Consider the following 72,089-nt stretch of genomic DNA (forward strand, 5'->3'; position numbering starts at 1 on the left):
CCCGCCCTGTTATTTTGTGAAGCCCCATCAAAAAATCCCCAAGGGATGCCTTCCTGAATGTTGATTTGTTTTTGCTTTTGCTTAGGATCTTTTTGCTCAGGGGGCGGTAATGCAGAGTAAATGGCCGCTATGTTAGTGGCAATGACGAAAGAGGGAATGTCCTTGTCTTGAAAAATGCTTTTATTCCTGGCAAGCCATATTCCCCAGCAGAATATGAGAGGCAGGTTTCTCAGGTTTCCATCAGGAAAGTCTTGCCACCATTTTCTCCAAGCTGACTCCAAAGAATCAAGACCCCACCTAGCATTTATCTTGAGCAGTGTAGTGACCTCCTCCCAGATCTGTCTTGTGAAAGCACAAGATATGAAAAGGTGGTTTATGGATTCATCATCTGACTTGCACAGTGGACATCTACCAGGCCCAACTAAGAATCTTGCCTGTAGAATTTCCCAAGTTGGGACCTTCCTTTTTAAGATACACCATAGAAAAAGTCTGGCCTTTGCTGGGCTTTTGAGTTTCCACAAATTTTTGGCCCACCAATCCGGAATGCCCCAGCCTTTCTTTCCCATCAAGAAAAGGTATCCATCTTTAGGCGAGTAATCCCCTGTTTTACTCTGGGCCCAAAGCAAGCAGTCAGGTTCATCTTTTATCCTGACATTTGAACGTTGAAGTTCTTTTATGAAAACCTCCCACTCAGCCTTCCACCTGACATTTATTCCCAAATCGACATCATCCTTCCAAGCCTGTCCCCAAATAGTAGACTGTCCAACCTTCTCCACCTGATTTAGTGATGTAATACCTTTACTGTCCAGATGTCTGAGAAGTCCAGGTGACAGTGCATAATCTTCATTTCATCCTACCCAAGGGTCTCTGCCAATCCTGATGAGTCTACCATCACCAACTTTCCAAGCTAAGCCTTGTCCGATCACGGAGAAAGCTTCCACCGTGGCCTTCCATATGGCAGAAGCATTTTTTATCTTCTTGTTTTGACTCTGAATCCAGTCTTCCAAGGGGATGGGGTCAATGTATTTCCTTTTTACCACTCTTGTCCATAAGTTTTCCATAGTTATTAGCCTCCATCCGGATTTAGCAGCTAAAGAGAGACTGAATTCTGGAAGTCTTTTAATGCCCCATCCTCCCCATTCTTTTGGTCTGGCCACTTTGTCCCAAGCCACCCAAGGCAGCACTGAGGATTCCTTTGTGCTAGCCCATAGAAATCTACTGCATATTTTCCTGATTTTCTCCAGCACTCCTTTGGGGATCCACGTCAGGGCAGCCCAGTATACCGGAATAGCTAGAAGAACTGATTTAATAAGAGTCAACCTCCCAGCTCTGGATAACCACCTGAAGCTCCAATGTGATATTCTAGCTTCAATTTTGGCTATGAGCCAGTTCCAATCCTCTTTTTTGTAGCCAACAGGCTTTAACCAGAATCCCAAATATTTGAAAGGAGTATCCAGGGGCTGAATAGGGAATGGAAATAAATTAGCCAGACTGTTCCTTTCCCTTCTTTCAAAATCTGCCACACAAGCTTGGGACTTTCTTGAGTTAATCTGCATTCCAGTAGCTTTAAGGAAGAGATCAAAAATGCATTTTAATTCCTTTAGTTCATTAGGGGAGCCATTAGTGAAAATCAAAATATCATCAACAAAAAGGAGGTGTGTGATGAAGAGATTGATTGCTACCTCTATACCCTTTACCTTTTCCGTCCTTCTGGCTTTATGAATTAGTCTGCTTAGTCCTTCTGCCACAAGAAGGAACAGAAGGGGTGATAAAGGGCACCCTTGCCTTAATCCCCTCTGACTGTTGAAGAAAGAGGACGCCGCACCGTTAACCAGAACTGCAAAACTGACATTTGTGATGCACCCCATGATCCAGCTAACAAAAGAATAGTTGAAACCGAGATGTGTAAGCAACATCCGCAAATAGAGCCAACTGATCCGGTCATATGCTTTGGATAAATCAATTTTGAGCACAGCTCCCTTCTTTTTCTTCATCCTGATACTATGAATAACCTCCTGGGCAACCCCAATGGCTTCATGAATTTGTCTTCCATCCAGGAATCCAAATTGTTCCATCGATATGTTTCGAGATAGAATTGGAGCTAATCTGAGAGCAATAACCTTTGCAATAATCTTGTAGATGCAGTTACACAAGGATATTGGCCTGAAGTCTTCGAAGCTTTCCGGATCATCCTTCTTCGGAATAAGAGCTATAAAAGTTGAGTTGAAGGGTCTATAGACTGCTCCTTTCTGTCTCGACTCTTCAACTACTTCAGTTATTTCTGTTCCCAATTGATCAAAAAAATGGAGGAACAGCTCTATTGTCCAGCCATCTGGGCCTGGGCTCTTGTCCTTGCCCATGAGCTTCATAGCTGCGTCAACCTCCTCCTTTGAGACCGGAGAGGACAGAGCTTTTGTTTCATCTTCCTCAATGAACCTAGGAAAGCTTTGTGCCGTTTGGAGGACTTCTGCAATAGTTGCCTCCCCAGAATCTGAGAAAATATTTTGAAAATGTCTTTTCCCTAACCCAGAGAGCTCTGAGAAGGAATTGACCATCCTCCCTTCTTCGTTTTTAAGGCGCCATATAGTATTTGCAGCTTTCCTACCTTTAGCAAAGTTATGAAAAAACTTAGTATTCTCATCCCCCGATTTTATCCAGACTGCCCTACTTTTTATCCTCCATTCTTCTTCCTTATCCAGTAGGATTTTATTTTGTTGTTTCTCCAAATGGAGGATTCTGTCTTTGGATGACTGGGAGGAGTAACCATCAACCTCCATACTTTCCAACTGCTTCAGTTCCTCCCTAATATTTCCCAACTCCTCATTTTGCTTCAGCTTTCTTTCCTTTGCCCAGGAGATTGTGGCTTTCTTCAGATTTTTAAGATTCTCCATGAACAAAAAACTCCTATCCTCATCAGAGTTAGGAACAGGGTGGCTCCATGTATTATTAAACAGATTGCAGAAAGAGGGATCTTGAAGCCAAGCAGGATTGAACTTGAAAGGGGCGGGAGGCTTGGGAGGAGGGAGGAAAAGGTCTAGAAAAACAGGGAAATGGTCCGAGTTTCCTCTTTCCTCAACCCACTGTTTGATCATGGGAATTTTTGTTAACAGAGGCTCAACTATCAGGAAACGGTCAAGTCTTTTAGCAATTCGATCCTCACCCATTCTTCGATTTCTCCAAGAAGGCTTTAATTTGATCGGAGAAGGATCAGTGAAATTGTTATCCGATATGAGGTTAAGGAAGAAATCTGAAAGAGGGTCTTCTTTCTGAAAGAGAAATCTGAAAGTGAGTTATTTTGTTAATTCCCTTATTAATTTAATTCATCTATATTTTTAAAGGTATAACGGGATAATTAGTTTCTATAAAATTAATTCCATTCAATATAATAAAAACTTATATTATTATTATTATATGAAATAATAAGAAAAATTAATAAAAGTTTATTAAACAAATAACCTAGTAAGTTAGATAAATATTTGACTATTTTTTTTTTTAAGGAATCCAATTATATTGGATATGTATTTGGAAAATAAATTGAAGTTATTGAAGAATTAAGAGAAAATAAAATTGTTTCAAATTAGTTTGTTAATTCCATCATTAATATATTAATTAACTAATTGTACAGCTAAGCCAAATTAACAGGGAGGAAGAGATAAAATGGCGCCTAAAATCTAGGCAACTTTGGCTTCAAGCAGGAGACAAAAATACAACATACTTCCACAAACAAGCTACTGTTAGAAAGCTCAGGAATACTAGAAGCATAATCATGGATAGTGAAGGAAATCGGTACAACACTCAGGAAACTATAAAGAAAGCTGCCACTAAACATTACATGGACCTACTAACTGAAAATAAAGAGGAAGAAGATTATTCCGATTTGCTCCAGCATCTACCCAAAGGGTTTACTCAAGAGATGAACAAAAAGCTCAGCAAAGAAATAGAGGAAGAGGAGGTCAAGGCAGCAATTTGGAGCTTGCATCCTGACAAGGCTCCAGGACCGGATGGATTTCCCATATGCTTCTTTAGGGAGTATTGGACAATGATAAAAAAGGACCTGATAAAAATGATCCGGTGGGTACTGAAAAACGAAAGTTAGGAGGATTCACTAACTCCACTTATCTTGACCTCATACCCAAGGAAAACCACCCCTCCTCCTTTTCAAGATTCCGACCCATTTCTTTATGTAACTCGTCCTATAAAATTATATCCAAAATCTTAGCAACCAAGCTCAAACCTCTTCTTCCCTCCTTGATTTCTGAAAATCAAGGAGGTTTCCTTCCCAATAGGCATATCACCGACTCCATCCTTCTTGTCCAAGAAGCCATTCACTCAAGCTTATCTAGGAAAGAAAAAGGATTTGTCTTAAAACTGGATCTAGCAAATGCCTTTGACAGAGTAAGGCATTCCTTCCTTTTTGTTGTCTTAATCAGAATGGGCTTCGAGCCATCCTTCATCAACATGAATGCAGCCTGCATATCTGGGCCCTAGATATCCCCTCTGATCAACGGGAGGCCCTGTGAAGCTTTCCAATCCTCTCGGGGGCTAAGACAGGGCTGCCCCCTATCCCCTTATCTGTTCATCCTCATGGTTGAATCCTTCAGTCAAGCTTTAGATTACAATCGTAGAGTGGGGCTCATAACTAGTGTCAAATTCGGGAATGGAGCAAAAAACATTAACCATTCTCAGTTTGTTGATGACACCTTGCTAATTGGGGGGGCATCTACCACAATAGCAAGGCGATTCAAGAAACTCCTGGACCAATTCATGGAATATTCCGGAGGCAAGGTCAATCAGCTCAAAAGCTGCATCTATGGATGGAACACTGCAAATCATGTTATACATAGAATTGCAAGCATATTCGGAGTCACATGCAACCTAGAATGGACCCACTTCTCCTATTTAGGTATGCCTGTGAGCCTGGGGCCTTTGAAGGTCGAAACCTGGAATGGAATCCTTGACAAGATTAAGAGGAAAGTGCAGCAATGGGGTACAATGTGGCTTAATCCTGCAGGCAGGCTTATTCTCCTTAAATCAGGTATCGCTTCTCTTCCCATCTATCGCTTTTCTTTATATCAAGCTCCGGCTATTTTTTAGCATAAAATGGAAGTTGCTCTCAGGAATTTCCTGTGGCAAGGGGGAAAACTGATAAGAACAAGTTCAAATTAGTTAGTTGGAAGCATGTAATCCAATCCCAAGACAGAGGCGGGCTTGGTATCAGATCACCAAAGCTCCTAAACCTGGCCTTTGGCGCAAAAATTATATGGAGACTGATCACAGGGCCTACAATGTGGTGGAAAAAGGTACTGGAGGTAAAATACTTGAGTTTTCCAAAACAACAACTCTTAGACACCAACATTCCTAACAGAGAATCAACAAAAATCTGGAAACTTTGCAAGAAGGCACTTCCATTTATGCATCAAAACATCTCGAGAGTCCCTGGCGGGGGAACCAGCATTAAGTTTGGAACAAACAAAATTTTGGGGCAGCAACCTCTGGTCATGAATGTAGAGGCCATTCCTGTTATAAATTGGCTCAACAATAAAGGATTATACCATTTGTCTCAAATCTCAAGATGGGACTCCCTCTCCCATGTTTGGGTTGGCTGGAATTTTCCTGAGCTTCCCAATGCCTTAGAACCTAGCTTCAACTCTCTGAAGATGCTCCTTCACAGTAAGGCTCCCATCCAAGAAGGTGAAATGGATGGTTTTCGATGGGATTCAACTGGAACAAATTATATAGTTAAAGCCGGTCATCAATACCTCTGCAATAACATCTATCAAATAAGCCTGTGGAATCACTGGAAAATAGTATGGCGAACAGAGGCTCCTCCAAAAATAAAATTCTTCATCTGGCTCTTACTGAAAGGTAAAATACTAACAGCTGAAAATCTAAGAAGAAGAGGCATTATTGGTCCATCCAGATGTCCGAACTGTTGCAAATCAGAGGAAACGATGCACCATTTATTCATAGAATGTCCAGTTGCCATTGGCTGTTGGGAGAAAATGGCCTCAATAGGAAATACAAATTGGGAACCCCAACGCACTATAGCAGAGACAATATTTAAATGGAGAAAAGATTGCCCCTGGAAAGAAAAAAGAAGTAGTTTGGTGAAGAGAGTATGGAACACCCTCCCACACACTCTACTCTGGCGCATCTGGCTTGCTCGAAACCATAAAGTCTTCCAGGATAAAGGCTCAAGCATTCGTAAAATCTGCCACAAAGCTAAAACACTCGCTCTGGAAACAATCTCAAGTAACACCACCGGCAAGATTGATGCAGCAAACTATAGCATAGAGGAGCGAAACTTAATCAGTTACATCTTGGAGAACAATCCCAACGCTCAAGAAGCCCGCAGGAGGGAGGTTCAGACAAAAGGAGAAGTCAGTACATGGAAACTGAGATTAAAAGAAGAAGAATTTGCTAACTGGATATGCAACTGTAACATCTTCCACTTATTTTTCGACGGGGCATCCAAGTCAAACCCGGGTCTAGCCGGAGCAGGAGGGCTGATTTGTAATGCCAATGGAGAATGTATTCTCCATTATGAATGGGGTCTCGGGAAGAACTCTAACAACAGAGCTGAAGCATTAGCTCTGTTCCAGGGCCTAATCCAGTTAAGCAAGCTAGGAATAAAAAAGGCGAAGGTATTTGGGGACTCCTCAGTCGTCATTCGCCTTATGGTGCATCAGCAGAACACACCAAATACTCTCCTTCAGCAAATAAACAGACGCAACCAGATCCTTCATCAGGCAATGGAAGATATTAAATATTATCATATTCTCCGTAAATTGAATAAGAAAGCTGATGAGCGTGCCAACAAAGCATGTGAAAGACCCATCGGTATCCTGAGCTGTAACTCCAGCGAGTCCTTCCAACCCTTGCCATGACTCAGTCACATCCCCTTAGCATCAAGCACTGCATCACTGACAGAATCACTGAGATGAATCATGAGATTTGGACCGTCAGCAGAACAGCTTATGGTATAAAGATTTGGAACAGATATGAAGTTCGTAAAACACTCAAGGGCATTGAAAGTCTCAACATCCCAGCCGGTAAATGTCTTCTCGGACCCGATCCTCGAGTCTTGCAGGATTTTCTCCAGTCCTTTCTGCAGATACACCATCTCCTCAGTGCGATAAGCATGCTCCCTTCCCACCTTCGCTCTATGCATTCTCCTCCTATTTATTGTCCCTCATATCGCTATTTTCATTACTCTGTTCCTTGCTGCCTCCGCGAGCGACTGTTCTCTGAGGTCCGCTCTGCCTTGTCTTCCTTAACGATCTGTTGCTCTTCCCTTAGAAACTATTCCTACTCCATCTGCGTTAATCAGAACCTCTGGACAGCTCCTCCTTGCTCCCGTTTGACCATCTGCGCCTTCAAGCAAGCTCGTGTTCTTCTGTGTTCTGTTTCTTTTTTTGTTGCAGGGATTTTGGATAGCAACAAACCTGAAGCAAGCATGGCTCGCTCCGAGGATTGCCTACATTGTGCGGACCTGCAAGCTGAACTAGAGGAAGTAAGGGCGCAACAACGCATCTTAGAGAATCAGGTCAGGAACCTGGAGACCAGAATGGAGGATCAATATCGCACCATCAATGACAAATACAGAGCAGAGATAGATCTCTTTCTGCATAGGGTAGCCTCTCTTCACGAGCAATTTAGAAATTTGTCGAATCGGTGTAGCCATGCTGAGGAATCCATAGCAATACTGCAGTATATGATGGACAAAAAGAACAAGGCAGCAACTAGTTCCTCCAGTGCCAAGCAGATAGAACCGGACCCAAATCCGGAGGAGTCTACAGCAAGGCAGATAAGCCACATAGAAATAGATTAAAGATGTTATGCAAATGTAAATTTTGGTTATTTCACTATGTAAGAGTCTATAGCAGCTCAGGAAGCTTTAGAGGTAAAACTAGCAGAACAAGGATCAAGGAGAGATCCCATTTTGTAACTCCTTTGGTCCAAATCACCAGAAGTATATTGTACTCCAGGAGAACTGACTCCTCTTTTTTCAGCCATTAATATAGCAACCGAATTTGTAACAATATATATATATATATATATATATATATATATATATATATTAACTAATTATTTTTCCCTGTCCCTATCTTTTGCTCCAGTCCAGTTATTCGGCCCAATATAGCGGTTTCCTAGTCAAATATAATCATTGAATGATCTGCTCTCTCTATTTAACCTATAGCCATGATCTGGTTCTTCAACTTGTCCTGACGAACCACACTTGTTGGTACAAATAAATTACGATGTGATTTTCATATAAAACTCTTCTCTATAAACTTAATATAGATCACAAAAGCCTAAATTCAAATTTAAATCCTTTCCAAAAAATATCCCCCAAAATCAAAATTAATAAAACTCTACCATTAAATATATTATTTGCGAAACAATAAAGTCAATCCAATTCTATATTTATTAATATTTTTTAATATAATATCTTATTTTTTAAATAAATCCTTTTATAATATAATTAAAATTTAACAAATAAATTAATATAAAAGAATGAAAAAGAAATCAATAAAACCATACTACCCGAGGCTACACTTAATAAAACTATACTACCCGAATATATATTTTAACTACTTCCAAGAAAGAGATAATTGTACAATAAACTTTTGCTTTAATGCAATTGCCATATTCATTAATTAATAAATTTTTATATAATATTTGACAAAGAAAATTAGGAATAGAATTTGGAAATTAAATTAATATAGAGAAATGCAATCACTATATTAATTAATTATTTTTTCAATAAAATATTTAACGAATAAAAATGAAATTAAATTTGACAAATAAATTAATATATAGAAAGCAATTACCATATTAAATAGTTACTTTTAAATATAATATTTTAGAAAAAAAAAAAAATTTAATATCACAAATAAAAATAGGAATGGAATTTGACAAGGAGAATTTTGCACAGCATTTTATGACGGTAATTTATTTGTGAAGAAGATGGGAGCATTTAGTGTGAAGCTTCACAAAAAAAACCGAATACATCAAGCAGATGAAAAAACAATCTGTTCCATAAACTATCTTTAGCCTCGTAAACGTTAAAATAATTTCTTTTTTTCTTTCTTTCAAATGAAGTAATTGAAACCGTCAAATTTTTAGCCTCGTAAACGTTAAAATAATTTCTTTTTTTCTTTCTTCCAAATGAAGTGATTGAAACCGTCAAATTTTGCCGGCCGTTCGTTTTCCGCGTGATTGGATGCCTTTGACCCGGCAACGCGTCTTTCCATACATCTCTCGATTCCTCTCTCTCGCGTTGTAATTGGTTGGATTTGGAAGGGTAGTCGGTTGGACGCCTATAAATACCCATCTGCCCTCTCTGTATCCACATAGTGATTTCAATTCAGTGTCGAGGAATTTTTTGCAACGTCTGCGTGAAGCGTTTTCTCAACAAATTTGTTTCAGGTATTTTATCGTTAGCTGCGATCAATCCTATCGGCTTGCCTGTCGTTTTTTTTATGATTTCGGTTTTTTGCAGTTGCCTTCGAAATTCTTCCTTTTTAAGTGTTTCAGAACCGAGCATTTTTTACATGTGATATTTTGATAAACTTCGTAAAACTTTAATCCCTTTGCGGATCGACTGTTGGTTGGCGGATGAGAGATTTGTGCAGTTTTGAGTCCGTTCCTTTGCTCCATTTTTTATTTCAGGAACGTGTGCTGTTTCTCTGTTTGATGCCATGTTTATCTGTAACTTAGGGTTTCATTTGTATTTTATTGCGAGGATTTGGGGTTAAGCCGAGTTTGTAATTGTTAGCTCTTATTGTGCAGGTGTCCTTGTTCATTAATTTTAGATTTCAAGATGCAGATATTTTTGAAGACATTGACCGGAAAGACCATAACTCTTGAGGTGGAGAGCTCAGATACTATTGACAATGTTAAGGCAAAGATTCAGGACAAGGAGGGAATTCCTCCCGATCAGCAGAGGCTCATTTTTGCTGGCAAACAACTTGAGGATGGCCGAACCCTCGCAGATTACAACATTCAGAAGGAATCTACTCTTCACCTTGTTCTCCGTCTCAGAGGGGGAATGCAGATCTTTGTCAAAACCCTCACTGGCAAGACCATCACTCTGGAAGTCGAAAGCTCTGACACAATTGACAATGTCAAAGCTAAAATTCAAGACAAGGAAGGAATTCCTCCCGACCAGCAGAGGCTGATATTTGCCGGAAAACAACTGGAGGACGGACGCACTCTTGCCGATTACAACATCCAGAAGGAATCGACTCTTCACCTTGTTCTCCGTCTCAGAGGAGGGATGCAAATATTTGTCAAAACCCTGACCGGAAAGACCATAACTCTTGAGGTGGAGAGCTCAGATACTATTGACAATGTTAAGGCAAAGATCCAGGACAAGGAGGGAATTCCTCCCGATCAGCAGAGGCTCATTTTTGCTGGCAAACAGCTTGAGGATGGCCGAACCCTTGCAGATTATAACATTCAGAAGGAATCTACCCTTCACCTCGTTCTCCGTCTCAGAGGGGGAATGCAGATCTTCGTCAAAACCCTCACTGGTAAGACCATCACTCTAGAAGTTGAAAGCTCTGACACAATTGACAATGTTAAAGCTAAAATTCAAGACAAGGAAGGAATTCCACCCGACCAGCAGAGGCTGATATTCGCTGGAAAACAACTCGAGGACGGGCGCACTCTTGCCGATTACAACATCCAGAAAGAATCGACTCTTCACCTTGTTCTCCGTCTTAGAGGAGGGATGCAAATCTTTGTCAAAACCCTGACCGGAAAGACAATCACTCTTGAAGTTGAGAGCTCAGACACTATTGATAACGTGAAGGCCAAGATCCAGGACAAAGAGGGGATTCCTCCTGATCAGCAGAGATTGATCTTTGCTGGGAAGCAACTTGAAGATGGGAGGACTCTAGCCGACTACAACATTCAAAAGGAATCTACACTGCATCTTGTCCTTCGCCTCCGTGGTGGTATGCAGATATTTGTGAAGACGTTGACAGGCAAGACCATCACACTTGAGGTTGAGAGCTCTGATACGATTGATAACGTGAAGTCTAAAATTCAAGACAAGGAAGGTATTCCTCCTGATCAGCAGAGGCTCATTTTTGCCGGAAAGCAGCTCGAGGATGGCCGAACCCTCGCCGATTATAACATTCAGAAGGAATCCACCCTGCACCTTGTCCTGCGTCTGCGTGGTGGCCTTTGAGATTGTTGGAATGTATTTCAATTAACGTTAAAGCCTTTGCCCGTAAATAGGTCGTCTTTTATCGGTTTTAGATGCTTGGCTTCGTACTCTGACTCTTTTATTGGATTTAGATGTTTGGCTTGGTACTCTGTTTTGTTAGATATTCCATTACAGAGACAGGGCTCTGTTAATGGCACGTGTTTTATGCGTTCCTAAAGAGTATCTGAATGAAATAAAAGCCGTGTGTTCAAACTATTTTAGGTGTTTCTGCTTCAAAATGTTCTTTGGTGTTGCTGTGCGCTTCTCTTTACTGGTGCCTTTTCAATTGTTACAATGACGCTGTAGATTTTTAAACCATGATTCAGATTTTTAATCATATTTAATTTTTTATGGAAAAGTTTACACATGGATAAAAATTTATTGACCAAATGAAAATTGCAAATGTAAGAATGGTCCATAGAGTTTTTAGTGAATTAAACTGTGTCAAAATTTAAAATGTCCAATGGTTTGACTTAGACGCTCCATCTATTATTAGGACAAGAAAAGCAATATGGTATGAAGTTGAATGGAAGAATGAGAATACAATGAGTGGATCATTGAATGGGTTTTCTTGCTTCAATGGTCCACTTCTAGTATTAACTTGCTTTGTTTTTTGGTTATTTATTTTATTGTTTATTGTTTTTTGGTTCTTTATGATGGATGGAATCCCCACTCTAAAAATGACAGGGTTTATTTGAACAAAAACACTCAACCGTATGACTAGCTGATGCTGATGATTTTTGAAAAACCAAGTGTGAACCAAATTGCAAGCACAATGTTTTACGGCAATTTTACCCCATAGTCATTGCCTTTAAATTCTTGTAATGTTGCAATTTTTAATTGTATGGTTGAACAGTCTGCCCATAGTGTCAGATGCTGAAAAGCAACATTGTATGCCTTTAAATTCTTGTAATGTTGCAATTTTTAATTGTATGGTTGAACAGTCTGCCCATAGTGTCAGATGCTGAAAAGCAACATGCAACATTGTATGTCAAGTGCATCAGAGACTGTTTTTAGGGAAATAAACTGCGTCAAAATTTAAAATGTCCAATGGTTTGAGTAGACGCTCCATCTATTATTAGGACAAGAAAAGCAATATGGTACGAAGTAAGTTGAATGAAAAAATGAAAATATAAAGGAAAGGAAATAGCAAAGAGTGGATCATTGAATGGGTTATTTTGCATTAACTTGCTTTATATTTTATTGTTTTTTTTTTTTTTTTTTTGATGATGGGTGAAATGTCCACTATATTGTTTGTTTCAAAAAAGACTCAACAAAATTGTAAACACTGTTTTTTTTTACGGCAGTGTGAAGGAAAAGAGAAAAGGATATTTAAATTTTACCCCCATAGTCTTGTAAAATTGCACTTCTTACAAATTTGACTTGCAGCAAATTTGACAGGGAGCATATAACAGAGGTACAATTGTTGACTAAATATGTGAAAAAAGATTTGGTTAAGCAGAGATTGAATTTGTTGGGCAAGGTTGTCTTTGACACTTGTTCATCAGGTTTGGTGATTGGACAGTATAGCATTCCCTTGAAAAAAGTGACAGAGACCTGAACTATATCAGTGTGTGGAGACCTGAAGTGACTCTGGACCATTCGTCTTTCCAGTGATATTAATCGCTGACTCTTTTTGCATGTCCTCTGTTTGGAATAGGTGTTTGGAAGTAGATCAGTTAATCAATATACATGTTTACCTTGATTGCAGATTTCGAGTGAAAGATAAATATATCCTCATCCTTATCACAATTACTAGTTCGGTGTAAGTAATTAATACTCTTATCTCAATTATAGATTTCAAATCTACGCAGTATATCCAGCATTCTGTTTATGATATATTATGCCCTGAAAACAAATAATAATGATAAAGTAGATGGATGTCCTTTGAAGGGAAGTTAAATATCATCTTGAAACGGAAGCCAGACATAGGCTAGAAGGTAACAGGAAGACTAAAGAAATATGACATAAGAAAGGAAGGACAATGTGAATTATAGGTAAAAAGGAAGGTGCAACCTCAGTGAGTAGAGGCCAACCTCAACCAAAATTCAAACCATCTGAGAAAGGGTATGGACATCAACTTATGGGATGACAAAATAGCCTGGATGATAAGAAACCATTGCAATGTTGGATGTGTGGAGGAAATCACCATAAGGTAGATCACCCGCAACGGAAGGATTCCAGACCACAAATATACAACATACAAGAAGCTTGCGCTATAGGAGACGTAGCCCAAAGCATACCCAGGATATATGCTGTCGTGGATAACAGATAGACTGACCATCAGGACTCCATCATCGAAATGGAAGCTAAAATTTGTAATCAAATTGTCTCTATTCTAATTGACCCTGGATCCAATTACAATTATATTAGCCCTGAACTTGTAGATCACTGCCAACTAGCGAAAGAAACCCATGCAAAAGTATGGCTAGTCTAGGTAGCCTCACGGGAAAAAAGAAGAGTAAGCCAATGGGTAAAAGCATGTGCATTTGAACTCAATGGCAGGGAAACCATATCAAATCTTAATCTCCTTCCCTTGGGTGCATATGATATGCTACCAGGTATGGATTGCTTGTATACCTTTAGAAAAAAGTAGATTGTTATGAGAAGACTATTGAATACCTAAACGAGATTGGGGAAAGGAGAATGCTACAAGGTAAAAAGAAACCTACCTCAGTAAGCACAATCACAGCTATGCAAGCTAATCGTAGCCACAAAAAAGGGTGTACCCTATTTGCGGTACACATCTATAGCGATACATAAACTTGCAATAATGCGGGAAAATAAGATAGCGAGGTTCTGGATAAATATCCCGTTCTACAACATTACCGGGATGTATTTCTCCAGAAATCCTTGACTTGCCCCTCACAAGGAGGTAGACTTTTCTATGGAACTGATGCTAGGAGCAACATTGATATCCGAGACACCTTATAATGCTAGGAGCAACATTGATATCCGAGACACCTTATAGGATGAGTACTCTCAAGGTGGTAGAATAGAAATTGCAATTAAAGGAGATGCTTGATAAGGGCTATATAATTCCAAGTGTGTCTCCATGGGGAGCACTGATATTATTTTTAAAGAAAAAATATGCTACACTCAGATTATGCATTGATTATAGGGAATTAAATAAGGTAACCATAAAAAAAGGATACCCCTTGCCACAGATTGATGATTTATTTGATCAATTGAGAGGAGCAATGGTTTTCTCCAAAATCCATGGGGAGTACCGATATTATTTTTAAAGAAAAAAGACGCCACACTCAAATTATGCATTGATTACATGGAATTAAATAAGGTAACCATAAAAAAAGATACCCCTTGCCAAAAATTGATGATTTATTCGATCAATTGAGAGGAGCAATGGTCTTCTCCAAAATTGATATGAGATCAAGATACCATTAAGTGCACAGTAAAGAGGAGGATGTTCACAAGACAACCTTCTGAACAAGATACAGAAACTACGAGTTCGTGGTGGTACCATTTGGACTCACAAATGCCCTTGCCACTTTTATGTGCTTAATGAACAATGTATTGCACCCTTATCTGGACAAATTTGTGGTTTTCTTCATCGACGACATATTGGTGTATTCAAGAACCAAGGAGGAACATGAAGAACATTTAGCAGCAATAGTGCAGTTATTAAGGGAACATAAGCTCTATGAAAAATCGAACAAATGTGATTTATTTCAATACCATATCCATTATTTGGGACACATAGTCTCCAAGGAAGGGATAGCAGTGGATCGAGGAAAGATCAAAAGCCATAATGGACTAGTCAACACCCAAGAATGTAACTGAGGTAAGATCATTCATGGGATTGGTTGGGTACTATAGGTGGTTTATTAAAAATTTCTCCAAGATAGGTTACCTAATCACCGTGTTATAGAAAAAGGGGAAAATGATCGAGTGGATGACTTAATGTGCAACGAGCTTACCCAAGAATGTAACTGAGTAAGATCATTCATGGGATTGGTTGGGTACTATAGGTGGTTTATTAAAAATTTCTCCAAGATAGGTTACCCAATCACCGTGTTATAGAAAAAGGGGAAAATGATCGAGTGGATGACTTAATGTGCAACGAGCTTTGATCATTTAAAGCAATTACTCACCAATGCACCAGTCTTAAGGATTGTTGATCCAGGCAAGGAATTTTTTAAGTTTGCACTGATGCCTACAAATGATCTAGGTGGATGTTGGTGGCCACCTACTTATCCCACTTGGACCCTTACCATTGTTTCTTTCAATTTCCTCAATTATAGCACAATTTACTATTTTTCACACTTTTTTGAGTCCTAAACTTCCAAAATATTTACTATTTTTATAGCACAATTTACTATTTTTACAGTTTTTGGCAGTAGGGACAAGTGGCTTGTTATGAGTCACGAAAGTTGAATGAGCATGAGCTAAATTATGGGACCCATGACCTGGAGTTAGCGGCCATCATCTAGGCATTAAAAATGTGGAGGCACTACCTCCTCGGTAGGAGATTTACTTTAATGGCGGATCATGGGGGCTTAACATGCTTGTTCAACCAACCTAAATTAAATGCGAGACAAGCCAGGTGGCTCATAACCCTTAGCGAATTTGATTTTGAAATCAAATACATAAAGGGTAGAGAAAATCAGGTTGTGAATGCACTTAGCAGAAAGGTGCAAATAAGTCACCTAACAGCCATCAGTTCTTATGGAACTAACCTTGAAGAATGAATTATAGATGGTAGGCGGTATGACGAGCAATATCAACAAATCAAGGAAGAACTACGACAAGTAGATAAGGGAGAAAATAGTGAGTATTATCACCTCACAAAAGAGGGTTTGATCAAATTCAAAAGTAGAATCTATGTGCTAAACGATAATGAATTAAGGAGTTCCATGCCAAACCATACTCTGGCCATCCTAGATACTAGAAGACCCTCATAGCCATCAAAAAGTTTTAATACTAGCCAAATCTGAAGAAAGAGGTGGTAGATTTTGTCACAAGATGTTTGGAATGCCAACAAGTAAAGGTTGAATACAAACACCCAATAAGATTATTACAACCTATTCCCATTCTGGAATGGAAATGGGAAGTGATCTCTTAAACCATATAAACCTCAACATAATCATGGATCAAGTCAGAGAAAATACCTAGTACAATTCTTTGGAATGTAGCATAGGCATTGCATATTCCAAAAGGTAGTACTTTGTAAGTGTATGTTCCCCATGAACATGTAAATGTGGTCTTATCCTAATATTTTAGTTCTATTTGAATTTGATTGTAACCACTAAAACCATTAAGAAAAAATAACTTCTTTCCTACTAGTGTATCTAGAACTTTATCAATAAAAGGAAGTAGAAAATGATATTTAAAAGTAGCTTTATTTAACTCTTTGTTGTTCGTGTAGACTCGCCAATCACCATTTTTCTTTGGTACAATAACAAATGGTGAAACCCATTGGCTGTTAGAAATCGGATAAATGAAGTTCACATTTAACATTTTTTGTAATTCTTCTTTTACAGTTTCCTTCAAATTGGGATTCATACTTCTTTGAAGTTGTTTAATATGACTACATTTTCTTGTATATATATGTGATGCATTTAAGTATTGGGATTAATTCCTTTCATATATGTATATTCCCATGCAAAATTATTTTTGTAGCATCTTTATTAATTGATTCTTTTGAGATTCGTCTTTATTAAATGAGTTTTTTGAGATCCTAGATTAATGTTAATGTTTAGAGTTTTACTTGGACTAATTTCTATAGGAATAATACCAAAATTTGTACATATAATTTAATGATATCATGGAATGATATGATGAAAATCCCCTATTTTACAATTTTCTAACATATTCACATGATAATTTTTCTCTTCAAGATAGTGAGAAAAATCATAATTATTTATAGGATGTATTATTTGATTTTATTCATCATCTTGTTTAAAAGACATTGCTTGTGAGATTGTTACAATATACTGCATGTCTTCATGTTCATTCTCATCATCAATCCATTCATTATCTTCAAATTCAATAATTTCTTTAGTCAGAGGACACAATGTAAACTTCTTTGTTGTATTGCGATTAGAGATTGTCATATCACTAGATCTACAAGTAATAAATGCATCGACCATGGCTAACTAAGGCCTTCCTAATATTAATTGATGACCACCTAGATTGGTTTTTTGTGTGAGTACCATAAATTCAACTGGATATTCCCAAGAATCTAAGAATACAAGAATATCTTCTAGTACACCTTTCGGTTTTATGGTAGATCTATCTGCTAATTGTAACACAGTTGGTGTATATCAAAGATTGCTTAATTGTAATTCATCCATAAAACTTTTAGTCATTACATTTATTGTTGCTCCTAGATCGATCAATGTATTTGGAATTGCAATGTTATTGAAATGATTTTTCATAATGGAACTCCCTGAATCTAGATATTTTTCTATACAGGTCTTCCCATCATGATATCTACTCGTTTTCCAATAAGTTGAAATTTTTGAGCCTTTTTTCTTTTTCTTCCTAGTTTTTTAATACATGATTCCTTTATTGTTTTTTCATATACGAGAATGTATCTTGTATCTTATTGTTTGCAACAAAAGAATTTTAATACAATTTTTTTGTAACTCATCTAGCATATTATAATCTTATAAAATCAATTGTTTTTCTACATTCTTATCTATTTTTTATTTCTCTAGAAAAGGATAATTTTGAGAAGATGTAGAAGTATGTTCTACTAGAGGAGTAGGGAGAGGTTTACTTATTACTGTTTCATCTATGTTATTAGGAATTTATTTCTATTTATGTTCTTTAACGACTACAGAGGAATCTTTTGGCAATACTTTTCTTGATCTAAGACGAATTTCATTTAAATTAAGAGGAGCAATAATATATGTTTGGAATTTAATATCTCAACACTGTAAGTGGGATAAGTTACTTTATTGTTTGGATTTGGAAGTGGTTGTGTAGGAAATTAGTAGGCTTTTGAGGTGGTTGTGTAGATAGTAATTGGAGAAGTTGACTAGAAGTCAATTGTAGTTGTGGTTGTTGTGGTGGAGGTTGATATTATTGTTGGGGTTGATATTGAGGATATGATTGATAAAATTGAGGATGATTTCTCCCATATGATCCTCGCCAACCTTGTTGCCAATATTGATTTTTAGCTTGAGGTGGCCAATGTTTCCAAGGTAATTGTGCATTCCAATTACTTTGGGAGTATTTGGATGAGATTAAAATTTCTAAGTAGGGTTTTGCATAGTACCTTGTTGTTGGGGTTGCCTAGTTCTTCTTGGTGCTACAAAGCAAAGTTGTTTTGATGCTTCATTCACTCCATTATCATTTTAATGCACTACTTTCAATCCTTCCAGTAATGGACAATCCTCTATAGCATGTATTTCTCCACAAATAATACATATTTCAATGTTATCTAAGGGACATTCTCTCAAATGATGTTTCTTTTTACACCTAGAACAAAATATAAACTATGAAACTTTTTCAACCTTTTGCTTATTTTGCATTTGTAGCATATCTATTTGTTCACTTAAATTTTCAAGAATATATGTTTTAAAATTTTCTAGCAAATGGCCATGTTCATTTCTACTTATCGTACTAGACGTTGATTTACTTCCACTAGCCATAGTTGGGTCTCGAGGACCTTTACCATATTTTTCTCTTCCTCGTGATATATGCTTACATAATTCACAATTTTCCTCAAATGAATGTTAAGATACATCTCCTTTACCCATCAGATTTAAGAGATCAATCCATTCATCCTTAATTGTTTGAAGTAAAAGGGTTTTTAAAGTGTCAAATCCTAGTTTATATTGGCTTTCCCTTTTAACATTATAAGTAAATCTTTCCACAAAATCTTCAAGATTTTCATCCTCTCTTTGGCTCATTTTCAAAATTTCTTCCTTAAGATCATGTTGCATGCAATAAGCTTTATATTTTTCTTAAAATAGTTGTCTCATTGCATCCCATGATCCTACATAATTTATTCCCCATTAACCATTTTAGAGCCCCATATTTTAATGTAGCTAGAAACAAAGTTAATTTTTGAGAATCTTGTAAATATTCATAACTCCTACAAAGTACTTCAAACTTAAAAGAAATTTTTTTGGGTCCTTAGTTCTCATACCATGAAAATTTGGAAGTACTAATAGAGAAATATTTTTCACATCAACATTAAGATCTATATCTTTAATAGGAAATCCATAGAGCTCTTCCTCATTATCATCATCCCCATCCCTTCTTCATCCTCCTCTTCCTCTAAGAAGTGGTCTTATGTAACACCCCTATGTTTATGTGACCTTTGTAAACATTTTTGGCATGACTGAGCTACACAATGCAATAGTTAATTAATGATGGAACTACATATTTATTTTGGTCTTGGGATAAGGGAATACATGCTTGAGTAACATGAACCATTTTTTTCACAATTAATAATAATTTAAATTTAATAATGGTTCACTAAATATACTATAACTATATAAAAAGTAGCCATTATAATGGTATAACCATTATAATTGTTAATTGTATAATAACCATTATAATAAATAACTATTAAAATTATATAACACTGTTTGTAAACATAACTAAAACATAAATTATAAGGAAGAGTCATATAATAGGGAGTTGAACTCATGCAAACTTACTATATTGTTGTTAACAATATGGATAATGATGTACAACCAACCTAATTGATGTGCATAGTCACTCCAATAATAAATGCGAATGGAGTGCAGGGCTTCCTGGGCAGACCCTATAGCTTCATGAATCTGCCTATCCTCGAGGAAAGCAAATTGCTGGGGGGCAATGTGAGCTGAAAGGATAGGTTTGAGCCGGTTAGCTATAATCTTTGATATAATCTTGTAGAGTACATTACAGAGAGAGATAGGGCGAAAGTCATCAAATGAAGATGGGGAGTCGGTCTTGGGGATGAGGGCAATGAAAGTGGAATTTATGGCGTGATATAAACACCCGGATGTTCTGCTTTCCTCAATCACACTAATCAGGTCCTGTCCCAGCAGGTCGAAGAAGGCAAGGTAAAGTTCAATGGACCATCCATCAGGTCCAGGGCTCTTGTCCCTCTTGAACCACTTGAGTGTGCTTTCCAACTCCTCCATTGTTACCGGGGTCATGAGTCCAGCCGAGTCCTCCTCGTTTACAAATCTTGGAAAATGAGAGGCCACATCAATGATCTCTGCCAAGTTTGTACCAGGGGGGCATCTGTACAAGCTTCGAAAGTGTGTGGTGCCCAGCTGGGAGAGTTTATTTAAAGTGTCGGCGAGGCCCCCTTCTGGTAAGGGGAGATTCCAAATAGTGTTTGCCACTTTCCTTCCTTTAGCGCAGTTATGGAAAAATCTCGAGTTTTCATCCCCAGCTTTCAACCAGATAGCTCTGCTACGAAGTCTGAGAGATTCCTATATATGTCTGAGTAAGGTAGACCTCTGGTTTTCCAGCTCTATCAGACAAGTCTTATCCATGGCCGAGGTGAATCCAAGGTTTCGATCATCTAGCAGGGAGATCAATTCTTCTTCCACAGATATGAGCTGGGCAGATTCCTTTTTGTTCTTCTCCTTTGCCCAATTAATGACGATATGCTTTAGCTCAGAGAGGTTCTTACAGAAGCCCTTTGAAAATGAAGTCTCTCTGTTAATGGGGTGTGCCTTTCAGTAATCAGAGACCAATTTTGTGAAGTCTTGGTCTTGTAGCCATGTATGGTTGAATTTGTAAGGGGCTTTAGGCATGTGATGTGGCCCTAGAATCTCCAGAAAGATGGGGGAGTGATCTGATAATCTCCCAGATCCAACCCATTGTTTGAAGTGATGAAGATGCTGAGTCAGGGGTCCTTTGAGAAGGAATCTGTCAAGTCTGCGTGCCAAAGCATCATCTCCCACCCTCCTGTTCCTCCATGTAGGCATGGGCTTATGCATGGGAATATCCACGAAGTCAGTCTGTTCTAGGGTATTCCGCATGAAATCAGTGATGGAATCCACTTGTGCTCTAGAGCCCCAAGATTCTCAGAAGCCCAGCGAGAAATTTAGGTCGCCCCCCAGTATGGTGCGGTCCGCAGCCAGGAGGGTGAGGTTTAGTAGATGTCTCCAGAATGGCTCCCTGAGGTGGCAAGGTCCGTATACATTCACAATACGGAATGCTTGTCCAAGATCAGCAGCAAAAATGTCCACCCCCATGAAACCTTGTCCACCCCAGGATGAATCAATTCTGATAGACCTGGGGTTGTATCCGAGTGCCAGACCCCCCGATCTACCTGAGGCATCCGAGGCCAAGAATCGCCAACGAGGGGCCAGTGAGTTTAGGCATTGTGAGATGTCATCAGCCGGACCCAGAGTCTCTTGAAGGAGGATGATGTCAGGTTGCTCGATCTCAAATAGTCTCCGGATGGCTAGTTTTTTGGGGGCACTAGCCAAGCCCCTGCAGTTAAATGATAAGCACTTCATGGAGAACCACCTCGGGGGGTAGTGGCTGCTCTAAGGACCCCATCAATAGTGGACTGCCGGCTAGATGCAACCTCTGCACCTGCCCTCCATATGGCTTTGGTGAGGTCAGATTTCCTACCTCTGGAGGTCAGAGGTCTCATGCCCAGAGGGACAATGCCAAGGCCTCCCTGAGAGCCCGGAAACTGTGGACGTGGACGGAGGGAGTAAGGGTGGGAGGATGACCGCGAGGATGCTGATGGAGATGATGAGGAGGGGATGGTGGGTACAGTTGGAGGAGCAGTGGAGGCACATAGAGGGGAGGACGGTAGCGGGCAATGTGCCATAGAGCAAGTTGCAGCTAATGAAACAAATGCAGATGCAGATGTGCTACCAAGAGATAAGGAGGAAGGGATGAGAACAGTACCCGAGGCCTGTGCGGCTGCTGCAGCGGCCCGAGCCCTTGTCAAGGGAGGTGATGACGGTCCTGGTGCCTTTGTCCCAATCCTCTCCGGTTGTTCCTGTGCAGTAGTCTCCCCCTGAGATGGGCGGAAGATAATCAGGGATGCCTCACGAGCTGGAATGGGAGATACCTTGGGGGACGCCTCAGGGCTCTTATTCAGTGGACAGTCCTTGAATAGGTGTCCCACTTGGTGACAGCGGTTGCAGCAAAATGGAACTCCCTCGTAGTTGAGAATTTGCGTCTTGTTGTATTTTCCCCATTATAATGTGATCTTTTCCTCTAATCCCTCTCGCGTGTCCACGCGAACCAACACACGAGCTAGGGTTCGCTTCTTGGAATCAACATACGTGCGATCATGATCCAGATACGTGCCCAACGCATTCCCTATCTTGATGAGCGCTTCCTCGCTCCAATACTGCAATGGTAATCCGGGCAATCGTACCCACAGGGGGCCTGCACCGATCTGTTCGCGCTCGGGGTCGAAGAGGGGGCTCCATCGCTTTAACAGGACGGGTGCAATTTCAATGTGCCAATATTTTGCCAGTACTAAGTCGGTATAGCCTTCTTTTGTGAAGTGGAGGGAGAACCACCCACGAGGGAGAACATGTACCTCCAGTAGCTCCATGAGCAAGCCTCCCCAGGTCTCCTTCACCCATTGAGTCAGCCGGCTTGCAGTGTAGACGCGCCCCCTTACATGTCCAACCAAAATAGTTCGGGCCATGGGAACCGCTTCCCCGATATCCGCTGGATCGCCAAAGGGGACCATGATCTCTTTGTTTGTCGCCTTAATGCACCTGGATTTCCTCTTCTTAGTGCGAGGTGCAGAGGGATGGTCGACGAAGGGGTTTGTTGAGCCTTCAGGGGGGATGGGATTTGAGGGCCTCACATTAACCACCGGGGTGCTAAAACATCCTGAAGGCCAGACCCCAGAGGGGGGGAGGGTTTGAGGATTCGGGACCGGAGAGTCCACGGCAGGAGGCGGTTGTCCCGGGGGAAGATACTCGTCTTGATCGAATGACAGGATCTGAGGTGAAAGCGATGCAAGAAGATGTTCAGTACCGGGGGATAGAGGGGGGACTTCAAAGCCGGGAGGAGAAATCGGGAAGGCTGCAGGGGCAGAACGGTAAGTGGGCGAGTTAGGGTTTGCAACCGAAGGCGAGGTAACTGGAGGGCAGAGAGCAGAGGCGGTTTGAGAGGCTGAAACCGAGGCGGCGAAGTGGGGGTTTTCGAAAATGATGCGGTCTTCTAAGGGATCCGCGGAATAGTCCACCAGATCCAGTTCCATGTGGCCTTCCATGATGGTAACAGGTGAGCAGAGAAACGACTGAGGAAAACGGCGAGAGACAGCACCGTTGGGCCGGTAGGGAATCGGGTGACCGGGGACCGCGACCGCCTGTGGCTATCGGCGAAACCTAGAATGTTAACCTAGACCCGCGCAATCCTGAGGCTCCTGTAGCTCCATCGCGCTCCGAAAAAAACCCTTCTATATATTTAACTTATTAGGGTGTAATGTTGATGACAGATTGAAGGAATTCATGTTGGTTATTGATGGGAAAATAGAGAAGTTTGTTGCAAAATATTTTTTATATTAATTAAAAATTTTACTATTATAATTAACATGAAAAATGTCTAATAATTTTGTAAGCTAATTTTGTAATCTCCATAATAAATAACTTCTTTATATTTTTAAATTTATATGTTTATTGTCACTAAGTATATTTACCATTTTATATTTACTTAATATAGTTATAACATTTAATATTTCAAAGAACATCCAAAACAAACTATATATTATAAGTAGTTATTTATAAATAACACATTGTATTATTTCTTAATTTTTTAAGTTAAGATGTATATTAAATGATAATTTTCAACATCTTGAAATAGATTAAAACCAATCCTACCCCAGAGATACATTTTACAACTACATTTACAAAGCTTAGTTACTAATTCTTTTAATATATCACAATAATAAGATAGTTTCACTATTTTTTTACAAAGAGACAGATATAAGCTACTATGTAGCGCTTGTTTTAAATGGAGCCATCACAATATTATTGATGTTCTCACATAAATGTTTATATTTATCAACACTCAACAAAATTTATTTGCATTAATGATGGAATAAATCTAGAAGGAACAATTTTAAACGAGGAGAAGAGAGGTCAGGTCTGAGAACTGACTTAACCACCACCACAATTAATTACGCCGATAGGCATCCCTCTTATTAGAATTGACTACTTTAAACTTGTCCTGACGATGAACCACACTGGTTGGTTCGAAACGTGTCGACAAATAGTGTTTCATGTGATCTTCGCCGAAAAATCTTTTGTATACTTTAATAATTTTCTTAATTAATTTTTTGATCTGATGGTCTGAATTGAAAGATGCCAGTATATTCTTGTCGTTGCCACTTTATCAATGAATGAAATTGAAAGTTATATCTTCTTTGCATATCTAAATCAAGTGTTTAAACCTTGTTTAATTTAATTTTTTACCAAATCATCATTAAAAAATTATTGTACCTCTTATTTATCTCCACGTAGGAGGATTAGGATTTATAATTTTAAAAAATTAGTGTGGAATGTGCATGTGAAAAGATACGTGTCTGTGTTGATTTAAATTCTGAAACGTATGCATGATTAAACGTGGAAGAATAAACCGCAACAATGTGGAGGTATAATGAAAAGGTTTCCGACCCTACGTTCTGGTAAATGTGGCCTGGTTATGTAACGAATCTTGTTCAATTTCTCATGTAACGACTCCTCTTCAATTTCTCCTTCACGCCATGCTCTTTTTCACCGTACCGAATCCTGTTCAATTTCTCATGTAACAACTCCTCTTCAATTTCTCCTTCAGGCCATGCTCTTTTTCACCGTACAAGAAGATGGTTTCTATTCCTCATATTTCTTCGAATCAATTTCTCTTTATGTGTCATGCTTATTTCATTGACTCAGAGATATTTTTTTATCATGTAATGGATCCCCAAAACTCTTTGTAGATTTAGTGAGTAAATTTTAATGGTGATGAGATCTGACTAGCTCCCCTTCTCATGGAAGCATATCCACAGAGTCTATTAGTTCATTCTCTTTCCAAATAGCAGATTTTTCAGAGGCTTGCAGAATTATCACTGAAAGGTGTGCAAGTAATAGCCTTGTTGCAATGATATTATTAGTGCTAAACTGGTAATGTTCAAACTAGAACCGTAAGCCTTGCTTTAGCTTTTGCAGAAGTAAATGTGGTGGTCATTGTCAATTTGACTTTATTTTTTTGAGGTTTATTTGAGAATGTTTTTTACAAATGAATTGAATATAAACTTTTTAGGAATTCATATTTTTTTCAATAGATTACACACTATTTACCAGATTTAGGTTAACCTTAGGGCTAGATTTCTCAAAATGTAACTAGAGTGCCACAAAAATTCTATAGTTATTTACTAATAAATTGCAATGTGTTGAATGGTTGGTTGAGTAAGTTTAGAAGATTTATGCAAGATCATCTCTTCAATTTGGAAGCGGAGGCCTCTCTTCAATTTGGATCTAAGCATGCAACTCTTCAATTTGCATCAAATCACTAGATAAATTAGGGAACATCAATGATGAAGATATGCAAAACAACAACCATAGAATAAAGGTTTCGTCTTCTATGGGTTTTTTAATAGAGGAGCATTCAACTATGAGACTTTGAGTATATCAAAACCTTGATGAATGCTCCACTATTTGAGACATATATAAAAATGTTCAAAGCTTCCTACATTAAAGTGGATTTTTGACCAATTAAATTCATACAAGTTTTCCCAACACCAAATGACCATGTTTTTTACTTATTTGATATCTGGGTTCTACAGACTCACGGGAGTCATGTAAAGTTTGTACAAATTCTCTAAAAATTGAATAGTTGATACATGTAATCTTCGTCTCCCGATTATTTAGACATACCCTAGGCGGTTGGGTGATTTAATTTTCTGTCTTTACTCAATGGTAGATGCTCACATTTATTATTCTAAACTTGGCTGTTATTTCTTAAGAGAATAAAAATGATGATTTAATATTTTAAAAAATAAAAATCTATGTACAGACGAACAAACGATTGATATTGATTTTTCTATTTATAAAATATGATAGATTTTGTTTCAAATGTAAACTATACTTTTATAATGTTTGAATTACAAGATTGATGTAGCAAATGCTCATAAAATGATTTGATATTATTCTTTTAGTAGTTTAATTGGTTTATATTTTTACTTTTAATTTTTCGATGATATAAAAAAAATTCTTATTAGTCCCTGCTGGGGACTATCGATCGCTGACTTTGGGTTGACCGACCTGATTTTTGCAAATATTTGTGATTTTTCCTAAGTCAAACTAAGGTTTACGGGGCGGAAGGTATTGGGGTCTTATTACGCGCTTCGCATGGATCGAGGCGAATGGCACGTGGCGCGCGTGAGGAGCACGTGGTTGCATGTGCTCTGGTGGTCTGATCGGCGGCCAGGTGTCCCTCCTCGAGATGCTGGAATGTTCGGCTTGGGTTTTACTGTCTTCGTGGCATTTGGGTTGGTATTGTTACTTGCTTGTTTAGCTCTGCAGTCTGTGCGATGTTTCGTCTGCGGTAGAGTTCCTGCCTGCCCGGGTATTGTTACTTGCTTGTTTAGCTCTGCAGTCTGTGCGATTTTTCGTCTGCGGTGGAGTTCCTGCCTGCTCGGTGTGGCTTTGGTAAGTTCGGCTACTGTGTGGCATGCATGCAAGAGTCAATGGTTAATTGAGCATTATAAGTTAATGGCATTCTGGTTGAATACTGAGGGTTTGTCTTCTGGTTAAATACTGAGGGTTTCTCTTACCTGCATGCAAGAGTCCATGGTTATTTGAGCATTATAAGTTAATGGCATTCTGGTTGAATACTGAGGGTTTGTCTGAGGAGAGGTCGCTGTCACCGTGCCAAGAAAAACAGCAGCGCGGGAGAGAAGAGGACAAAAGGAAAGGATCTGCAGGGTTGGGAGTCGAAATCTCCTTGAAATCCAAATTCATACAAGAAATTCTGAAACGAATTTCTGAAGGTTCTGCTTGCATCGATGGGCTGGGTTCTCTATACTGACAGGTAAATTCCTTAGGTTCTTTTAGGATTCTCATGACTGAATTCCTTGGGTTCTTTTACGATTCTGGTGACTGGCTTGGTTTGCATTCATTCACATTTTACCTGTCCATTGTCATCCTTAATAAGGCTTGGATTATAGATTTAAATTTCTGCAATTTTAATTCATATATTTTTAGTGTTTCACAGAAGCGGACGACCCGTAATGACTTATACCATCTTCTGGCAAACTGTTGTGATTGCACTTTGGGGTTAAGTGGGGAGTGAAGCCCTCTACAACTTCTGCAGATTCTGTTGCTTGATCATCTCACTAATCATGGGATACCCATTACATTAAATGCAAGTGCAGGGCACCTCTCTGTTTTAGAAGAATTTCGACTTTGCTAGCTTCAGATATACTTCCTCCACATTTACCTCTTTCTAGTTCTCAGTTTGCAATGGCCACAACATTCAGGTAATGATTTCTACCATCTTCTGGCGTACTGTTGTGCTTGCAGAAGTTCACTGATTATGGGATACCTATTACCATGAGATACCCATTACGTTAAATGCAATTGCAGGACACCTCTTTGTCTTAGAAGAAATTTGACTTTCAATTTCTGCCAATGTGATTCGTTTTTTTTCAATGACTTACAGAAACAAATGACTCGCAATGACTTGTATATTTTCACATTTGTGCTTGCATCTTGTGAGGAGTGGGAGAGCAGAGGTCGCTTCCACTGTGCCAAGAAAAACAGCAGAGCGGGAGAGAAGAGGATGAAAGGAAAGGCTCTGCAGGGCTGGGATTCGAAATCTCCCTGAAATCCAAGTTCCTTACAAGAAATTTTGAAACGAAATTCTGAAGGTTCTGCTTGCACCGATGGGCTCTCGATACTCGCAGGTAAATTCCTTGCTCAATGAATTCCTTGCGCTCTTTTACGATTCTGGTGACTGGCTTGGTTTGTATTCTTTCACATTTTACCTGTCCATTGTCATCCTTAATAAGGCTTGAATTATAAATTTGAATTTCTGCAATTTGAATTAATAAGGCTTGAATTATAAATTTGAATTTCTGCAATTTGAATTCATTTATTTTTAGTGTTTCATATATACTTTTACAGAAACTGATGGCTTCTGCCATCTTCTGGCAGATTGTTGTGCTTGCACTTTGTGGTTAAGTGGGGAGTGAAGTCCTCTACAACTTCTGCAGATTCTGTTGTTGCTTGAGCATCTCACTAATCATGGTGTACCCATTACATTAAATGCAATTGCAGGACGCCACTCTGTTTTAGATATACTTCCTCCACATTTACCTCCTCCTAGTTCTCAATTTGTGATGGCCACAACATTCAGGTAATGACTTCTGCCATCTTCTGGCATACTATTGTGCTTGCACTTTATGGTTAAGTGGGGAGTGAAACTCTCTACAACTTCTGCAGACTCTGTTGCTTGATCATCTCACTAATTGTGGGATACCCATTACGTTAAATGCAAATGCAATTGCAGGACACCCTCTGTTTTAGAAGAAATTCGACTTTGCAAGCCTCAGATTTACTTCCTCCTTACATTTACCCCGTTCTAGTTCTCAATTTGTGATGGCCACAACATTCAGGTAATGACTTCTACCATCTTCTGGCATCCTGTTGTGATTGCACTTTGTGGTTAAGTGGGGAGTGAAGCCCTCTACAACTTCTGCAGACTATTGCTTGATCATCTCACTAATCGTGGGATACCCATTACGTAAAATGCAATTGCAGGACACCTCTCTGTTTTAGAAGAAATTTGACTTTGCAAGCCTCAATATACTTCCTTCTCGATACATACCTCGTTCTAGTTCTCGATTTGTGATGGCCATAGCATTCAACACAATGCGGTTCCTGCCTGCTCGGTTAACTGTATAGCAAACGTTTGGTTGCGGTTCTGTTGTTCCAGGTCCGGCTTGTATGCCTCGACTGTCTGGTATCGTTTTGGTAAGTTCGGCTATACCTGTACAATGCTGAGCATTTGCTACCAAAAACATTCAATTTTTTTTTTTTTTTTTGGAAAGAAAGTACCCCAATATTTGGTCGGAGCGGGATCCAAACCCCTGGTACAGGTCAAGTGTTCATATAGCATACCGGCATGCCCCGAGATTTATATCAGAGGAGCAGTTTTTTTTGGAAAGTTGCTAATTTTATTGATACTAAATGCTAGTAGCTATAATTTGATACAAAACCAGAAAGAATCTGCAACATGAACATGATTAGACTTAAGGCCGGAAGATAAGAGTACATGAAAAAGAGTTTGAACAGTGAAGGATGCTTAATGAATTAGTTCATACGAGCGAGTTTTGGAATGCACACCATTGTTGTAAAACTCTGAGATTTATCCTGAGTTTTCCAACTTTTTCCGATTCAAGTATGAATTTATGCTTGCTGAGTTTTTGCCAAGTTTTCCTATTCTCTATGTTGATGACCCCAACTGAGTTTTCTTGAGTCCGACTTTTGCAACACTGACGTAGACATCTAGAACTGGGTGTTTTCTGATATCTTTTAAATCAGACCAGGTCAATCAGGTTTACTGGTCACTTGGAGCAGTTTGTGATGGCATATAATTTGTGTGTAGTCACTACATGTACATGCTTGGTGCCTATTTCCACCTAGTTACAAATAGTCCTAATAATGGTCCCAAATTTTCAGGTAACATAATATGCTGATCTCGACAGATGTTGTATCAAATAATGTTATTGCGGTGCCAGCTGTTTTAAATGTTATAAGGTGTCCGTCTTGGCAAGAGTTTTTCAACTATATTGAAATGTTCTGGTGAGATGCAACTGCTTGACAAGTGCCGTTAGTTCTGCATGATTTACCATTGTTTTTCAATGTTCATGCATGAATAGAGTAGTTTTCAATATTCTCCCGAGGTAGATTTCACTGTTAGTGTGCTAGATTATTGGTATGATTCAGAACTATCACAATATGCTTGACAATCCTGGGGAACCTTTTCCCTGGGAAAACATTGAATACTGTAAAAAAGACTGGAAGCTCATTTGTAAGATAATGCTGGTTATAATGAACAGGCAACTGAATACAACACATACTCAGACATTGAAGCAGTGTACCAATGTTTGACAACAGAATATGGAGTGAAGCAGGAGGAATTGATTTTATATGGCCAGTCTGTTGGCACTGGCCCTACATTACACTTGGCAGCTCGCTTACCAAGGTTGAGGGCAGTTGTTCTTCACAGTGCTATACTTTCAGGCCTCCGTGTACTTTATCCTCTCAAAATCACTTTCTGGTTTGATATCTATAAAGTAAGTGATGGAAACAATAAGCCGATTTGTGTTAAGCATCCGATATATTTCTATTCACGTTCCTATTTGAAGATTTTTTCACACCAAACATGGCCAGCATGTTAAGTAGAGGTATTTGGCTCTGCAGAATATTGACAAGATCCGACATGTGAAATGTCCTGCACTGGTGATACATGTAAGTACTTGTCTCCTTTTGTCGTAAAATTTATTTATTGTCATCATAGAATCTATGTTTATGCATAATTGATATCCTCCTAATGAATGAATTATAGTCATTATTCTTTATGTCAGGGATAAATACCCTCAGCAGATTATGGCAAGTCTTTTCTTTCATTCAACTAGAAATAGTCTGCGATATACATAAACGTCACTTGTGTACAAGCTTTGGTTGGTCAAGAAAATAGAAATCTGAAGTTTGCAAAATCTAGTACTTTACATAGTAAATGGTGTGCTAGTACATGCCTGCGGTATACTGCCTATAGACGAAAGTCGACTCAAAAAGCAAAAGGCAGAGTTGGTTGCAATTGAATGTTCAGCCGCAATTAAAAGAAAGTTCAATTGCACTTAGAAACCCAGGGTATAATGTCTACATATCTGGTTGCAAGCTACAGGTAGTCAATTTGCAACTAGGAGACTCTGTTGATGTGGGCATCATTGAATGTTATGCAAGTCAGGGAGGTGATTATGCGTTATAATGTGCCATTTTGTCTTCCAATATATCATTAAGTCACCTCTGAAGATTGTTTAAGATACTTGGGCAGCTGGTCTAGTATTCCAGCTGGTTAGTAATCACTCAGAGGCTTGTCATGTATTTAATTGGAATCATTATGGACGCGATGTGATGCAAAGGGTACTCAAAGGAGAATAAGATGTACCCTCTGTTGTTTACGTCTGAATGCAGTTTTTTGTTTTTATTATTATCTTTTATGTCGTACATTTCAGTGCTCTATCTCTGGTAATGAGTTAATTTTCGTAAGAGGTTTTTTGTTTACATTGTATGGGGCATATTGTACCTGTCATCATGAGCTACTAAAAGGCCCCATTTAAGATATTTTACTCACATACAGATCATTAGGGAATGGGGTGATGACTTTATGAACTGTGAGGCTAGACATAAAGTGACTAGGGAAGCTTTTGACACTATTCAAGTCCTCCTGTTTCATTGGAAGCAATTATAGTTTTATGTAGAATGCATGTAATATGCATTAGTGGTGGTTAAAAATTCTGAATTGAAGGATTGACTAAACATTGATGTTTCAAACCACTTTTGCTTGAAACAGCTATGCCACGAGAAAGACACGAAAATTGTTTGGAGTCACCATGCCTTCAAGTCTGTCTGGAATTCATCCTCTTCTCTTTATTAGGACGCTGCAGATGAGCCAGTGGTGCTATCCCAGCAATGTGCCACTTCCTTACAAAGGTTACAAGTGAGTGATTATTGAACAGACAGATTTCTTTCCTGCTTGCTTGAGCAATTGGTTATGTTGTTACTACTATTAACCCTAAATTTCTTAACAGTGACGAGGATTGGCAAGACAATGATGGAGCATTAAACACAATCTCGATGCTTTATCCCCGCTTTCCTGAGCCCCATCCCCACTGCTTGCTAAGTCCAGAATTAACGGATGGTCACTCGTTGCAACCAGGTGTTTGGTAAGAACCAGAAAATAACTTGTCTCAAGCTTTGAGAAAGACCTAATTAAGATTTCTAATTTGTGAGATTGACAGGTACTATACAATTGTGGAAGCTGATCACATTCTCTTTGTTATCAACCGAGAAAGAGCAGGGGTACAATTCGATATATTGTACGATAGCATTTTTCAAAGATGCCGAAAGCAGACCAGAGTCATTAGTGCTGTTCCTTCTGTTCACTAGGCAATGGATCATATATGCTGTAATGTGGAGAATTGTATGTGCCACTTATCTAGATTTGATCAAAGAAAGTAGTGAAATCTGCTCATGTTGTAGTTCAAAGGAGATTAAAGTTCATAAAAAGTGACGGAGAGTATTGGTTGACATATTCTTGTGGCATTTCTTGCGACATGGGTGGCCCTGCAATTTTTTTAGTGTTTAAACCAGAAAAATTTACTACATGGTTAGTTTATTTTTAATATAGGTATGTAAATAAAACTTGACAATTCGAAGAAGTAACTTGTTAGGGTTTATAAAGTGTAGATATTCTCTCTTGCTAGATCTTTCTGGGTTTTGGGTATTCTTAACTATTTTTTATATATATAAGAAATATGAGTTTTCAAGTCCAATTGGAAGAATTATTTATAATGGAGAACCATGAAGTTGGTAGTATATATATCTTAATGTTTACTCTTTTTAAGCAATGAGAAAATTGCACTTTGATTTTTTGTTTGTTTGTTTGTTTCGCTTAATAGAAAGGAAGCTAAGATGAATTTAAAAAGGGTCTGTGCCATGCAAAATATCTTCCTTATATGTCTATTGATAAGTGGCTATGATAAACACCATTTCAAATTGTTGCTTATAAAAATTATGGAAAGTTAAGTTGAAAGAATGATTATAGTTCTTTCAACTTTGCACTTTATGAGAATGATTATAGTTCTTTCAACTTGGCACTTTATGAGAGGCTTTACGAGAACTAAAACACATTTTTCCTTTCCCCTCCATTTTATAGAATTTGGCTATGAGAAATATGTTCTCACTTTAGATATTCCTTAACTTGAATATCATCTTCATGATAAAGTTGGGAAAAAAACTATTTTGAATATGTCCCATTGCTAGGATTAGATCTCTACCTTTTGTTGTCCTTTCTATCACACCTCCATTACCTAGAAAGCAACTCTACTCTTAGGTCATGGTCTCATTTGGGTTGTGGAATTTTGAGTAGCATCATGATTAATTAAAGTGCAAATGACCTTTTTAATTTGTAAGAAAACAATTGTTATATTTAATCATGCTTTGACAATTGGAAGCTTCTCATGGTACGAAAACTCATTTATTTATGTGAACTTATACTTGAAAATGTTGTTCAAGTTTAAAATATCTATGTGCACATGGAACACCCAAGACCATTGCTAAATTTTGCATAAGGAAAGTGTTCATTGCACCATGAGCAAGGAGTCACGTGGTGCCTATCCTAAACAATTAATCTTATCTTGATAATCTCAATTCCATTGGGGGAGGCCTCACCAATGGCTTCACAATGTTGTTAATGAATACAGAGATGACACACATAGCCTCATCCTCTATCTAGTGGAATTATATGTCTCCAATTCTCACTCTTTGATGTAGATGCTAGTTGCAAATGAACACAACTCTATAAAAAACAATGGGCACTAGGAGTATATGCTCCATAAACCCTTGACGAGAAAATTATATTAATTCATCATCATTCCTATGCATTTCTTTCTATTGTACAAATGGTTCCTTTATATAGTGTAATATCCCCAACCAATTGACATTATCCACTAAGGGTAATTGCCCATGGTTTCTCAGGAGCAATCAAGCTTTAAAAGGAGGAGGAGAAATGAGAACATGACATGGATTTGGATATTTTCTCTTTGCATCTCAATTGAAGGCTCAAGCGAGTTTTCAACCCATTTGTCACTCCTCATGGGGCTCGACAACCATTCTAGTCTCGGGTCTCACCCCCGTTGGGGAAGTGGCTTCCTCCTCCACTATTCTCCGCATCCTTCTAGGTGGTTATCTCTACAGGAGGGAGGCCAATCTTGCTGCATTTCTTGTCCCTATAACTCACCTCCCCGTTTTGCTAGCAGGTTTGTTGCTTTGTTACCTTTTTTATCAACATGCTTCGTGATCACATAATCAAAAAATGAGAGGTGGGATTGGATGTGTTCCCCTATCAATTCCAAGCGCCAACTTTTAATTACCTTGTTTGGCGGCGAGTTGTTGATAAGGTGCTGAAGCATAGAGATTGCTATTTGAGAATTGCATTGCATTGAGATTGCATTGAGATTAACCTGAATGGTATCATTTATGTCCAAACATGTTACTAGATATGTAATCTTTCAATCATGGGTTCAAGACTCCATAACTATAATTTTTAAATGCTTAAGTTCTTCTTTGACCTTCGAGAATGATCTATGTAAATATTGAACACTCTCCACCACGACTTTAATTAACAAATTTATATTCATAATAATGTTTATTTGGTCATTATCATTTTATGAATATTTCCATAATATTCAAATGTAAAAAAATAAGAAAATTCTATGTTTTGTGCACCATGGTTATTAAAATACATAACTTACTTTAACACCTTCCTATTATTTTAATATGTTTTGTGCACCATGGTTATTACAATACATAACTCACTTTAACACTTTCCAATTCTTCGTACATTATAATTCATTATTATGCATTTCAACATATTTTATACCCCGTGCTTATTAAAATACATAACTTACTTCAACACTCTCTAATTCTTCATACATTATAATGCATTATTATTACCTTTTATAGTTTTTTTCCCTCAAGTTTTCTATGATTCACTGTTAAATTTTATTATATTTTAATTATTAATCTAAGCGTTTTTTAAATCATGAGACATTGGAAAATTATATCTAAAACTAATCTTATTTTAAGAAATACAAACTCAACATTACAAGCATTTATCAGTTCAATGAAATTTATGACAATTCTTACTTAACAAAGGCAAAGTTCATTATATTTCACTCTTCGCATAAAGTCAAAAAGTTCATACAACAATTGGCCATCCAATTCATTAAATCTTAATACAAGTAAGCATGCCTACAACACACTACTAATGGAAACCAGCTCTCATGATAACGCAAATTAAATCTCATAATAATAACTGACCAAACTGTTCTGTTAACTGGTAGGGACTAGCGCCACAACAATGGCTCCTTGTTTAAAATGTACAAATAAATTCAATATTTTGATTTTCTTCTTTCATATTCAACATATTGAATTTTTTGTTAGATGTTTTGAACTATGAAGTTTAATTGATTTCCAATATAAAATGACAACATTAGAATTTGTTTTAATTAATTGTAAAAAAGAGCATTCAAAGAGAGGTTCCACTCATTATTGTTTTGTGTTTTCAACTATAAAGTTTGATTCATCTTCAATATGAAAAACAAAATTAGAATTTGTTTTAGTTAATTGTAAATGAGAGTATTCAAAGAGAGTTTCCCCTCATTATTTCAAAATTATGTGATTTGAAATGACTTAGAGCTTCTTCTAGGATTCATGATATTGAAATTAAAGAGTTCAAAAAGATGAACCTTATAAAGTGTTTATTTTCAGTATAAGGTTAGTGTTTCAAAATTGAGGCTTTGTGATTTAGAATAATTTGAAATTCTTCTTCCCAATTCAAATTAAAGAGTTCAAAAAGATGAGCCTTATAAAATGTTTATTTTAAGTATAAGGTTAGTGTTTCAAAATTGAAGCTTTGTGATTTCAAATAATTTGAACTTCTTCTTCCCCATTCAATGTTTCCAAAATCTTTTCAATAAAAATATTTTTAATACATTCAAATTATATTAACTCCATAATTCAAATTAGCAATTTTCATACATGCATATTGAGAATAACAACCAGAAATTAATTATATGGAGAAGATTGTTCATAAAAGTAGAGGTAACAATTTTGAATAAACTTCAATTTGATTAGTCAGATTGCTAAATTAAATGCATCTTCAATTTATGATGCTAAGTGAATGGATGATTCAATATTTGACTTTGTCCATAGAAACTTTAGCGGACATTACTCATCATTTGTCTTTGTTTATAAATGTAAAAGTATTAGGGAAAAATATACTCTTAAATATCATAAAATTGCTTATTCTAAAAGTACTTCCATAATTGAATTTTTGCATTGTGGTGATTCAGATATCATTTCTCAACTTCATTTTCTAAACATATATTTTTAATGGTTTCACTGTTGGTATAATGAAAGAAATTGAAAGAAATTCAATGCCCTTTTTTTTCAATCAATATGACTAACAACTATTAGTCATATTAGTGATAATCATTGAAAATAAAATCAAGGTATCAAATTTTTTTCATTATACCAATATCTTAAAATTATTTAAAATATCCCTACTGAAAATGAAGTGGATGATAACTTATATGCAAAACTTTGAGCAACTAAGTATTTTGGGAATAAGCAATTTATGATATGTAAGTATATTTTTTAGTTAGTTATTATTTTACATTTATTGGAAAAAAAAAAAAAAAAAACTAAATGATAAGTAATCTTTTGATTAGCACTTTTTTTTACATTTAAAAGCAAAAAAATGTAAACACTTTATTTTTTATTTTTATTTAAATTTTATGATATTATTTTTTAAATTATTTGAATTATATTTTTAATATAAAAATTGATTCAATATAAAAACAAAATTCAACATTTTGAACCAATTATATAACATTAAAATTTCTTTAAAATTATATATATATATATAAACAATTAAGAGAACTAAAGCATTAACTAAATTTATTATTTCAATTTTAAGATATATTTTTCATAAATTTTATTAAAAATATAAAGTGAAAATATTGATGACCACTATATATATATATATATATATTTCTTTTTTAAATAAAAAAAGATTTCGAACACTTATAAATCTCTATATCATCAACATCTGTCAAATCTTATATCACTGGTCTTTTGTGCCACATATTTATTTCCCAATTTTTTGTCATTTTGAGATTTGATAAATGCAATCCTTCTCAAGTTCACACAAAAATGACATAAGGGAAAGCTAGGCTTTGAAGTAGCCAAGAATGTCTCTTTGTCTTACCTTCTTGCCTTTCAGTTTTCTTTTACATTCATATGCAAAAACAAACCATCAATTATTATGGGATGTAAACATTGTTAGGATATTCCGACACATAGGATATAGTTAAGTTCAACTTGGTCTAGTATAGAGTTAGGTAAAGTGTGTTTCTTTACCGTTGTACATTTTGTAACTTACAATCCGACGGTCACGATATGTAGTGATCCGACGGTTCACTCTCACCTCGGTATTACCGACACTTGATCCGTGGCTTGACACCCGATTGGTCCATGAGTTCTATTTAAAGCGCATGGAGGGTCATTGTTCGGGTAATCCGTGCATGAGAGAAGCTTATGTAAATTTTCATTCTTTGATTAATAAATTGCCTGTAGTACCCACGTTGGGACAGGCCGTGGACTGTTTCCCTCCTTGCACTCTGAGGGTTTTAACCACGTCAAAAATACTGGTGTATTGATTTGAGATCTGGTTGTGAGCGGTGTCCTTTTGGTATTCTTTCTGTGGAACTTACCCTGTAAATTCCTACATGGTATCAGAGCTATTTGAGGGCCGCGTCCGTTGGTGATCCAAATCTGAAGCCGGTAGAACTGCATGCGGCTGTCGTTTCCTAGATCTGTTGTTTCTGACTGCTTTCGGGCCGAGAGGACTGCTCTGTTGCGTTCGGAGCATCTGTTCCAGTGAGGAACCCCTTTCGTTTCACGCGAAAAGGTTTCCGGTAGCCCTAGCTGCGTCATTTTTCAGATCGGGAGGTATACAGTGTTTTTTTTTGCAGTTTACTGTTATTTTCTCTCTGCTTATTTCGGTCTCAGTTTATTTAGCCTTTTTTTTTAACCGGATCTATACCTTTCATTTCTGCGTATGCTCTTTGCCCTGCGACTCTGTGCGATCTGGGCAAATCAGAAACAGAAAGGAAGGATTTTTCTCATGCGTATGCTCTTTTCCCTGCACCTTAGTGTGATCTCGGAAAATCAGAAACATTGAGAAAAATATTTAGTTTTTCGGCTAAAGCTAACTTTGAGATTTTTTTTAAAATTTCTAGTTTTTTGGCTAAAGCTAACTTCGAGCCGTAAGGTTCGTTTTTCTTTGCATATTCGTGTTGGGTTTTGTGTTTTGTGTTTTGTAGGGAAAAAGAGCTTTCTCAAGGCAAGCACGCAAATCGAGGCCCCCCCCCCCCTCTCTCTCTCTCTCTCTCTCTCTCTCTCTCTCTCTCAAATATTTTGTATAGATCAATTGGTTCAAAGCTATTTTAGAGAGTAGAGGTCTTGGGTTCAAGTCTCCATTTTGTGGGGGCGGATTTTTTCATTCCCGCACATTCGCGCACTTTGCCGGCAACGTCAACAATTTTTTTTCAAAAAGCCATAACTTCTTCATCCGGAAGCCTTTTTCAGAGCCGTTTTTTTTAAAACCGCCTATTTTTTCGAGATCTATCCATTGGAACACTTACTTTCAGCATCTTCAGCTTCAGTTTTTTTTAAAAAATGGAAAGTCCATGCCAAGTCATTCTTGACAGCACTAACTACTTCCAATGGGTAGCCTACATGGAAGATTTACTTAGAAGTAAAGGTCTCTTCAGAATAGCCACAGACCAAGAGAAGAAACCCAAAGATGAAGACAAGGCGGCAAAATGGGAAAATAGACAAGATCAAGCACGTGGTTTGATAGGGATGTCTATTTCTCCTGATCTTAGATTCCACATTGCAGAACTTGAGACTCCTCATGAAGCATTAGAAAAACTTGCTAAAGTTTTTGGGATTAAAAATGAAATTAGAGCCCATCAACTTGAAAATGAGCTGCTTACTTTGGATCCTAATAATTTTTCTTGCATTGAAGATTTCTTGTCCAAATTCAAGACCCTTAGATATCTCTTGGAAGGTGTTAAAGTTAAGAAAGAAGATGGTAACCTTATTTATTCCATCCTTACTAAGTTGGGACCAGCCTACTCTGTATTTGTTTCCACTTTCCATTCTACAAGGGAAGCTTTCATTTGTCAAGGACAAGACTACAAGGCCCCTTCCTTTGACTCCTTTTGTGATTCCTTAATAAGAGAACAAGAAAAACTCTTACACCTTGGTCTTCTTAATCTTGGAAACTCTTCCACGAAAGCGTTAGCCGCCCAGCAGCAACCAAATTCAAAGAATCCTAAGAAGTCATATCCTCAAAAGAATGGTCCTAAACCATTTCAGCCTCAAAATGAAAGATCATTTCAGCAAAATGATAAGACCAATAAAAACAAATGGAAGAAGACTGATAGACATTGTAACTTTTGTAATCGAGATGGCCACTTAGAATCTAAATGCTTTAAGAAGATGGAAGCCTTGGAAGCCGCAATGAAGAAACATAACATCCATCTGGAGCCTACTTCAACTTCAACTTCCGGAACGGCACTTTCTGCATGTCATCGTCAATCATCTCAGTCTGGTTATGCATTAAATGTATCTTCTTCTTCTTCTCATTCTCATGAGTGGCTCATTGATTCTGGAGCCTCTTGTCACATGGCCAAAAACCAAGCCATGTTTTCTTCTTTAAATGATTGTAACACCAAAAATATATATGTTGGTGATGATAGATCTCTTAATGTTGTAGGGACTGGAACTGTTCATCTAGACAATGGTCAGTTCAATGATGTATTATGTGTTCCAAACTTATCCTGCAACCTTCTATCTGTCTATCAGATAACTCATTCAGGTGAAGGTAAAATTGTTGAATTTTCACCTCATGATGTTGTAATCAAGGATCTAAAAGATCCTAAACAGATTCTAGCTACTGGTCTTGCTGATGATTCCAAAAGGTTGTATAAGTTTCACAACTTTGGGTCATCCCATCTTCCCTCAGTATTTGTTGCTCATAATGATGAAGTGAGCAAACTTTGGCATGAGCGATTTGGTCACTTAAACTATCGCTCCCTTCAGCATCTATGTAAAGAAAATATGGTGACAGGTCTTCCTATGGTATCTTGCAAAGATGGTGTTTGTTCCGGATGTGTACTCGGAAAACATCATCGGGACAGTTTTGACAAACGTGCCTCTTGGCACGCCTCAGCCCCTTTACAGCTTGTGCACAGTGATTTATGTGGTCCTCTTCCTGTTGCTTCATTCTCTGGCTGCAAGTACTTCTTAACTTTCATTGATGATTTCTCCAGACGCACTTGGGTATACTTCTTAAAACTCAAGAGCGAAGTATTTAACACTTTTTTGGCCTTCAAAGCATTTGTTGAAAAACAATCTGGACATCAAATTCTTAAGCTAAGAACTGATAATGGTGGAGAATATGTTAAAAACACATTCATCAACTTTTGCACCGAAAATGGAATTCAAATGCAACATACTGTTCCATACACTCCACAACAAAATGGTGTAGCTGAAAGGAAAAATCGCACCTTAAAGGAAATGGCTAATTGTATGCTGCAATCTAAAGGACTCAGTCTTAGTTTTTGGGCCGAAGCAATTAATTGTGCAAATTATATAATCAATCGCACTCCTACTAAGGTTCTAGAGAATATCACTCCAGAAGAAGCTTGGAGTTCCATTAAACCAGATGTAAGTCACTTTCGTGTGTTTGGAAGTGAAGCATGGGCCCATATTCCAGATGAAAAGCATAAAGCTTTAGAACCTAAGAGTGAGAAATGTACTTTTGTTGGATATTCTGAAGATGTAAAAGGTTATAGACTTATTCCATTTAAGTCCAAAAATGTTATCATTAGAAGAGATGTAAAATTTGATGAAAATAAATCGGCCTGCGAGCCTAGTCCGGCGGATGTGCCACCTCTTCCTATCTCTTCTATCTTTGAAAACATTTCTTCTTCTGATGATGAAAGCGAGGATGATAATCCTCCCCCACCTTCTCAGGATCCTCAACTTCCAAGATGGGTCCGTGCTACTCGGGATGCAGCAGGTGATCTTGCCGGTGATCCTACAGATCAGCGACGTACACGTTCTCAGTTTGAAAGAGCCTCTTCTTTACTGGCTCAAGCTCCAGTAAATCATGATCCTGACACTTTTGCAGAAGCTTCAGGCCATCCACATTGGGAAGCAGCTATGAATGAAGAATATCATTCATTGATGACAAATGATACATGGGATCTTGTTCCTCTACCAAAGGGACGCAAACTTGTTAGATGCAAATGGGTTTACAGAACCAAGTATGGACCAGATGGGAAAGTTGATAAACATAAAGCTCGTCTAGTTGCTAAGGGCTTTTCACAGGTTGAAGGCATTGACTACACTGAAACCTTCTCTCCAGTTGCCAAAATGAACTCTATCCGCCTTGTTCTTTCCCTTGCTGCCTCTTTAAAATGGGAAGTCCATCAAATGGATGTTAAATCTGCCTTCTTGCATGGGGACTTGCAGGAAGAAATCTATATGGAACAACCCATTGGCTTCATACAAACAGACTCCAGCCTCGTTTGTCGACTTAAGAAATCCCTTTATGGCCTCAAGCAAGCTCCTCGAGCTTGGTATGCCAAAATGGATAGCTTTCTTTTAGAATCTGGCTTTTCTAGGTGTCATTCTGACAATACTGTCTACACCAAGAAAGTGGGCAACTCTCTTATCATCCTTGTTCTTTATGTTGATGATCTTATTCTTACTGGTAGTGATCCCAACCTTATAAACCATGTGAAGTCCAGCCTTAAAAAGAAATTTGAAATGACAGACTTAGGACACTTACACTATTTTCTCGGTCTTCAAGTCTTGCAATCCCAAGAGGGTATTTTCCTTTCCCAGTCCAAGTATGCTTGTGATATTCTTCGTCATTTTCACATGGAAGACTGTAAGCCAGCCCCTTCTCCCTTTCAGTCTGGAGTCAAACTTTCAGTCTCTTGTACTTCTCCTGAAGTTGATGCTACCTTATACCGTCAACTTGTCGGAAAACTCTTGTATTTAACCCATACTCGTCCTGATCTTTCCTTTGCTGTTGGCCTTGTTGCTCGTTTTATGCAAAACCCCCGTGAAAGTCATTGGAAAGCAGCTAAAAGAATACTTCGTTATGTTCGAGGTACAGTACAGTTTGGGATTCATTACAGTGCCAAAGCAGCTCCTCTGTTAGTTGGTTTCACTGATTCTGATTGGGCTGGTGACCTTGATGATCGGAAGTCTACTGCCGGTTATGTCTTCACTCTTGGTTCAGGACCTATTACATGGGCTTGTAAGAAACAGGCTGCCATTTCTCTTTCGTCAGCAGAAGCAGAGTATCGTGGTGCCGTGGAAGCTAGTAAGGAAGCCTTGTGGCTTCGTCAGATCCTATCAGAGTTTGGCTTTGAGCAGCAGCATCCAACCACACTTTGGTGTGATAATCAAAGTGCCATTCAGCTATGCAAAGATCCAGTCCAGCATCAGCGCAGCAAACACATTGAACTACACATGCACTTCATCAGAAAGCTCATTCATGACCATGTTCTTGAAGTGCAATATTGTCCAACAGATGATCAGGTTGCAGACATCTTCACAAAGGCTCTCACAGAGGCGAAGTTCACTAAACTTCGATATATGCTTGGAGTTCAGGAAGTTGTCACTAAGGGGGGATAGGCTCTAGTGCCTCCTTCCTTCTCCTATTGTGTCATATTTGTAAATCCTTCAATCCTATCCCAAGTTGTTCTTAAGGGGGGATGTTAGGATATTCCGACACATAGGATATAGTTAAGTTCAACTTGGTCTAGTATAGAGTTAGGTAAAGTGTGTTTCTTTACCGTTGTACATTTTGTAACTTACAATCCGACGGTCACGATATGTAGTGATCCGACGGTTCACTCTCACCTCGGTATTACCGACACTTGATCCGTGGCTTGACACCCGATTGGTCCATGAGTTCTATTTAAAGCGCATGGAGGGTCATTGTTCGGGTAATCCGTGCATGAGAGAAGCTTATGTAAATTTTCATTCTTTGATTAATAAATTGCCTGTAGCACCCACGTTGGGACAGGCCGTGGACTGTTTCCCTCCTTGCACTCTGAGGGTTTTAACCACGTCAAAAATACTGGTGTATTGATTTGAGATCTGGTTGTGAGCGGTGTCCTTTTGGTATTCTTTCTGTGGAACTTACCCTGTAAATTCTTACAAACATTTGGTTTTTTTATTTATTTAAATTTTATGATACTATTTTTGTTGAAGCTATTTGAATGATATTTTTAAAATAAAATATATTTTGATACTTTGAAAAAACTTTATAAATTTTATAATTTAAAATTATATTTTTTAATAAAATTAATTAAAACTAATCAAACATAAACTAAATTTAGTATTCCAATTTTAGGTTATATTCTTTACTGGATTTAAAAAAAAATATTAAGTGAAAATATTGATGGCCAAGATATACATATTGAAAATATGTAAAACATTCTCAAATTCAGAGAAACCTAGAACGGATAAAGCATAATAGAATTTTTCTTTGTCTTAGCTTTTATGTCTTTTCAAGTAGTAACATAGTACAAAGAGGAATTAAAAATAAATGGAATGAATATTTTAATTCCAATGAAAAATAGTATTAATATATATAAATAAGAATAATAATATTTGCTTTAATTGACAATTAAATTATTAATAAAAATTTAAATTTGAAAATTCTATTCATTTTAACAATATTAAATATATTAACATTAATATTGTTAATATAAAGTGTATTCATATTAATATTAATAAATCTCCCGATCGGGATGAGGGATGGTGTTAGAGGCGACAGGCTTCGATGTGATATGGATTGTACACGGACCATAACTACCGTTGTCCCCCACATGCTCAAGGTAGGGGGTGCGGTGTCCTTAGCCATGAATGCATGGACAATGGGCTGGCAAGGTGGCAGAGGGAGGAATAAGGCAAGGTGGCAGAGATGGTTAAGGCATTCGACGTGTCGGGCAAGTGAGAATTGTAGTGGAGACAGAAGGCGACTCAGAGCTGAAGAGGGGTGAAGGCACCTTGGCTGCAGACAAGCAACGGTTCTCTGGTATGTAATTCAGTCTCGTTCCTGCATCAATTCCATGATCTGGTTGGGTTCCTACATCAATTACATGATCTGGTGGGGGTTTCGCTGGGGGGAAGGGAGGGGCAAGAGGTTGTCCCAATGGGGAGTAGCGTTGTATGGGAGAAACAGGGGGAGGAAAGGGAGGGCCATGGCCTAGCTCTGTGTTTTGTTTTTATCGCATTTGAGTCAGAATCTCGACAACGGCATTGGTAATGTTGGGTCGAGAAGAGACGTAGGCCCTTACCTAGTTGCTCAGACCAAGGGAATAGGGGATAACAGGCTTGCCATTTCTGGGGGGCTGAGTGTTGAAGGGAGAGGTAGGAAAGAGTTGCGAGTAGGGGGTTGGGATATCAGTCATGACAGTAGAACGTTGAGAAAACCCTGGGAAAATGGGCATTTGCATGGTAGCAAGGGCGCAGCTAGGGACCCTGGGCGATATATGGGACAGAGGGGCAAGCATAACCATGGCAAGAAGTTTTTGGATGAGGGAGTTGAAAGCGGGTATAAAAGAAAGCACCGAGCTAGGCTCCAGACGAGCTTGAGGGCTTGGCTCCAGCTGCAGTGGGATGACAAGAAATTGCACCATGGCAAGGGGGAGGGGCACTCTAAGGAGCCCTGGGAGCTGTGTTCGAAACCCAATTCCCTTGGCCACTTATGGGCTTTAGGCTACCTTAACCCGCAGATGGAAAAGCATGGAAGAGAGGCATTGTATGAATAGCTGCCCTGGGATGATGCACAAGGGTTGAAAGACCTAACTTTGTTTGACTATCCATAGGGCATCACTGCACAGAGTATGGCTCCAACAACGAGAGGGTGTGGTCGTGGTAGAAGAGGCTCGACCCACCAGGCAAACAAGAGGTCGAGCACGTCAAAAGGCCGTAGGGGCCGTAAGCTTGTCAAGCACCTCATAGCAGAGGCAACAACGACATACCGAGATGAAACAGACGAAGGAATTCAGAAGCTAATTGATGACTGGGAAGTGGAGATAAAACAAGAAAGTGAACCAGAGGAGGAGATAGATAATTGGAGGACGATGGTTCCTGATCTAGGGAATACCCGAGGTAGAATTACACAGTTCAAACACACCCTTTACTTGTATTTCTTGATGAAAAGTCTGCTTGGCAAAGCGATGGAACAAATCTCTGTGGGGATGGCAGTCACAATGCAGGGCCTGCCTAGTTATAAAAAAGACATGGAGAAAATCCTCTTTCAGTTGCACAAACAGGACATCAGGATGGATCAAATTGACCGTCACACCCCTTGCATCTTGGAGCTGTATGGAATGCCAGGGGAAACTGCTGAAGACCCTGCTCCTATAGCCTCTGTCTCCGATGAGCAGAAAGACTAGATTCCTCATGCTTAGTTTTTGTTTATGCGGGTAGCTTTTAAATTTCCTGTTGCATATGTTAGTTATTACAGTTATGTAGTATTTGGACATGAGACTGAGACTTATCTAGCTTGGCTAGAAAGACTGAAGCAATTTTGTTTTTGGATGGCGTACAATGTTGACCAGCGACCAACAGAATTGGTTTCCCCTCGGGGAAAGTTGAGGCCACCCGGTCAATCTGTGTGGTGTAAATTTGCCTAATATATAATAGAAAATGGATGGACTTGCCAAGCTTTCAACAAAAATATTAATATTAATAAATAACATTAATAATATTTACATTTTAATTATTTTAATCAAATGTGGTCAAATATTGCCAATACTATCAATCATTGTTACTCATAGCCAACCATGGTTGAATGTCGCATTGTGACAAGGATTGTCTCACCATGAAAATAAACCATGTTTATTTTAGTGTTTGTAATATTTATATTTGGGTTTACCAATGTTCAGTTTATAATATTAGTCCCTTGGGTTCATAGTCCCTTAGGGTTTTAGTATTAATCCCTTGAGTTTATGTTTCCTTGGGTTCATAATATCAATCCCTTGGGTTTATTATTAACTTGGGTTTATAATATCAATCATGGTCAACCATAACCAACCATGGTCAACTGTGGTCAATGATGGTCCGATCTCACATTATGACAAAAATTGTCTCCACTTAGGGTTTATATACTTGGGTTTATAATATTAGTCCCTTGGGTTTAATATTATTCCCTTAGGTTCATAGTCCCTTGGGTTTTTAGTATTAATCAATTGGGTTTATTGTTCCTTTGGGTTTATAATATCAATCGCTTGGGTTTATTATTCCCCGGTCAACCATGGTTTATTATGATGTCAACCATGGTCCAACATGGAATTGTGATAAGGATTGTCTCAATATTACAATCAATGATGGTCAATCATGTTTATTTTAGTGTTTATAATATTTATCTTAGGGTTTATATATGTTGGGTTTATAATATTAGCCCCTTGGGTTCATAATCCCTTGGGGTTTTAGTATTAATCCATTGATTTTATTATTATTTTGGGTTTATAATATCAATCCCTTGGGTTTATTATTTCCTTAGGTTTATAACATCAATCATGGTCAACCATTGTCAATCATAGCCAACCATGGTTGAATATCACATTGTGACAGGGATTGTCTCACTATGAAAATAAACCATGTTTATTTTAGTGTTTGTAATATAAATATTTGGGTTTACCAATGTTCGGTTTATAATATTATTCCCTTTGGTTTAATATTATACTCTTAGATTCATAGTCCCTTGGGGTTTTGATATTAATCCATTAATATTTTCTTCCTGCCTGTCTCCATGATTGGTTCCCAACTGTCCATGTTTCAGTAAATCTAAAAGGATTTGAAGAATAATTGCATTAACCTCAGCGTTATTTTCTTGAGCTTTTGAAAGCCTTTCCTAGGCTTCAATCAACCACTCATTATTAGCTTTATAACTTATGATCTCTACCCTCAAACTTCTTAATGTATCTGCCAAATCAGGAGAGTTTCCCTCTCCCTGCTGATCAACTGATTTCTCCTCTAGCCTATGCAGGGAATCATATGAATTGTACTCAACCACCTTTCTCTTCATCTCTTAGCCTTCTATTTTCCTACAACATACCACTGTTAGATAAACCAAATAAAAGGCATAATCAAAAGCATTACCTCAATTTACTTTTGGTGAGGTTATTACATATGCATAGGTCAATCCAGATTAGCATGATACATAATAATATCAAGAGCATATCAGTTCATACATGAATCAAGATAATATCACAAAACTGTAACAACATAATCAACACTAACAAATAAAATAACTAACATGCATGCATGATAAACACATAGACATGTGCAAATCTATATGCATAACAATTTGCTTTTACTTCGAGGTCTAGTGTTGTGAACTAGCTTTGATACCACTTTGTAACATCCCACCCCACATTTACCCATTTTAACATACTTTCCAGGGTAAACATGAGTTGAGAGTTACTATACATGACCCAAATTTTGAGATGTAGTTACAGAAATGGGGTCTAACTTGCCAAAACTTGATTTTCATTTCTCATACATTTTGTAAAGCACTTTGCAAGTAAACCTTTCTTCAAATATTTTTGTATATAAATAATTAAGTAACATTTCTCTTGTATACCTTTTGTCAAACATTTTGTATGAGATTAAATTAGAAACATTGCACTTATTTTGCTTGTAACATACTAACTAAAAACATGCCACATAATCATGCCACTTTTCCATTTCCTTGCATGCAACTTTTCAAATTCCTTGCATGCAAATAGGCATAGATTAGCTAAAACAATATTAACAATACTATCCATCTACAAAACCACATACTCTTTGAGGCATTTCATTAAACACTTTATATGCAATGAACCATTGAACCATTTAAGCATTTCATCAAACACATTGTATGCAATGAACCATTGAACCATTTAAGCATTTCATCAAACACATTGTATGCAATGAACCATTGAACCATTTAAGCATTTCATCAAATACTTTGCATGCAAACTAATATAGCGAATGATTTAGTGCCTATCTCCTAAATTGTAGTAGTACAGGTTATGGGAATTGAACCAGATGATCAATGGGAGTTTCCCTCACTATGGTTCAAGTTTCAACTTTTGGAACCTCATATATGAAAAGTTATAACAAAAATACCAACACAATCCTATTTGGTGCACAATTATAGGAGCATTTAGGAAGATTAACTTCCACTAGTCATATCTCATAAAATATAGTGACCCAAAATCTGAAATTTTTACCACAATATTAGTGGTATTTCCCCTCACCGTGGACATATTTTCAGCTCTTGATACCACCTAGAAGAGAAGTTATAATAGAAATTCCAACATGTCCTATTTAAGGCCTGCTTTTAGGAGCATTATGAAGGCTCGACTTCCTCTTCTCATATCTCCTAAAATATAGTGACAAAATATCTGAATTTTTTACCACATTATCAACGTCATTTCCTCTCAATGTGGAAAATTTTTCAACTTCTGGAACCTAAAAGAAAATAGGTTATGGTAAAAATGCCAACATGGCCTATTTAAAGATGCATTCTAGGAAGGCCATCTTCCTCAGATCATAATTCCTAAAATATTGTGAACATGGTACCTGTAAGTCATGGATGCATAGCTTGTTCACTGTTTTCATTACTTTTATCAGAAATTCATTAAGAAATATTGCTTCCCTCTCATACTGACTGCAATAAAATACAGGTAAGCTCATGTATCTATATAAAATACCCATGAACCTATCAAAATCATAACAAGATCAATAGTAAGAGAACTTCATGTAACATGCACTCAAACAATAATGGAACCATGACAAACCAATCACATAATCCACACATTAAACCAAAACTTATGCTCATTGATCTCATTAAATAATAACACATAATAACATATGCATAGTGCCAACCAAGTTAGGTACTTCCACGTACCACCCAACAATAGATTGGACTGAACCAAATCTTTCTTCCAGCCCAATCACCCCCGTGCCATATTCCAGGTCTGAATTTTGGATCACATGGGATAAACCAAAACAAAACTAAACAAGGAATCTAGAGGAAACCACCTCCACCCCGAATTCACAGTTATTTCACCTAATACTAGGTCAAAAAATCACCAAAATCAATACAAGCTAGGATGCCTCTGAATTTCTGCACCGTACCCAGAAGAATTTTCCTATCTCCACCCACCTATCAAGAGTTATAGGAGGAACCCATCTCCACCCTCAACCCTTAGGAATTTTGCTGAGGTCGCCTCAAATAGGATCCAAAATCTACCAACATCCAAAGTTGAACCAAAATATGGAACCCACTACCTCATTGCTATCTGGGAAATAACATAAATTAAGGCTGTGCATGATTGTCATTCCAAGCAAATCCCTTGCCATTGACAATAAAAATTACCCACAAACAAATGCATGAACCATGCATTCAATACTCAATAAGATAAATCAAACACTCATGTTGTTACCTACAAAAATCCTTTTGGTGGTTGCTCTTTTCTTTGTTTTTTTCTGCCCTTTGCTAGTTGTCGTTCAATCTTTCTTCTTAGATGCCACCTGAATTCCTCTTGTGCTCCTTGCTTGTCTCTTGCTTGTGTGTTTCTTGTCCTCGATTTTTCCTTGCTTCCCCACAAATGAGAATGCTAGAATGTTTTCTCTCTCATTTCTTTTCTTTTTCTTTTTCCTTTTTTCTTCATTTTCCCTTGCATGCATATTCTTTTACTATTTTTCTCCTTTTCTTGTCTCTTTCTCTTCTCCACTTGATGAAGTGGAATTTATTTCATTTTCCTTTATTTCTTTTGCACTTTGCCACATGTCCTTGCTATCTTGTAATAATTATTTTTTCATTTATTATGTTTTGTCTCTTGCTAATGCCAATTTCCATATCCAATAAATAATTAACCACAAGTGGATCCCAATGGAACGTTTTTCCCCTCATTCGGATTGGAATAAGTGTCCATTGACCTTGCTTTATTTTTTCTTTTATAATGCCCATACATTATGTTATCACCCTAAAATCTTTGTCTCTAAGCTTTTGAAAGTTGCCTTGTTTCTAGTCACAGTCTTATAAGTTTTGAGTCATCTCATCACAATTATTGTCATTCTCATTTACAAAACCTTCTTCTAGTCATGGTGTTAAAGGGTCTCTAGGTCATTTCATGCTTTAAGGGTTAGGTCATAAGGTTAGAAGTCTTTTAAAGTCATATCTCAATTCCAAATAAAGTTTGACAGCCTCATTCCATGTCCTAGAAGCCTTACCAGGTGTTTAGAATTCATATCTCACATCATGTTGGAAATATTTTGAAACTAGCTACGAAATCACTGAACTAGGAGTTTTCGTAGCGTGCTACGAAATCCCTGAAAAAGCATGTTTCAGCATAAAAAACTCTGCTTTCTGCGTTTACTAGTCAACTTCCAGAAGGGGTCTTGAGCAGCTGAGAACTCAATTTTGAAAAATAAAAGAGGCTTTTCTTCCTAACATACCAAAATACAAAAACCTCTTTCAGTTTCTTCAAATCCATTCTGAGGTGGGAGGAATTTATGGTTAAACTTGCGCTACGAAACTGCTGAAAGTCAAGCTTGGTCTTCTAGTTTTAGCAGTCTTTTTCAAGATCAGTTTCTGGTCACATGAAAAGGTATTTTGGAATTCTGAAGGAGGTTTCTCTTCATCAACTCTCCAGCTACAATAACCTATCTCACTTTCTTCATAAGTGTTTTCAGTTGGGAGATAATAAGCTTTCTTTGAAACCCAAAATTCAGAGAATGGATTTTTCCTGTTTGACACGTGTTTTTCAAGGATAGATTTTGGATAGCTGGAGAAGTATTTTAAAAAACAAAGAGAGTTTTTTGTTCTAGACATCATGAAATACAAAAACATCCTTCAATTTCGAAAAATATGTCATGGATGAGGAGATAAAGGCTCTGTCCCACGTGCCATTTTCAGGGATCCTAAACCTAAAAACAGGGAAACATGTTCCCTAATTTCTAGGTTTTGTCTTCAGCAGTCAAATGACCACGTGGGAGGCTTCATCAAATTTGACTTCTTGAGGTTGAAAGTTGTCAAAGAATGATTTAAATGCTTAGATAAGGTTGTTGTAATCATGATAAGGAGTTACACTCCTAATTGGTTTAGGTCGCTAGGACTGCTAGTTAGCTGTCATTTGCATTAAATAGTTAGTTTTAAGTGTCAATAGGTGTCAGGTCAGGTAGAATTCGAATTTTCCTCATCCTAGAGGAGGAATCTAAGTTATGTAAAGAGCTCTATATATAGCAGAAGAGCTGATGTACAAAGGGTTGGAAATTTCAAGAGAAACAGTGCATATTATGTTATTGTAGAACACTGTATGTTTTATGTTAATGTAGAAGTTTGGCTTTACTACTCAGGATTCAGAGAGGGTTTTATGTGTTTTATTTCATCATGGATTTATTCATTTGCTCACTTGCAGTGGTATGAACACATGTTACCTAGAATTCATTGATAATGCTCTAACTTCCTTCATGTGTTCATAAACTGTGTTTCCTATATCACGTCTATGTTTTGCTAGTAGATTAAAACTCTTTATGCCCTGACTTCTATGTAAGGTTGATGTCATTGTTATTCTGAAACGAATTTGACTCCATAAGCCCAATGGATACTTTCTAGTTGTGTTTCCACCACTCATATTTTTACATTTGTTTCATAAGAGTTAGCCATCTTTATCATAATCAAAGATCATTAATCCTTTGAGAGAGCCCTCTCAGGTTGGGGAGGCTAAGCCTCAGCCTAAAGTAGGTTTGAAATAGTTACTTGAAGTCTACCTGATCAGCAGCCTGTCAGGGTCTGATTTTGAGATAACACATTATTTATTTACATGGAAATTTAACCCAGGGCTGTTGCACAATAACTAACAATTGATGACCCAACAAAATTCGTGCTATCCTTAACTCTCTGCAGAATCTCCCTCCTCAAATTATCTGGCCAACTAGAATGAACCCCATGTGTCAGGCCTCCAACATTTCCTTGTAACCAAGGCTGTATGTATATCTACATGATAGTTTTTGTAGGGAGCATACCACCTCCTTAACATCCAATCCCACCCCCCTCCCACTTTGAAACTGATTGAAAGCAATTGTCAACCATGAAATTTGCTTAACCAGAATCAGGGTGGTAGAGAAGGTCAATCAAAGCCATCATCTGAAGCTAATAATCCATAGGCACACATTATGTCTAGCAAAAATATGAGGGGCCTCCGTCTTCCTTGGGATATCGCCTCTCCAAACACTACTCTTCCTTGGTGAATGAAAAAAGATAGGGAGTTGACAACATATGCCTCAAACCATACATAATAACACCAACATTCTAAACAAACCGGGGGCCAGACAACCCAAACTCTACACACCACTAGCTTGGGTTTCCACCCACATCCACAGGTAAAACTATAAGTGGGCTTAACCCAAACAATTTCCAAAATACCAGACTCTTCCAAATACAAATCAAAACATAACTGTAAGATGAAAGGAGGGTGTAAGCTTGCCTCATGAGTGCAGAGTCTAATGTGGCCAAGCCTCTAATATAGTGTCTAGCTTTCCTCTCTTCCTCATTTTAAATCTCGTGCTTAGATTTTCCTTTCTTATTAAAATAATTGCTCGTCGCCCATAAAACGTCATCCCAGGTTTGTCCACTCGCCAAAACCACTCGTCCAGGCTCAGTTCCTCTCTAACTAGTCACACAATCCTCACTTTTTAGCAAGACCACCACATTGGTAATTAGGGAAGCACAAGCTTGTAAAATAATGGCTAACACCATGACAATCATGCTTCAACCGCCCTAGTTATGCCTCATGCCTTTTCACTAGGTCACTCAACTTTTCCCCTAGATTTTTCCTCCATCATAACCAAGTAAACTGCTTAATTCCAACAACTTGCTTGCCTCCATTCTCTTGCCATTGAATTTGCATGACAACTTCCTTAACTTCATCTGTTAGTGCCACACGAATGCACTGTCCCAATACACTGACCCCTCGTTTCAAACTGCACATCGCGCTTGTTGCCATAATTTCACACATAAACATTTTTGGGAATGAATCCTCTGCCTTTACTCTTCACTTGGGGGCGGGTGCCACATCCCCCAACATGTTTTCCAGGTGTGGTGACAATGCATCCCCAACTCCCCCTCCTCCCCTCTACCATAGTCGTCACCCCATCTTGGGATGTGTGGTCCTTCTAGACTAATTACCGACAAACACTTTTCAAGGGGGGTTTCTAGGAGAGTGTCCCATCCAAATGCTACTGGTTCAAAGGTCTCTAGACACCCATGATTGGCTAAAAGGTCAACTACCTTATTTCTAGTTTTTCTAACATGTTCGAACACCAAGGTCACCATTTGAGGACCTTGGTGAGCTATTGAAAACCTTAACATTTTATGATATTTGTTGTCCTTCATAAATAACAACTAATTTAAAAAATTTACCTTTAAAAATAATATATATTTTAAATTACCTTTTTAAAATAAGTTTAAATCCTTTTGCAAAAATATCCATCCCTCCTTAATTAAGAGAACTCTACCATAACTTAAAAAAAAAACCCTAAAATCAACGCAATCCCCATATTTATTAATAATTTTTTAAAATAACATTTTAATTTTTTAAATAAATCTATTTATATAATTAGAATTTAACAAATAAATTAATATAAAAAAATAAAGAAGAAATCAATAAAACTATACTACCCAATACCACACTTAATATAACTATAGTAACAAATATATATTTCAACTACTTCCTAGAAAAAGGTAAATGTACAATAAACTTTTGTTTTAATGCAATTACCATATTTATTAATTAATAAAATTTTATATAATATTTGACAAAGAAAATTAGGAATATAATTTGGAAAATAAATTAATATAGAGAAATGTAATCAGTAATTTTTTTTAATATCGTTGTATCTTAAAAATATAATAAAATATATAAAAGAATCGTTAATAATAATATATTAGATTTTATTAAAAATTTTAAAATTAAAATTAAAAATAAAATAAATTAAAAGTCAAAATTATCTAATTTGATTTTGGGAATTTATTTATGAGATTTGAATATTTTGGTCAGTTGATCTTGTTCCTCATCTTAGTCTTGATGATGAACCTAGATCTAGGTATCTTTTGTTCTCTAGGTAATTTCTTTAGAAAATCTAAACATTATATCATGAATCACGGAAACATAAAATCTAAGATTAATTAATCATTTTTTTAATAAAAATTTGACAAATAAATTAATGTGTAAAAACAATTACCATATTAAATAGTAACTTTTAAATATAATATTATAGAAATAAAAATAATTTTTAATATGACACATAAAAATAGGAATGGATTTAGACAAATAAATTAATATGGAGAATTGTGCACCCGTAGTTTAAGTAGGTTGAGGAATTGCTCGGAAAAATATAGGAATTCTGGTTATATTTAGAGAAAATCCGGCAAGGATTTTTGTAAACCCAAGTTATAGTTGTTAAACTTCAAAATTTTAAGTGTCTTAACGTTTTTGATAGTGCTGAATACATTTCCACCATCAAAAACACCATTCAACAATTTTTTTGAAAATTTTTAACACGGATTCATTTCACTTTTGACCGTACCCGCAATTCCTCCACCTTAATAAACGACTCCATTTTTTTAAGAACTTTTGACCGTCCCCACAATTCCTCGGCCTCGATAAAGGACTCCATTTTTTTGTTTTTAAGAACTCTCATCCATCTTTATTAAAAAGATAAAATAAAGTGATTGAAACCGTCCAATTTTGCCGGCTGTTCGTTTTCCGCGCGAGTGGATGCCTTTGATCCGTTAACTCATCTTCTATACATCTCTCGATTCCTCCCTCTCTCGTTGCCATCGGCTGGATTTAGAAGGGTAGTCGATTGGATGCTTATAAATACCCATCTGCCCTCTCCTTATTCACATATACTGTTCCAATCCAGTGTTGTGAAATTTTCAACGTCTGTGTGAAGCGTTTTCTCAAGAAATTTATTTCAGGTATCTTCTCGTTCGCTGCCATCAATGCTATCGGCTTGCCTGTGTTTTTTTGTATGATTTCGGTTTGTTGCAGTCGCCTTCGAAATTCTTTCTTTTTAAGTGTTTCAGGACCGAGCATTTTTACATGTGATATTTTGATAAACTTCTTGAAACTTGTAATCCCTTTGCGGTCGACTCTTGGTTGGCGGTTGAGAGATTTGTGCAGTTTAGAAGCATTTCCTTTGCTCCATTTTTCATTTCAGGTCTGTTTGCTGTTTCTCTGTTTGATGCTATGTTTATTATAATTTAGGGTTTCATTTGTATTTTATTGCGAGGATTTGGGGTTATGCCGAGTTTGTAATTGTTAGCTCTTATTGTGCAGGTGTCTTTGTTCATTAATTTTAGATTTCAAGATGCAGATATTCGTGAAGACATTGACCGGAAAGACCATAACTCTTGAGGTGGAGAGCTCAGATACTATTGACAATGTTAAGGCAAAGATTCAGGACAAGGAGGGAATTCCTCCCGATCAGCAGAGGCTCATTTTTGCTGGCAAACAACTTGAGGATGGCCGAACCCTCGCAGATTATAACATTCAGAAGGAATCTACTCTTCACCTTGTTCTCCGTCTCAGAGGGGGAATGCAGATCTTTGTCAAAACCCTCACTGGCAAGACCATCACTCTGGAAGTCGAAAGCTCTGACACAATTGACAATGTCAAAGCTAAAATTCAAGACAAGGAAGGGATTCCACCCGACCAGCAGAGGCTGATATTTGCCGGAAAACAACTGGAGGACGGCCGCACTCTTGGCGATTACAACATCCAGAAGGAATCGACTCTTCACCTTCTTCTCCGTCTCAGAGGAGGGATGCAAATCTTTGTCAAAACCCTGACCGGAAAGACAATCACTCTTGAAGTTGAGAGCTCAGACACTATTGATAACGTGAAGGCCAAGATCCAGGACAAAGAGGGGATTCCTCCTGATCAGCAGAGATTGATCTTTGCTGGGAAGCAACTTGAAGATGGGAGGACTCTAGCCGACTACAACATTCAAAAGGAATCTACACTGCATCTTGTCCTTCGCCTCCGTGGTGGTATGCAGATATTTGTGAAGACGTTGACAGGCAAGACCATCACACTTGAGGTTGAGAGCTCTGATACGATTGATAACGTGAAGGCTAAGATTCAAGACAAGGAAGGTATTCCTCCTGATCAGCAGAGGCTTATTTTTGCCGGAAAGCAGCTTGAGGATGGCCGAACCCTGGCCGATTATAACATTCAGAAGGAATCCACCCTGCACCTTGTCCTGCGTCTGCGTGGTGGCCTTTGAGATTGTTGGAATGTATTTCAATTAAAGTGAAAGCCTTGGCCCGTAAATAGGTCGTCTTTTATCGGTTTTAGATGTTTGGCTTCGTACTTTTGACTCTTTTATTGGATTTAGATGTTTGGCTTGGTACTCTGTTTTTTAGATATTCCATTACAGCGACAGGGATCTGTTAATGGCATGTGTTTTATGCGTCCCTAAAGAGTATCTGAATGAAATAAAAGCCGTGTTTTCAAACTATTTTAGGTGTTTCTGCTTCAAAGTGTTCTTTGGATACTTAGTGTTCTTTGGATACTTATAAGTTGTTGCTTGTGGGCTTCTCTTTTCTGGTGCCTTTTCAATTGCTACAATGGGTCATTAGATTTTTAAGCCATGATTTAGATTTGAAATCCTATTTAATTTTTTATTATGGAAAAGTTTATACATGGATAAAAAATTATTGACCAAGTCAAAATTGCAAATGTATGAATGGTCCAGAGTGTTTTTAGTGAATTAAACTGTGTCAAAATTTAAAATGAACAATTTGACTTAGACGCTTCATCTATTATTAGGACAAGAAAGGCAATATGGTAGACGCTCCATCTATTATTAGGACAAGAAAAGCAATATGGTATTAAGTTAATGGAAGAATGAGAATATGAAGGAAAGGAAATAGCAAGGAGTGGATCATTGAATGGGTTTTTTTGTTTCAATGGTCTACTTCCTTTATTAACTTGCTTCATATTTTATTGTTTATTGTTTTTTGCTTTTTTATGATGGATAGAATGCCCACTCTAAAAGTGACATGGTTTATTTCAAGAAAACCGTATGACTAACTGATGATTTTTGAAAAAGCAAGTGTGAACAAAATTGTAACCACAATGCTCTTGTACGGCAGTGTAAGGGAAAACAGAAGAGGATATCTAAATTTTACCCATAGTCACTGCCTTTAAATTCTTGTAAAGTTGCAACTTTTAATTCAATGGTTGAACAGTCTGCCCGTAGTGTCAGATGCTGGAAAGCAACATTGTATGGCAAGTGCATCAGAGAGTGTTTTTAGGGAAATAAACTGTGTCAAAATTTAAAATATCTAATGGTTTGAGTAGACGCTCCATTTATTATTAGGACAAGAAAAGCAGAAAAGCAATATGGTATGAAATAAGTTGAATGAAAGAATGAAAATATAGGACAAGAAAAGCAATATGGTATGAAATAAGTTGAATGGAAGAATGAAAATATAAAAGAAAGGAAGTAACAAAAGAGTGGATCATTGAATGGGTCATCTTGTTTTAATGGTCTACTTCCTGTATTAACTTGCTTCATACTTTATTGTTTTATTTTGGTTTTTTTTTTTTTATGATGGGGTGGAATGTCTACTCTAAAAGTGGCATGGTTTATTTAAAAAAAACACTCTTAACCGTATTAACTCTAGAAATCTTCATAATAAAATAGAAAAATTATTAACTAGTTAGAATGTTATTATTTTTGCAAGTGAGATATTTCTTAATGATAGTTTTATGAATTGCATATGCAAAGCAGAATTCAATGCACATTGCTTTCAATACTTTGTTGGAGTGTCTGTGCTCTTGATGATTTTTGAGAAAGCAAATGTGAACAAAATTGTAAGCACAATGTTTTTTTACGGCAGTGTGAAGGAAAAGAGGAGGATTATTTAAATTTTACCCCCAGTCTTGTAAAATTGCACTTTTTACAAATTTGACTTGCCGCAAATTTGACAGGGAGGGAGCATATGTCAAAGGTACAATTGTTGACTAAATATGCGAGAAAAGATTTGGTTAAGCAGAAATTGAATTTGCAAGAGTCATGTTTGCTGCAAAGTTTGAGACAGTGACTATATAATAGTGAAATACACTCGTATGCTGTTGAGAATTGCCAAATGTTGATCATTTGAACTAAGGTTTGCAAAACATCTATGACAAATTTATATTGTTGGGAAAGGTTGTTTTGACACTTGTTCATCTGGTTTGGACAGTATAGCACTCCCTTGAAAAAAGTGACAGAGACCTGAACTATATCACAGTGTGTGGAGACCTGAAGTGACTAAGGTCCATTCGTCTTTCCAATGATATTAATCGCTGACTCTTTTTCCATGTCCTCTGTGTGTGTGGAGACCTGAAGTGACTAAGGTCCATTCGTCTTTCCAATGATATTAATCGCTGACTCTTTTTCCATGTCCTCTGTTTGGAAGTAGATCAGTTAATCAATATACATGTTTACCTTGATTGCAGATCCCGTGTGAAAGATAAATATATCCTTATCCTTATCTCAATTACAAGTCCGGTGTAAGTTATTAATACTCTTATCTCAATTATAGATTCCAAATTTACTCAGTATATCTGGCATTCTGTTTATGATATATTATGCCCTGAAAACAAATAATAATGATAAAAGAGATGGATTTCCTTTGAAGGGAAGTTATATATCATCTTGAAAAGGAACCCAGATGGAACCTCTATGTTTCTAAAGGATAATGAGTCATTTTGTTGTACTCCTGTTCTACGCTGTCAGGATTGAATGAGAAGGAAAATGTTGCCTTTTTCGCCATTATCAGACTAGTTTCCAAACAGATCATTTAACATTTCAAACACAACTGCCATCTAACCCTCTACTGGAACTGGGTTACTTCTCACCTCATGAAATTGTATTTATATCAGTACAAGAAGAATACAGATGGATCTCATTCAAATTGATCGGAGCTTGCTTACTGGAAAGTATTTATACTATTATTTATTCACTATAATAGTTTTGGAATGGAACTTTATTAGTTACATCACTATTACACTACTGCCAAAAGGAAACCAACAATTATACAATTATATATATAAGCTTTAAGGGTGCTTGTTACAAGTGGTATCAGAGCCCAAGCTTCAACAATGGGCCTCAGGGTGAAAATAATGGACTATATTGATCATGTATGTGCGCGCTAGCTATTATAGAAGTTGTTGGTATGATCCACTTCAATTGGATGTAACTAATAAGGGCATGTCTCGATGTTAACACATCACAGGCACTGACATGACAAGGGAATTGAACAAGAAGATTGGTTGAGTACAACTCCAACAGGTCCCTGTGCGAGCTAGAAGAAAGGTTCGTTGAGTGGGAGAGGTCCACTCAGTAGCACGGAGAAAGAGACTCTCCCGAATGGGTGAACACTTTGAGGAGTCTCAAGGCAGAGCTAAGAAGCTACAAAGCTGACCATATCAAGGTCCAAGAAAGGAAAGCAGAAGTCAATGTTGCTATCCTACAAATCCTTTCAGAATTGCAGAGGCAAGGACAAGACAGACCGGGAATCGGCCCTAGAAATAGACAAAGATACAAGGAAGCGGAGGAAGAGACTAATGGAGCATATGAGAGCTGATCTAGGGATAAACACAGATTAGGAAGTGATGATACAATTAAAGGAGGTAACTTTGTAAGTACCTCGCAGTGGGGAACTAGTACACATAGACAATACTTTGAATCCCCTGCTAGGAAGCACCATCGTTATCAGAACAAGAAGAAGGTAGGTCACATGCCAAAAGAATTCAAGAAGGAAAAAACCACTAACATTGATGGAGAAATGAGGAAAACCAAAGATGTAGAAGTGTGGATACTGGGAATGAAGAAGTCTTCAGGATTCACAACTATTCAGAGAACATGAAGGAGAGGGTAGCCACATTGAGCTTAAAGGAAAAACCGACATATGGTGGGAAGACATGAAAAATGTGAAAAATATACGAGCAGAAGATATGACCCGGTGTGAATTCAAGGAGTTGTTTTGGAAAAAGTATATATCAGAGAGATATTTTGATAGCAAGGAAAAGGGATTCTATGAGGTCAGGATGGTCGAATGTCAGATGATGAATGTGTCACCAAATTTCCAGAGTTGTTGTGCTGTGTACCCTATTTGAAAGATGAGAAAGAAAAAGTCCAAAGTTTTATCAATGGACTACCCCAGTCCTTCAAGGATCACATTGAATTTGAGAAACCTCAAACATCAGAGGATGTCATCATGAAATTGAGAATTTAGGAATGATGGGAAACCAGAAGGTAACAGGAAGAGTAAAGAAATATGGCAAAGGAAGGACAATGTGAATTACAAGTAAAAGGAAGGTGCAACCTTAGTGAATATAGGCCGACCTCAACCAAAATTCAAACCCACTGAGAAAGGGTATGGACATCAACATATGGGATGACAAAATAGACTGGATGATAAGAAACCATTGCAATGTGGCTTGTTATGATTCACGAAAGTTCAATGAGCATGAGCTAAATTATGTGACTCATGACTTGGAGTTAGCGGCCATCATCTAGGCATTAAAAATGTGGAGGCACTACCTCGATAGGAGATTTACTTCAGTGCCGGATCATGGGGGCTTAACTTGCTTGTTTGACCAACCTAAATTAAACGCGAGAACTTGATTTTGAAATCAAATATATAGAGGGCAGAGAAAATCAGGTTGTGGATGTGCTTAGTAGAAAGGTGCAAATAAGTCACCTAACAACCATCAGTTCTTATGGAACTAACCTCGAAGAATGAATTATTATAGATGCTAGGCAACATGATGAGCAATGTCAACAAATCAAGGAAGAACTACGACAAGTAGATAAGGGAGAAAAGAGTGAGTGTTATCACCTCACAAAAGAGGGCTTGATCAAATTAAAAAGTAGAATCTATTATGTGCCAAACGATAATATATAAAGGATTTCCATGCCAAACCATACTCTGGCCATCCTAGATACTAGAAGACCCTCACAGGGATCAAATTTTTTTAATACTAGCCAAAATCTGAAGAAAGAGGTGGCAGATTTTGTCACAAGAAGTTGGAATGCCAACAAAGGTTGAATACAAACACCCAACAAGATTATTATAACCTATTCCCATTCTGGAATGGAAATGGGAAGTGATATCCATGGATTTTGTTACATGATTACCAAAAACATCCAGAAAACACGATGCAATTTTGGTGGTAATGTACAAATTAAGTAAAGTTGCACAATTTGTAGTAGTCAAATCCACCAATTCAGCTAGTGAAATAACCCAAATTTTCATCTGGGAAATTGTGAGACAACATGAGATTCCCAAGAAAATCATCTCTGATAGAGATACTAAGTTCAACGCAAGATTTTGGAAGGAACTATTCTCAGGCTTAGGGACACAATTGGCTTTCAGCACAACGAATTGCCCACAAATAGATGGACAAATAGAGAGAAAAAACTGGATCCTCGAGGATATGTTGAGGATGTATGTAATGCATTAGCAAAAGAAATGGGAAGAGTAGCTCCCACTAATAGAGTTTGCATATAACAATGGGTACCAAGAATCTTTGAAAATGAGCCCTTTTGAGACGTTGTACGAGAGATGTTGCAAGACTCTTATTAGCTAGAGCAATCCAGTAAACCAGGTCTTAATTGGACCAGATATATTGAGGGAAATGGAACAAGCAATGCAAACCATTAAGAAAAAATTGAAGGCAACACAGGATCGACATAAGAGTTATGCAGATCAATATAGATTGCATAAGGAATTCCAAGATGGGGAACATGTATAACTGCGCACTAAACCCAAAAAGAGCTCCCTTAAGATTGGGTCATGCGCAAAGTTGGAACCACAACTTTGTGGACCTTTTGAAGTATTGCAAAGGATTGGACCAATAGCTTACGTATTGGTCTTACCTCTCTTAGTGAAAATACATGATGTTTTCCACGTGTCCTTGCTTAAGAGATATGTGCGAGATCCTAATCATGTCATCAATTGCTCTATCTACATGTGGACCCAGAGGCAGGATTCCATTCAGAGCCATTATGCATGCTAGAGCAAAGGAAGCTCAAGCTCCAGAACCGAACAATAGTGTAGGTTAAAGTAGAGTGGAAGCACTTTGGGCCCGATGAAGTCACATGGGAAATGGTTGAGTCAATGTTGACAACTTATCTGTATTTGTTTGTAAATAAAGAAAATGTGAAAAATATTGTAAATATTGTATAAAGCTATAAGTCCCATGAACATTATGCCTAATACACTATATGTATTGTTTATTGTATATAATCATGGAACATTGAGGATGATGTTGCTATCAAGGGGGAGGGGTTGTAATGACCTCGATCATTTTGCAAAATATGTGAATATTGTGCTTATAGTCTTTGTTATAATACAATCATGTATATGATGTAAAGGTGTCACTTATATGGTTATTGTAAATATTGCCTTAGTTGTCCTTATATACATATTGAAAAAAAATAATTATACCTATGCCTCATGTTCTTTTATGTTATATGTGCTGAGTAAGTAGCATAAGCCAAAACTTTATTTATTTAGTACAAATGATGTGTTTTAAAAGGCTTGTGGTAATAAAGGAATGGTAGATAGGTTTGTGGAATTTGATATAACCCTAGCCATAGATTCAACTTTTAAAGAAATAACATGCATAAAATAATTCCCCTAGTATGGGTAGGGGTAGACACTAGTAGAAAAACTTGTATATTTTCCCGAAATGCTTAAACTTTGGATATATCTACCATTTAACTCAAAAGCTCTGATGTCTAAACTTTGCACATGAAACATGGAGGTCTGCACAATAAACAATCATTCAAGGAGAATCGAGGAGGTAGAGGGAAGGAGGTCATGAGATAGGAGCGCATCAGAGATGCAAGAATTTGGCACATGGCAGGGAAAATTTCTCCCTTGCATTCTGTGAGTTCTAGAACCAATTCAAGGAAAGAGACTGTTGGGTCCCTATAATACTAGTGATTAACCCATTACTATTGTAGTTATACCCCTTATTTATATTGATGTACCCATGTAGTGCCCATATTGTTACTATTGTGCCACATAGAAGCCCACTATTGTTATTGTTGTGCCCTACAATATTATTGTTATGTAGGCTTTGATTGTATTGGGACCACTTAGACTCCTATATATAGAAAGGAGGTATTTTCATTTGTATCATCCAAGAATTGTTCATTTATGTAATGTAAAGGAGGTTGCCCCCTCGAAGAGGCTGAATTCTAAGGCGTGGATCTCTCTTTTCTATCTTTTTGTGAGCTGGTTTCATAACATTTGGTATCAGAGCTTTGGATTCTAGGGTTTCGCTGCTCCAAACAGGTCATCGTGGCATTTTCGCTATAACTTTTTTTCTGTGATGTTTCAGAAGTCACAAAAAAAACCCATTTGAGAAGAATTGGCGCTGAACCTTGGGTCCGAATTTCAGATCTTTTCGCGCGATATTTTCGGAGATATGATCTGAGGAAGTTGACCTTTTTGCAGACTCCTGAATTACATTCAAAACAGGTGACCTGGGGAAAATCGTCATAACTCTCTCTCTGAGGATCGGATTGAAATTTCGTAAAAAGGTACAGAAAGAGGACGGACTGTAGTTTCTTGTGTGTGTGTTTTAGATTCAAAGGTTGAAACAGTGACTCGTGGCACGTCGTACAAGTTCGCTCTACTGAACCAGTCTAAATGCAAGTCACTGTGGGAGATTTCACATAACTCTTCCTTGGAGAATCCAATTTGGCTCAGACTTGTGGCATTGGAAAGAGGACACAGAAGGCTACTACAGGTAGCAATTTCAGAATTGGATGATCCGAAATTACAGAGATACATCAGATTCAATATCAGGCTTCTATAAAGTGAAAAAAGGTGTGTAGTTTTTTTTTAATTTTTGTGTAAGCTTGGTTTAACGGAATTCAAAGGGCATAGTAAAGCATTATTATCGGTAACTGATGCCCCGAGGAAAGAAAATGCAAACACCTAGTAAGGAACCTGAAAGCTCTAGCATGACTCATGAAGAAGAGGAAGAAATGCTACATGATATATCAAAATTACAAGAACAAGTGCAACAAATGTCACGCTCACAAAAGCTAACAGAAGCTAAGATAGGTGGCGTGGAATCTAAGGTAAATGGCGTGGAATCTAAGATAAAGGGAATGGAAGCTAAGATGGATGGCATGGAAGCTAAGATTGACACTAAAATTGATGGCATGGATGCTAAAATTGATGGCATGGATGATAAGATGGATGAATTGAAGAAGTTGCTACAAGAAAGGGTCACTAATGGTGAAAAGGTAGTAAAGGAAACTCATGATGAGAATAAAAGAAATTTTAATCATGATTCCATAGACTCTAATGTTGGATCGAAGACTCACCATGTTCCAAAAATCGATATGAGGAAGTTTGATGGCAAGGATCCCGCCACATGGATATTACAGATGGAGCAATTCTTCGATCTCAATAATGTGCAAAACACACAAAAGGTACGTATGGCAACTTTATATTTGGAACCAAATCAGTTTGTATGGTATCAATGGCTTTGTTCTCGTAAACAATTTATCACTTGGGCAATTTTTACGGAAGAATTGATAGCACATTATGAGGATACAAAAAGCAACACTTTTTTTAGCCAATTGATAAGTCTCAAACAAAAGGGTTCAATAATGGAGCACATTGAGGAGTTCCAAAAATTGAACATAAGGGTAAAAGATATTCCAGAGGAGCATAGGATTGATGTGTTCATAGGGTCTTTAAAGGATAATATCCAACATGATGTGCGCCTTTGGGAACCTGATTCATTAGAGAAGGCATTCAGGTTAGCAAGAAAAATGGAAAGCAAAATTATGGCAACTAGGAAGCATACCATTCACAACTATAAAGATGGAAGTGTTGTTGCCCATAGTCTTCCACAACCTACAAGGTTGACACCACAACAATTGGAAGAAAAAAGAGCAAAAGGGCTTTGTTACAATTGTGATAGCAAATACACAAAAGGTCATAAGTGTGCTGAGAAGAAATTATTCTACATAGATTGTGAAGAGGAAGAAGAAAAGGAGCAAGAAAGGTCAAAAGAAGAGGATATATTCCAGGAACAAAGCCTAGATGAAGAACAAATAAATCCGACCATATCTTGTAATGCATTGGCGGGAATTACCACTCCTCAAACCATCAAGATAGAAGGACAAATCAAGAAGAAAAAGGTAATAGTGTTGATTGATTCAGGAAGCACCCACAATTTTATTCATTGTAGGGTAGCAAAAGAATTGAATTGCTTCCTATATCCAGCACCAGAGTGTCAAGTGATGATTGCAAATGGAGGAACAATAAATTGCTCTGGAAAGTGCCATAATATCAAGCTATCCATGGGAGAATATGTATTGACTAGCCCAATGCTTTCCATTCCAATGGGAGGTGCTGATGTTGTACTAGGAGTCCAATGGCTACAATCCTTGGGTACAATAGCTTTTAATTTTCAAGAACTTTTCATGAAATTTTCTGTGGAAGGAAAGGAAGTTGAATTAAGGGGTATTGCAGGGAAACCAGGAAAGATAATCAGCTCTAATGGTATGACAAAGCTTCTAAAAAAGGAGCAAAGGGGTGTAATTGCACAATTATGTTCGCTAGATGTTTCCACATTGGAATCATCTATTTCTCCAGATCTCCAAAAAGTCCTGGACAATCATTCCAAGGTATTTGAGACTCCCAAAGGTCTCCCACCTATGCGTGATCATGATCATGCTATTCATCTGATTCCAGGAAGTGTTCCTCCAAACATCAGGCCGTACAGATATCCCTATGTCCAAAAAAGTGAAATTGAACGTATGGTTGCAGAAATGCTAGAGGCTGGTATAATTCAACCGAGTCAAAGTTCTTTCTCTGCTCCAGTAGTATTGGTGCACAAGAAGGATGGATCATGGCGCATGTGTCCGGATTATAGGGAGCTCAACAAGCTCACTATTAAAGATAAGTTCCCCATTCCTGTCATTGATGAATTACTGGATGAATTGCATGGATCAATTTACTTCACCAAGTTGGATCTTCGTTCAGGATATCATCAAATCAGAATGAAGATTGAAGACATTCCGAAAACGGCATTTAGAACTCATGAGGGTCATTATGAATTTTTGGTCATGCCTTTTGGCCTTACCAATGCACCTTCAACATTTCAAGGTTTGATGAATTCAATTTTCAAACCATTCCTTAGAAAATTTGTGTTAGTATTTTTTGATGATATACTTATCTACAACAAGTCTTGGAAGGATCATGTTGAACATGTTGACAGGGTGCTACAACTATTGGAAGAGAAACAATTATATGCAAAAGATCCAAATGTTTCTTTGGAGTCCAAGAGGTGGAATATTTGGGTCATATTGTATCTCATGAAGGAGTTAAGGTAGACCCTACAAAATTAAAGCCATTAAGGAATGGAAAATCCCCACATCCATAAAGCATTTGCGCGGATTTCTTGGGTTGACAGGGTATTATCGCAAGTTTGTTAAGAATTATGGGAGAATAGCAGCACCTCTAACAACATTATTGAAGAAAGATGCATTTTCATGGACTCCGGAAGCAACAAAGGCCTTTGAACATCTTAAAGAGGCAATGTGCCAAGCACCGGTCTTAGCTACACCGGACTTCACAAAAACCTTTACTGTGGAATGTGATGCTTCAGGAAATGGAATTGGTGCTGTTCTAATGCAAGATGAAAGACCCATTGCTTTTGAAAGTCGTCCAATCAAGGGAAAGTTTTTAAGAAAAGCTATTTATGAGAAGGAAATGTTGGCAATACTCCATGCACTTAAGAAATGGCGACCCTACCTAATGGGAAGACACTTCAAGGTAAAAACAGATCATGATAGCCTTAAATACTTTTTAGAACAAAGATTATCCTCTGAAGAGCAACAAAAGTGGGTCACAAAGATGTTGGGTTATGACTTTGAAATCATCTACAAAAAGGGAAGCAAAATGTGGTGGCAGATGCACTCTCAAGGAAGGATGAGGATGTGGAAGCATTGTTGTGCGCTATTTCTATCATCCAACCAGATTGGATAAATGAAGCAAGGGAGGAATGGAAGAATGATGAAGAAGTGTGGGCACTTATTCGAAAGCTACAACAAGATTCCAGTACGTCTGATACATTTAGCTGGAAAAATGATTCATTATGGTACAAGGATCGCTTATACCTCTGTAAGAATTCCCAGCTAAAACAAAAGATTCTTATGGAATTGCACACTTCTCCCTTAGGAGGGCACTCAGGATTTTTAAAAACTTACCACAGGGTGAAGAAGGAATTTTTTTGGGATGGCCTTAAATCAGATATTCAAAAGTTTGTGGCAGAATGTTTGGTTTGCCAGCAAAATAAAGTTGAAACAATTAAGACACCGGGTCTATTACAACCTTTATCCATTCCAAGCCAACGTTGGGAGGAGGTATCAATGGATTTTATCACAGGTTTACCCAAGTCTGAGGGAAAGAGTGTCATCATGGTGGTAGTTGACAGACTTACCAAGTATGCACACTTTTGTGCATTATCACATCCATTTAAAGCCAGTACAGTTTCTACTGCATTTATGGAAACAATTCAAAAGCTACATGGAAACCCAAAGATTATTGTAAGTGACAGAGATCCCATTTTCACTGGAAATTTTTGGACAGAATTATTTTCTTGTCTTGGTACTCAGTTAGCTCATAGCTCATCTTATCATCCTCAATCTGATGGGCAAACTGAGATAGTAAACAAATGTTTGGAAGGATACCTTCGTTGCTTTGTATCTGATAAACAGACACAATGGGTCAAATGGTTGCCTCTGGCTGAATGGTGGTATAACACTTCCTTTCATACAGCAACAAAAATGACCCCATTTATGGCACTTTATGGGTATCAACCACCATCCATCACATCATATTTAAGAGAAAATTCTAAGGTTCAGGCAGTGGAACATCACATCGAACATCAACAACAAGTCCTCCAACTCTTAAAGGATAACCTTGTGTTGGCACAGAATAGAATGAAACAACAAGCAGATCAGCATCGCAGTGAAAGAAGTTTTGATGTAGGTGATTGGGTATTCCTACGGCTACAACCATATAAGAAAATGTCCCTCAAGCAAGCTAAGAAGGATAATAAATTATCACCAAAGTATTATGGTCCGTACAAGGTGTTGCAAAAGATTGGTACTATGGCATACAAATTGGAGCTTCCTGCAGCTTCTCGATTGCACCCAGTTTTCCATGTTTCATGCTTAAAGAAGGTTATAGGCGACAAGCTCCCAGTTCAAACAATATTGCCAGCACTTGACGAAGAAGGAAAATTATCTTGGAACCGGAAGCAGTTATAGAAACAAGAACTCGATAGCTACGAAATCGATCAATTTCAGAGTACCTTATCAAGTGGAAGAACTTATCCACTGAAGATTCCACATGGGAGGACGAGAATTTTATGCAGAAGTATCCTGAACTACTCAAGCGTTGAGGACAACACTTTTTTTAAGGAGAGGGGCATGTTGGGTCCCTATAATACTAGTGATTACCCCATTACTATTGTAGTTATACCCCTTATTTATATTGATGTACCCATGTAGTGCCCATATTGTTACTATTGTGCCACATAGAAGCCCACTATTGTTATTGTTGTGCCCTACAATATTATTGTTATGTAGGCTTTGATTGTATTGGGACCACTTAGACTCCTATATATAGAAATGAGGTATTTTCATTTGTATCATCCAAGAATTGTTCATTTATGTAATGTAAAGGAGGTTGCCCCCTCGAAGAGGCTGAATTCTAAGGCGTGGATCTCTCTTTTCTATCTTTTTGTGAGCTGGTTTCATAACAGAGACATGTGGCAGAAAGTGGAGGAGGAAGGAGGCCAAATGGCCCAACATTGATTGGCCTACAAGGCCAATCAGGAATGACTAGGCCATGAGAGACAAGTGTGATTTCTAAGTTGTTCTAGATATGTTGAACTCTAACTACACAGAGTCAGTATTCGTACAATATAAAAAGGGAGGAAGTCGAGCTGAGGGGACAAGGAAAGAAGGAGATGAACATAGTGAGCATAGAGTGAAGGGTGAAGAGGTGAATAGAGGACAAGGAAATATGAGGAAGAAGAAAATCAAGGGCAAGGATGTCGTTCAAAGGGACATTGTTTCAAGGAGCGAGTCTCACTTGGAAAGCGTGGGGTCTGCACAACGAAGACAAGAAGTTAGGTCACAAGATTAAAGGTGAGTCCCCATCATGCTAACACTATGTTAAACTCTACCTTATGTGCTTCTAATTAGTTGATTGGATTCTAGGACATGGTATGATTGTGAAAGTGGTTTCCGAAAATCCTTTCTTACCATTGCTAGGTAGTATGTGAAACATTTTCTCCTCTAACCTGTATGGCCTATAAGTTGTCCTTCTTCCAACCTAGGTGTTTTATGTTGGGCATGCAAGGTTTGGCTCTGCTCATTGCTTTCACCTTATACCGACATTTAAAACTTGATATAAGTTTTCATACATATTGTTTGGTTCTTGGACCTTCAAATCTTTAGGGCTTGAAGTACTAACCACCATGGTCCTAGACTTAGACCAATACTAAGGATTAGTGTTGGTTCCAAAACCTAGGCAACTGCATGGCATTTATCTATAGATTCCACATTATCAATTCTTCTTGAACATATTGTCAATGCTAAAGCTTGTGCTTCTGTATGGGGAATAAAAAAGAGAGAGGGACTTGTAAGTTTTGTACTGACTAGACTAATCCTGTAAGCCTCATTAACCCATTTTATCAGTGAATTTACCTCAAACCAAGACTTGTTTGCTAAAGGAAGCTTATGCTTGAGGTGGAATGCGCTGCTCCAATCCCATTATCATTCAAAGAGACATGAAAACTATAGAATTAACACTGTCAAAGACCTTATAATCGTGTCCTCTTGTTGGTTCTATCTACTATAAGATAAAAACCTTGTAATAATGTCCATGGCATAGCCACCTCCTAACAGGTGTGGTGTGGACTCATGGAAAAATTTAATGCAGCATAAACTCGTGTAATAAAGTTAGCCCTTTTCCTGCATTGAGAAACAAGTGACTGTCTAGCCCTATGGTGTTATGGGTTGACTGAGGGTGGAGCGTGGTATCTCTGGAATCCCTCATCAAATTGTGGGTAGAGGCCTTAGACTACCCAAAATCATTTTCAATTAGTACACTTTGGAATCCTATTTTTGGGTGTGGTTTCTGTCTCACAGTGGAGGAACATCTCTTTAATTCTTAGACAAGTGAGGCTAGACAGTTTGTCTCTGGAACCCCACATGAATATGGGTGGAGGAACATCTTTGGAATCTTTCGATAAGTGAGGGTGGATAGTGTGTCTCTAGAACCCCTCATGACTTTTGGGTGGAGGAAGATTCCCTCTGGAACCCATTACCAAGCATGCAACTGGATCTCCTTAATCTTGAAGGGTGGAGGTGTGGAACACCTCTAGACTCCCTAATGTACCTTTGGAATGGCCATTGGAACAAGATTTACATGCTATGGGGTGACAACTGCATTAGTGGAAAGCTATCAGTGGTTGAGAGGAAAATTTTCAGTGGACATCTGATCCCAATGCCAATCCATGTCACTCATCAACATGTATCTTATTGACCATCGTCCAAGTTGTACATTGATGAACATCATATGGCTACTTCTGCACCGTTCCAAATACTGTAACAACCCTGAAATTAAAATATGCATTTAATTAGATTAATCACACAATTTATCAACTATTTAACATCGAACTTTGGAAATATGAGCATAGACAATTTACCTGTGTCAATAATATTCCTTACTTGTGATTTCGGAGTTGAATGTTATTTGAATCTTGCTAACTGCAATAAAGTTTTTGGGACGACTCTCCATCCAACTATAGGCTCAATTGCACAAAATATTGCTACAACTGGCCACCCCCGAGCCCTCAGTCAACGTACCACTACCAGAGAATCCTTTGTCTCACAACACTTTTCTCCTAAGAGAATGGATGATGGAATCATGGAATGATGGAATGCCTCTCATCTTCCTCACTATCTATTAAATAGAGCAAACATTGGAAAGAGAACCGCATGCACACACTCCATGTGTCAACATGCGACTTTTATTTCTTTATTTTAAGTTTAACTTAATTTAGTGATTCTCTTAATATAATTCTTTCGTATTTTATTCCTTTTTACTTTTTGATAACTTTACTTATTTTTACTATTTTTATAGTTCTATTAATTTAAATCTTTCTTATTTTATTCTATTTTTTTGTTAACTTTACTCATTTTTACAGTTTATTTTTATTTATATTTATTTAGAACTCTAGCATTGTTATTTATTATTATTATATTTTCTTCTTTATTTATTATTTATTTATTATTATTATCTTTTATTTATTGTTTATCATTTATTTTATTATATTTTAATATTTATTATTTTTATTATTATTAGGGGACATTACATAGTCCCCCTCTTTAAGGAACTTCGTCTCGAAGTTAAGTTGAATTATTTAACATTTCATTTATTTAATTATTTATTACTTCATGTTTGCCCTACACCCTTTGCTGAACTAGTATAACCAGCAGGTATCGAAAGTTTTCACAACAACCGATAAATCTCAAAGAATCTCTGTCATTTTTCCCACTTTCGGAACCAGGCATAATCCTCCCTGGTCTGTATCCTAGTCCAGGGCTGGCCCCAAGGCTTGCGCTTGACTCAGACCTCATCTGCCCCAAGGTAGGCATTCAATATGGTACTCAATGACTCTGAGCATCTCGCAAGGTTGGCCCACTCCCTCCACAACTACTAGGGTGCACAACCCCAGGCATCGAAATGTTTACACCCCCACCAGACTTCAGAATCCCAATCCAATACTAGGCACCTAGCCTACAATATCAGGCACTTGGCCTCCTCAAGATGGTCCCATAGACCCTCAAGAGCTATC

General features: G+C 37.6%; 3 protein-coding genes across 12 annotated transcripts in view; 2 read left to right on the forward strand and 1 right to left on the reverse strand.

Moving 5' to 3' along the window:
- Nucleotides 1-3,164, reverse strand: part of LOC149214264 (uncharacterized) — a 3,582-nt gene extending 418 nt beyond the window's left edge. Inside the window, exons 1-3 of the mRNA XM_089389348.1 lie at nt 2,765-3,164; nt 858-2,605; nt 1-776 (exon numbers count right to left, since the gene is read on the reverse strand). The exon at nt 1-776 is cut by the window's left edge and continues 418 nt beyond it. Of these exons, the coding sequence (XP_089245474.1) occupies nt 1-776; nt 858-2,605; nt 2,765-3,164 (2,924 nt within the window). The remainder of the gene's footprint in view (nt 777-857; nt 2,606-2,764) is intronic.
- A 6,115-nt stretch (nt 3,165-9,279) lies between these two features.
- LOC149214265 (polyubiquitin-like) lies at nt 9,280-56,640 on the forward strand. Of its 4 annotated transcripts, none has more exons than XM_089392230.1 (3): nt 9,280-9,432; nt 55,458-56,441; nt 56,473-56,640. In XM_089392230.1, exon 2 carries the CDS (start codon nt 55,489-55,491, stop codon nt 56,404-56,406), a length of 918 nt encoding a protein of 305 aa, XP_089248356.1. In that variant the 5' UTR covers nt 9,280-9,432; nt 55,458-55,488; the 3' UTR covers nt 56,407-56,441; nt 56,473-56,640. The 4 variants fall into 4 exon arrangements, with proteins under 4 accessions (XP_089248356.1, XP_089248355.1, XP_089248357.1 ...); XM_089392231.1 differs by adding an exon at nt 9,796-11,014 and having other exon boundaries at nt 9,284-9,432; nt 55,537-56,640; XM_089392229.1 differs by having other exon boundaries at nt 55,458-56,640.
- On the forward strand, nt 26,897-32,613 carry LOC149214266 (uncharacterized). Of its 7 annotated transcripts, none has more exons than XM_089392236.1 (12): nt 26,897-27,193; nt 27,377-27,641; nt 27,824-28,067; nt 28,318-28,519; nt 28,673-28,778; nt 28,924-29,136; nt 29,845-29,967; nt 30,225-30,461; nt 30,589-30,636; nt 31,742-31,888; nt 31,980-32,114; nt 32,190-32,613. In XM_089392236.1, exons 10-12 carry the CDS (start codon nt 31,782-31,784, stop codon nt 32,335-32,337), a joined length of 390 nt encoding a protein of 129 aa, XP_089248362.1. In that variant the 5' UTR covers nt 26,897-27,193; nt 27,377-27,641; nt 27,824-28,067; nt 28,318-28,519; nt 28,673-28,778; nt 28,924-29,136; nt 29,845-29,967; nt 30,225-30,461; nt 30,589-30,636; nt 31,742-31,781; the 3' UTR covers nt 32,338-32,613. The 7 variants fall into 7 exon arrangements, with proteins under 7 accessions (XP_089248362.1, XP_089248363.1, XP_089248364.1 ...); XM_089392237.1 differs by having other exon boundaries at nt 30,283-30,461; XM_089392238.1 differs by having other exon boundaries at nt 27,367-27,641; nt 29,845-30,461.
- Nucleotides 56,641-72,089: the final 15,449 nt, after the last annotated feature.

The sequence above is a fragment of the Pinus tabuliformis genome, chromosome 1_1 (assembly GCF_031772625.1).
Source record: "Pinus tabuliformis cultivar Carrire ecotype Pingquan chromosome 1_1, CPIR1, whole genome shotgun sequence".
Classification (NCBI taxonomy): Eukaryota; Viridiplantae; Streptophyta; class Pinopsida; order Pinales; family Pinaceae; genus Pinus; species Pinus tabuliformis.

Coding starts and splice junctions, on each gene's coding strand:
- LOC149214265 (XM_089392231.1), top strand. CDS start 9,827: ATGCAGATATTTTTGAAGACATTGACCGGAAAGACCATAACTCTTGAG. Junction 11,015..55,536: donor GCAAGACCATCACACTTGAG/GTTGAGAGCTCT, acceptor ATAACTCTTGAG/GTGGAGAGCTCAGATACTAT.
- LOC149214266 (XM_089392238.1), top strand. CDS start 31,782: ATGCCTTCAAGTCTGTCTGGAATTCATCCTCTTCTCTTTATTAGGACG. Junction 31,889..31,979: donor CTTCCTTACAAAGGTTACAA/GTGAGTGATTAT, acceptor ATTTCTTAACAG/TGACGAGGATTGGCAAGACA. Junction 32,115..32,189: donor TCGTTGCAACCAGGTGTTTG/GTAAGAACCAGA, acceptor TGAGATTGACAG/GTACTATACAATTGTGGAAG.